A 72089-nucleotide genomic window follows, 5' to 3' on the forward strand; every position below is an offset into this window, starting at 1 on the left:
AGTGCAGGCCTGCTCAGAGCTGTCAATTTTGGCCATTTTTGAAGAAAAAAAAATTCACTGGCATTTTTTTTACAGAGGAAAACATTTATAATAAAAAAAAATAATAATAATTTAAAAAAAAAATATATATATATAGTTTTTTTTTTCTTTTTTTTTTTTTAATATAGGTATATGTAAATTAATAATAATAATGAATTATGAGTGAATTTGTGTTTCACGTGTTGTCATAGAGAAACCTCCACTGATATATATACAATATATGATAACAGGTTGTGTCAGGTATAGCTTATTACTATCCCCGGGTTAATGAAGTGTTAATGAAGGTGTTTAATTCTATTCTTACATAGGTTATGTCATTCCAGCCGTTGTGCCTGATCAGAGGGGCTGTTACATGTGTGCACTTTGACCATAACCCCCTTTTTTCCCTTTCTTCTTATTGTCGATGTTTAAATGACATCTGTTTGCGCAATTTACCTGTGATCCGATCCTGCCTTAGACTATCTGCTGGTATGCTTTAATTTTGTTTTGAATTTTCCTTTATCCATTTATGCTATAACATTGCGACATTAATACGCAGACTCGGAAGTAGATGGTTACAGGGTTGATGTTGAGTTATTATATAATAATGGCTATTTTTTCCATTATAGTTGTCTCATGTTAGGGCCAAGGCTCACGGTGGTTTTCGACCGATATCTTTATTGAATTTAATTTTAATTTGTATTTGTGTTTATTGGACTAGTGGGGGTTTAATCAAGGGTTTATCTAGAGGGGGGTCGGAGTGGAGAGCGTCTTATTGGATCCATGACTCCAGTGGGAAATGATAGGAAGATGACCATCCTTAGTGGATGGGGCATAGGGAGGGGATTGGAGAGTGGGTATAGGAGGGTTTATAATAGGACGGGTGGGTTAGGGTTTAGAGTAGAAGGAGGGGGGGTTGTAACTGGGGTGGTATTTTTCTGTGTTTTATGTACTGTTGTCTTATATGTGTGTAATTGTTCCTCCTCTGAACTCCTGGGATTGACCGTCTGGGCCCGCCTGGATCAGCGCCTCTGTACTCAGCCTGGCTGCACTGGTATGTTCTCTACGCATTTAGACAAACTCGACCATGGCTAAATTGAATATTTTAATTTGGAACGCGGGGGGTCTTAACGCCCCACACAAGCGTGCCAGTGTCCTTTGGTTATTGAAGATGTTGAGATATATGTTCTCATATGTTGAAAATGGGATCATATGTTATGGTTGTTAATATGTTTTGTAGTGAGTAGCCTAGACGTTCATAGGCATGTGTTGTATTGGAAATGTGGTGCAACTCTATTCTAAGTATTGTGTTTTGTTCTTGTTGCAGTACGTAAAGACATGACAGCATGACGCAGTGGCGGGAAGCCGAGCACGTATATCTAGCTGTCAGCTGTCATCGGTCAGCTGTCAGTGCGCACAGGGGTGAAAGGGGTGTGTCACAGCTGAGAATGTTTGGGGTGTTTGTAATGGAGGAGAAGTTTGGTTCACTTATTGTAAATAAACTATTCACATAAAAGAAACAAAACGGATCAGGCGTTCTTTGTGTGGATAAATACATATGATAAGATATGAGCCATGGTGACAAAGAAACAGAACCCTCTACATTGAACGACACTGATGACGAAGCAACAGAACCCTCTACATTGAACATGGAGAGCGAAGGAACACGGAACTCTACAGAAGAGAAGAAATATTGACATTGCTCTCCTTAGTGAGACGCATTTATTGGTGGGTGATGTGTCAAGGCTAGCAAATCGACAATATCACGTTATCTCCTCATCCTCAGCCGATGATAAGACGAAAGGAGTCGTCATAGTTACAAGACGTAACCTTGATATCAAAGTCCTGGATGTGTGGTCGGACACGGAGGGAAGGATTACTATAGCAAAAGTTGAGTTCTCTCATAGGAAGATGGCAATAATAGCATTGTATCCCCCTAACACATTTGATTCAGCGTTCTATAATACAATCACAAAGAATATGTTGGAACTTACTGGATATGCTCTCATTGTGGGTGGCGATTTTAATGCGTGCTGGGATGCGGAGATGGATAGGTCCGGGTCCTCTGAAACAAGCGACCAAAAACGGTCCTCTAAGGCCCTCAGGATGTGGGCCCAGGACACGGGGCTCGCAGACCTATGGCGCTTATTCAATCCCACCCTCAAGGATTACTCTCACCTGTCTGCCAGACACAAAACCTTCTCTCGAATAGACTATGCATTCGCATCCCCTAATATGTTTGATAGTTTCGACGTCTCATTGGTTCCCCTGGCTCTCGGACCACAAGAGGATTTTCCTTGTGGCAACCTTTGGCAGGCTCTCCACGAGAGCTCCCAGGTGGCGTTTTAACTCAACCTTATTAAAGAACGATGATTTCTGTTCTGAGTTCAGGAGTAAACTAGCTGAATTCTTGAAGATCAATGTTGGCACGGTCGATGACCCCAGGGTCCTATGGAACGCATTGAAAGGATTTATCAGGGGTCATGTCACACTTTTCGCCTCCAATTTGCGTAAATCCCGGTCAAAAAAACTAGAAGGACTGGAAACATTATATGCAGACCTATACGCATCTTTGCAAACTAACTATAGTGAACGACTAAACACACAACGTAAGATAGTCAAGAAGGAAATAAACTCCATACTTAAACAACAGTCTGAGTTCTTGATACATAGGACAAGACAAAATTACTACTTTCACGGCTCCAGGCCTAGCCATCTATTGGCAATGAAAATACGCTCGAATGATCATTTCTCGGATATCCCCTCGATCAAGACGTGACAGGGTACAATCACTACTGATTCGAAAAAGATCAACGACACTTTTAAAGAGTTTTACTCACAGTTATATAGCTCAGAGGTTAATCTCGACGACTCTAAATTTGAATCGTTCATTGTCGGGCTTGAGATACCCCACATTTCTGAGGAAGAGGCTAAGGAACTGGGGAAACCGTTCACTCTTATGGAACTAAGAGAGACGATTGCTGAAATGCAGAGGGGTAAGGCACCAGGCTGGGATGGTATTCCACCCGAGGTGTATTTAGCTTTCTGGGACCAACTGGGTCCATTGATGCTCGATATGATCAATTACGCTATCGAACAAGGGGAGTTCTCAAGAGATGTCAACATGGCGTTGATTTCTTTACTTCTCAAGAAGGACAAAGATCCCAATGATTGTGGTAGCTATAGGCCCTTGAGTCTTCTCGGGGCCGATTTAAAAGTGTTTGCCAAGGTGCTGGCCCACCGCCTGCAGAGATTTATGACGGTATTGGTACACTGCGATCAAACTGGTTTTATCCCGGGGCGCCTGGCTGCAGATAATCTTAGGAGGCTGTTGCATGTAGTCGATAACAGTAAAGACAATACAGCTCCGTCCACTGTTCTGTCTTTGGATGCCATGAAGGCGTTTGACAGACTAGAATGGTCATACCTGTGGAAGGTACTTGAGGTCATGGGTCTTGGAAAGAATTTTATTCATATGATTAACTCGTTCAGTGCCACTCACAAGATTTCTCGTGTTTTTTTATAGGTGGTTGCTAGCCACTCACGAGATTTCTCGGATTATTATTATTATTATTTTTTTGCGATCTGAAAAATTATTGCATCACCCGAGTATAGCCGAGGGGCGCCGACGATCACTGTGGAAAAAAGCGCCCCCTGTCGTCTCCCAGATGACATAAGTGATTTTGGAATGGACTCAATGAAAATGAATGGGGAAAAAAATCCGGTACTCCACATTTTCCAGTTCACTGATCCAGCCGGGGTTACCACAGTTCATTCTGGAGCCTCAGATCCCCGCGGATCATAGAGATCTACTGTGTCGCGTTGGATCCATACACTTATCGATTTTTTCGAATGGTGATCAGGAATTGGAATATACCAGTTGGATACCATCTGATGTCAGGTAAGGACTCTGTGTTATCAGTGGTAGGATAATCGGAGTAAGTTTGATGAAGTTATAAGCTGTTTTGTGAAATGTCTTCTTTCGGTTTCACTGTAAAAGTCCGAGAGGAAATCAACGGGGCGATTATCAGTGCGCGGCCGTAATGTGCGTGCGTGCACGTATAATATTGATCATCTAGCGTTTATTTGAAAACGATTCATAAAAAGGCCGACGAATATCAACGTTGTGGAATATTCCACTAAAAGACGATTTTCATAGAATGCTCCAGAATGAGCTGTTTTTTATATCAAAACGGGGGCTTTTCTAACTGCTCTGAAATGGAAACGACGCGATAAAAAAACAATCTGTCTTCACAGCACTGACTGGAAAATAGTCTTTGATAATGCGATGGGCAGATTAGACACATAGCCATAATTTAAAACATAGATTAGGCGATATTAACGTTAACATTGGCGCCGATGGTGGCATTCAAGCTGCAAAACGGAAAACCAGGCGTGGCACTGAAAGAGTTAAAGTCCTGTATGCCTCGCCGTCGGCAATGATACTGACAGGCAAAAACTGTTCCACACTTTTCCCAGTCTCCAGATCTTCTAGACAGGGTTGTCCTCTGAGCCCAGGACTATTTGCGCTTTCCCTCAAACCATTGGCCCAATTTATTAGGCAATCGGAGGACATCGTCCCCATAATGATCAATAATACACCACACAAAATTGCTCTCTATGCGGATGACCTACTGATTTTTATGGATGACCCTTCCCGGTCGGCCACAAAATTATTGGGAATAATCGACGACTTTGGTAAATTGTCAGGCTTTAAGATTAACTGGAACAAATCAGCCTGCCTACCTCTTAATGAGCTGGCCAAGGCGGTGCGACTACCAGCTGATATCCCCATAGTGGAACATTTTAAATACTTAGGTATAGAGATATTCCCCACGCTGAGTCAAACTACTAAGTACAACTTCACAGGTACTTATGATAAAATACACCAGGATCTCCAATAGACCACTGGCGCAAGGTACAATCGATGGTATCTAAGTTTATCTGGAATAACAAACGCCCGAGAATCAAAAGAGCTACTACTCAACGTAGGAAACAAGATGGGGGCCTCGCAATCACTGATTTTAAGCTTTATTTCTGGTCCTTTTCACTGAGACCTTTGATGTGCTGGCTAGACCCTGTAGATGCTGTTTCTTGGCGCTCGTTAGAAGCGGTGGCGGTCTCACCGCTAAGATTGCAGGATGTGGTGTACTCCACTGTCTCTATTTCGAAATGCCGGCTGAGGTATGGACCGATCATAACTCACGTGATCCAAACGTGGCGTAATGTACAGAAGTCGTGTGGGGTTAAATGCCCATGGCACCTGGACTCTCCAATTTTTAATAACCAGCAATTACTTGTTTGGCACAAGCCGGTTAATATTCCTCAATGGCAGAGGAGGGGAGTTCATACTCTGGAGGATATTTATGATAAGAACGGCCTCCGTGCGTTTCAGGACTTAAGAGAATTTTATGATCTTCCCGGCGAGTCCTTCTTTCTTTACCTTCAACTAAGGTCAGCGCTGAGGGCGCATGGCGTGCCGTGGGCTCAAGCTTTGCACCCACACCCCTTCCTCAGACTCATAGTGGACAGGTCGACCTCCAGAGGGTTTGTTTCAGACTTTTATACGCTCTTAATTCAATCCACATATACAAATGTATCATTGGATACAATCTGACGTGTGGATATCCCGGAGTTTGACTGGGATGATGTTTGGGCAAATGTGGCATTGTCTTCCCGCAACCCCAATCACCAGCAAATTAATTTTAATTATATTCATAGGACCTATCTTACACCTAGGAAGTTATTTGCTATGGGACTGATAACCGACTCTCTGTGCACTTTGTGCTCTCAAAAGGTCACTGACACTTATATGCATATGTATTGGGATTGCCAACCAGTGGCCCGCTTCTGGAGGTCAATAACGGACAAACTTTCAGATCTGTGTGGCTTAACTATCCCATTCACAGCTGTTACGCTACTCCTGAACGATATAACAACACTACCCGCGTCCGTACAACTGAAAAGGGGTGTCCTAGCGGGCGTCACAGCAGCGAAGAAGCTAATAGCATTGAGGTGGAAGGAGCCTGAGAAGCTCACAGTGATTAACTGGTCCCTAACACTGTTGGATGTGATTTATCTTGAGATATCCACGGCGCGGGTGATTGGGGTAGGGCAGGCTGGGATTGACCTGTGGTTCGCAGCAGCTGAGAAGGTCAGGTCCGCCGTGTGGCTGAGCGGGGTTGGGGTGCTTGTTCGGGGGAGTCCGGCGGTCTCATGGGAGGGGGAGGAGGAAATGTCTTGTCTGTCTTGTCTTTTGTTATGTCTTGAATTTAACTGGGGATTTTATTGGGGGGCAGCTATTTAGCTATTTCTTCACTATTTGGTCATTTATTAGATAGCCCCCCTTGAAACCTTGACATTTTGAAATTTTACATTTTAAAAGGTTGAACTATATTTTCTTTTCTTTTTGTCTTTATAATTTATAAATTGTTATTTCTGTATTATTATTGTTTTTGTTATTTTCCCGTGAAGTTCTGTGTATTGTGATTGTGGTTAATGTGTTGTCTTGTTTCATGTAATTAATAATAAAAAAAAATGTGATCAAAAAAATTATACTCTTATTTTGAAAAACCTAGCAACTCCGCGAGTCATATGATATCCGCCCACTCCGTGTTTCACTTTCTTGAAAACAGAGCAGCAGCGTTAACACAGCAGCGTTAACACAGCAGTGTGCCTACAGACTCAAAATAAGTCTGTGATGTTTTTTTTCTTCTCACAACGAGTCCAATGCAGCTACATGCTTTGCACCGTCGCCATTCCTTTATGCCCACATCGCCCGAAATTAACGTTTATGTACCAATCACTACAACGTTAACGTAAGCTAACAAGCTAATCCTGATGATCAGACGAGGCAGAGCCATAGTGAACAGCACTGAGGAAAGGGAAATGGGGGGGGGGGGGGCACTCTCCCCTTCCCTGTGTGTGTGTGTGTGCGTGCGTTTGGAAAGACGACGGAGTCACTAGTCAGGACTCAGGACAGGAGTATATTATAGTAAACTGAGGATTACTGAGGATGGACAGATAATGTTGATATTCAAATATAAAAAAGTTTCGAGGAGTGCAAGTTTGAAGACAGACTACAATATGATGCAGGGGTGGTGAGTTGAAACACAGTGTGTGTGTCCCGACCCCACTTCTATGTTTCAATAAATTATTTGCATTTAAAACTATTAACGCTGACTCATTCCTTCAGTCCACTCAAAATGATGCTAATATTCCTTATGTTGTTTATGATATTAATTGAAAATAGCATATGAGAGTATTATATGTAATAATAACATATGGCGATATACTAAAAAGCTATTTATAATTTTTGGCTGGTAAAAAATCTGCCCGGCTGGTACTTTTAAAAATCTATCAGCCAAATGGCTCGTAAGTAAAAAAAAAAAAAAAGTTACGTTTGTTCCCTGTGACCACAACGCATGGCACCGTAACACATATAAACTCGTGGCTGGTCCTTAGCACTTTGGCGTCCTCACTCTTGCGGCGATTTATGCCTCAGAGGACAGCGGTTTGTTTACAAACCTATGTACTTTCTAAGAGCTATATATATAATTTATATTATTGCTATCTGTCCATTCTCATTGTCACTTGAGTGCATAAACCGTGCCTTCATAATGGCTTAAAGAAAATTAAAATCCATCGGTTGGTTGTCATTTTATAGCGTCGTGAATATAAGGTTTATCGCGCTTTTCGTCTAGTCTTTTTTCCAGGAAGCTAGATAATAGGCTAAACGTTGGCGCCGTTATATCAAAACGCCATTTCTGCTGTATATATACGAATGAAATAAAACAAACTGCGTAGCATCCGGACTATTACAGAACATATATGGATGAAATGGGGGCCCGATTAGTATTATTTATTAGCAATATAGTGTGCGTTCAATCAGCCATGTTCACTGATCGATCACGTTAGGTTTTAAAACAATGTCCAATCCAGCTGTAATTTGGGGGAATAGTATCCTACCGTCAGGCCATGTGATCACCGGCAGCATTTCTTCATTAGTCATCGGATTCTGGTAGATCGATATGTCCATTGGCTAATCATAAATCCCATTATTCCAGGCTGAAAAATGCATTCGGTAACTGGATCAAAGATGGAGGGTCTTCGTTTGGAATCGAGGCTCATATGATCCGCCCACAGACTGTAAAATATTTTTTTTTAAATCCCCCCAATGATACTGCAGTGGAGCGATGGCGCCCCTAAGCGGATCTGGCCGGTATTGCATGTTTAGAAAATCAAATATGTGGGTAGGTCATGGATCTCAATCGGGGACGTTAATAGCGTTATAAATATGGAATAAAACAATAACAACTTGCCACAAGTATATACGTGGCTCTGGTCCACAACGCATGGCACCGAAACACGTATATACTCGTGGACGGACGGCATAGTGTTAAAGTGTTAATGGACTATACTTTCGCGCCACTACTGAAGGCGTGAAAATGCGGTCACGGACAGACTGTGAAAATAGGATAACTTATCCCAAGTGAAAACACTCATTATAGCCCTAAAGTGTTGTTTTCATTATGAGTTTAGTCATGATTATACCAAATAGGCTACATATTGAATATGATTAATTTAACAATTAAATGGAAAACATAATACAACGTATGATAGATTTATATCTTTCTTTTTATCCACTTTTTCTCCCGTTTTCTATATTTCCTCCCATCCCAATTTCGTATCATCCAATTCAACCCTCCCCTGTCACGAACGCTGTTTCTTGCCTCCCACAAGCCGGCTGCAATGTGGACTAAGTCATACATAGCACAAGTCCCCTCCGGTACTTGAGGTAACAGCAGTCGCATCTTTTCACCTGCACAGCTCGATCTCTCAGTGGCGAGGAGTAACGCGTGGGAGGCTCACGCTGCCCCCGACACTTCCTGATTCTACTGCACAGGCGCACCAACCGACCTGTAGGAGTCGCTGTCCACAACGCCCGATCCCCACCCATCAGTTTCCCACCCTCTAATACGGCCAATGTGTATTAGTATGAACGACCAGCTAAACTGAAAGCAATGTGGAGCGCTGGGCTCGTACAGGCAAGCCCAGTGTCTCCGTCATTCGTGGCGAGCGCCTTGCCCACTACGCCACGTAGCCGCCCGATAGATTTATATCTAATATCTTCTAAAATCTTCTATCTAAAACTCCTCTGGTCCCTAATATGGGTCCTGGGACCAGGTTACAAATAGATCTTGACCACTGAGAGCTTGTAGACCATAGGTGTCAAACTCACGGCCCGCGGGCCAAATGCGGCCCGCCACGTCATTTGATGTGGCCCCCCAAGAGCCCTGGTTAACATTTTTTTTTTTACATTAATCTTGGGTTAAAAAATAGCGGTGTTAAAATAATTGTGGGTTAATGCGTTAATAAAGCTTTGACAGCCTTAGTTATTACACATTCTTACACATACATGTGTGTTGAACATCTGAGGTATTGATGAAGTAACAAAGGAAAAAAGCCAAAAGCACTTACTCCTCAGACATTCTTTGACAATTTTACAGCCCAAAATACAAAAGAGATCCAGGCGGAATAGGTAACAAAGGGTTGAAGAAATATTGTCTGAACTGTCAGATGCAAGCTGGCTGTGTGACATAACCGAGCATCTCGCTCAATTGAATAAGAAGCTGTAGGGACGCAAACAAGTCCCACCCAAAACTTGACCAATATAGTTGTGAACTGAGACAACCCTTATTTTGTTATTTGAGTACAGTTACAGTTGTGTGTTCATGCAGACACATAATAGCAATTTCATTACGAATTGAAAATGGGGGACCCTGATGTAAACAGTCAAAAGTCTTTCTCTGGTCTGCATCCCCTTAACAATTGTGTGTATTGAGCTGTACTGTACTGTACCCATTCTGCAATCTGTTAATTAAAGTTAATTAAACTATCTTCCATTAGTTGGATGTATGGCCTCTGCAAGGTTGTGTGCAGCCATTTGTTTTTGTAACATCTGCTACATCTGTCCCACGTGTTCTTTGCAGCTCACAGGTGTTAGTTCTGCCCCTCTTGACTGTGACAAAAACTTAATGTCATAGCTTGTATTTGATGATATTCTTCTTTGTTATTTACTTGAATGGTTTGATCATTGATTGATGGAGTAATATGGGGTTCTGATAAACGAAAATTATTTGTTAAAATAACATATTTTTACATCTATGCAAATGCATATGCAATATGTATAACTTGAATAAGTAATAAATACAGAAACAACATGTTTAACAATATGTAAATGAGTAGCTACATTTATTTTACATTACATTAACATTTATACGGTCTTTGGCCCTTTGAGGGCAACCATAATGCTGATGTGGCCCTGTGAAAATGAGTTTGACACCCCTGTATGTAGACCCTTCCATTCCCTAAAATATACATAGGAACATACAGTTTAGATTTGTCACATAGATTTGCCCAATAGATTACTCCATAATAAATCATGGTTAATTAATATCTTACATAGAACCAGAGAAGCATGCAATATATTTGTTTTATTCTCCCTAATTAAAAGGTTACAGTCTGCCTGGTCAGACTTCCAGATCAGGCAGTTTAACACTATCAGTGCCAACCTTGTTTACCTTTTACCCCGTTAAATGCCATCATCCACTTCAATGTTAGCGTTAAAAACGCCTAATCTATGTTTTAAATGTGTCGAATCTGCCCGTCGCTTATCAATGACTTGTTTGCAGTCAACATTGTCGAAACGGATCGTTTTTTAATCGGTTCATATCCTTTTTATAGCATTTCGAAAAGCTATCGTTTTCTCAAAAATTTTCTGAAAATTGAAAGATTCCCCCCATAAACGGCATTTATTGGAATATTCTCGAATACACTAGACACGTTGTCATTTGTCGGCCTATTTATGAATCGTTTTCAAATAAACGCTAGATTATCGATAGTATATGTGTACGTATGCATGCTATAGACGCGGGGCTGAAAAATCTATTATCTCGTTTCCGCAAGATCACACACATACACACATAGGGACACGCTGTTATCTCAGTGAATACAGCTCCGATTACCCCAAGACTGGTAACATAGACTCCTTACCTTAGATCAGATGTTCTCCAAAAAGATTATTCCAATTCCTGATCGCCATTCCAAATATCGATCGCGTTGATTGATTGATTATTTGCTGCTGTAAATATATAATCCAGGCTGCTTTCCGTCCCGCGATCAGATCCCTCTTGAGCAGACGGCTCGCCAGCACAAGGAGCCAGTTGGCTCCACCTCTACAGATCTACAGATCCCAGTTTAGTCTAATCGACTGACCTGCAGTTACACAGGGATAGACGATAGGGGGCGCTTTTTTCCAATCTGAGCTTCTGGAGGGGCTGTTGTACCAACGGGAGACTCTGTTGATGAAATATGAATTCAGATCGCTAATAAAAAATGTATACGACATCTGTTGTCGTCGGCACTCAACGGGGGGCATGATAAGACGACAATACACGTTGCCGGCACTCAAAGTGTTAAGAATAGACCAAACTGGCCTGCAGGTTGGTCACAGTTTGGCGAGAAGCTGACTTGGCACTAATCAAAAAGCCAGGACATATGTTATTATCTAAATAGATTATCCAATCCCTATAAAATTAACACTTAGACCTGATAGATAGAATCAAACTCTGCTACTCTATATTACAATAACTTTTATTACAAGAACCCTCTAGTACAAAATAATCCCTTTTCTGCCATTATATTTAATCTCTGACTCAGCAGAAAGTCACCACAGTGCTAGACCAGCCGGCACTTCCTCAAATATCACATGGGTGCCTTTAACACATTAACTGCCACGCAGTTTGCCCCTCTCATACCACTCTCTGCCACCACTCTAAGCCTATGGAGATGTTCACCTTCTTTGCAGGGCTATAACTTTTTAAATTGTATTGCTAAATTGACATTACTATGGCTCATTCAACATCGATTATCTATCGTTCAGGATGTGGGAACGTTATACTTTTTCATTCATACATTCATACGAAAATACCGTCTAGAATATAAATATGTTTTTATCGTTTTCTGCAGTAATTCCTAGAACGCTAGTTATAGGCCTAAACGCATAATATAGATTATCGATTGCAGTTTATTCGTGATACACGCTATATTAAAAAAATCCAACTGAATACGATCCTAAACGTTATGACTCATCATGCGCGGATGAACGGGGGGGAGGTCGTTTATAAGTCCGTGATTGTCAGTAAATGCTTTATGTAGTATGGGTTGATTTATTGATCAGTTGGTTTGTAAACAAAGAAATGTACAATCGCCTTGAAAATGACGTCAGCGTCCTCTTACCGTTGGCCGATGATACTGGAGCAAAAAGATCCCACTTATTTGACGGGATCGAGTCGATCCATTTCCGGTTTGTATAATAATAATAACAGCCCAAATCATGTCGATTATTGAGTTATGGCAGCGATCCATATACACGGTGTGTGTCTAGAGTCCCGCGACAATATGTGAGTGCTGGATGCATTTCCCAGACGCACCGAGATCGACTCGTCCATTTCCGGTTTGGTAACTCGCCGATCATCCACCAGGCGGCAGTATTGAAGCGTTGCAGAGTTGTGCAGGCTCCCACTGCATCAGACGAGGCTCTGTGAGGGAATTATGAATAACATGGCAAAAAAATTAAATATGATCTCAATAACGTCGTACACCGTGGAATGGCAGAATTTGCATGAACTTGAAACACGTCGTAAGTCGTTTCCGGCGTGGGATGTGTTAATGGACCGAGGACGGATATATCCGTGGCAAGGTTGTTTTGGCTTTTATTCCATTTTAATAACCTATTCAAGGTCGCCGAGCGGCACTGCAGATGTACCCTACTCTTTGAATTCGAGAGTGCATTACCGGCCAGATCCTCTTAGGGGCGCTGTATCGATAATGCAGTTTTCCCTGTGGCAGAAGCTGTCTTTTTTTTTAGGATCTCTAATGTTGTTTTCTACTCACCTGAAGCGAGCGCTATTGTCTGTTGCACGGAATACGTGTTGGATCGCGGATTTCACTATGCAATAAGGGGATTTATCATCAGCCAATGGACATATCGATCTACCAGATGGCGATCGATAACTGGGAAATGCTCAGGGGGATCCAACCGGCTCATGGTAAGATCTTTTTCACGTAAATTACACGCTGATCAGAGCTTGCTATGATACTCAACCAGAAGATCAGCGTATGTGGCTACTTAGACGAACACGGTTATTGGTAATCAATAATCAGAAACGACGTCCCCCGCCCCCCCCCTTTCATGCATACATGCTTGAGGATCATACCGATCATATGCAGTTTGAGTTTTAACTGTAGCTTTTGTATAACGGAAATGCCATTGGATATAACGTTAGTAGCTATTAGCCCTTTATCTAGCCTTCCAGGAAATATACTAGACCAAATGCCGTATAACGCTTATATTCACGGTGCTATAAAATGAGAACGTATTGATGAAAAAATAATTTCTTTAATCCATTTTGAAGGGACGGTTTATGGTCTCAATTGACAATGAGAATGGACAGATAGCAATACTATAAAGTATAGAATTAGCTCTACAAACAGCCCCACGGACTGTGCAAGTATGTTTACATATGCTGGTCGTCTAGAGTGATATTAGACGCATCCCAGTGGCCGCCAATGTGTTAACAATTGTGTGGTATCCTGACGTAATGGTTTCACCCATAAGTTGGTTTAGCCCAGACTCTTGATAATGACGTCAGATACGGTACCTGTCAGTTCATGTATGCAACCCCCAAATGGAAGTAAACAAACCTTGAGCTATAATGTCATTGTGTGGACATTCAGTTCTTTCTGCTAGACACTAAGAGTGACAGCCAGAATAGAAACATTACATGGTGTCAGAAGCTGGAGAAGACGATTGACATCGCAAGATGACATGACATTTCCCAGCAACAACTAAAAACAATGGGATGTGCGACTGTGAGTGGAGCTACTCAGTCTGTGCACGCAGTTAGCAGCAGGAGACCATTCAAACCGGACCAATCACGTTATGGTCGCAAAACAGTGAGCAGGGCTGACGTCATGCAGGAGGAATGTGGAGCATGCGGGAGAGAGCACAGCCGTGCTCAGGAATGTCCAGCTAAGGGACGTCAATGTAACAACTGCAACAAATTCAATCACTTTGCTAGGATGTGCAGGTCAGCACCACAGCGACGTCAGATAAAGCCACAGGCAAAGAGGATGCATGCTATATCTGACACTGGTGAGCAGCAAAGTGATGATGATGAACTGTACATTGACACTATAACAAAACAGCATGCAAACACAGACAAAGAACAAGCCTTTGCAGAATTACAAATTGGAAAACAGAGGCACAAGCTCAAATTTAAAATTGACACAGGTGCTCAGGCTAATGTGATACCAGCCAACACATTCCATGAGCTATTTGGAAATGTAGTATTAAGCCCGCAGGCCAGCAAGCTCTCAGGCTATGGTGGGCATGTGCTTACTGTAAAAGGGGCCTGCAGGCTAACATGCAGATATAAAGAGAAGACAGTCATGCTTGACTTTGATATAATTGATGCCCATGCTCCACCTGTGTTGGGCATGAGAGCATGTATAGACCTGAATTTGGTCAAAATAATCCATACAGTCAATGCACAGCCCAAACCACACATGAACATCATGGATGGGGTGCTCCAGTAGCACACCATGTTACCGCGCTGCGTCGCGGAACTCCGTGCTGCGTCACGGATCTGGTTGACTCCGAGTTCGATTCCCGGACTCGCCGTCATTTGCCGAATGTCTCCCCCTGCTCTCTCTCCCGTTTCACCCTACAACTGTCGGTCATGCTTGACCAGGAAAGCGATAAACGATAAAAAAAAAAGTAAAAAAAAAAAGAACATCATGGATGAATATGCAGATGTGTTTGAAGGCATTGGACTGTTTCCCGGTGAGTGTACCATTCACCTCAGACCTGACGTAACACCAGTGGTGTGCCCACCTCGCCGCATACCATACGCCCTACGTAGTCGGCTCAAAAGTGAGCTGGATGAAATGGAGAAAATGGACATAATCCAGAAGGTCACTGAGCCAACAGACTGGGTCAATGCACTGGTGGTTGTAGAAAAACCCAAAAGGAAAAAGCTTAGGATTTGTCTAGATCCCCGCCCCCTGAACAAAGCCATCCTGAGACCCTACTACCTGCTCCCTGTTCTAGATGACATTACCCCAAAATTAGCGGGTGCACAGTATTTCAGTGTGCTAGACGCCAGGTCTGGGTACTGGAATATAAAACTCAGCCATGAGTCATCCGTTCTCACCACGTTCAACACCATCTATGGCAGATATAGGTTCAATAGACTCCCATTCGGAATCATATCTGCACAAGATGAGTTTCAGAGACGAGTGGATGAGGCCTACGAGGGACTCCCGGGCGTCGCCGCCATTGTCGATGACATCATTGTGTATGGCCGCACGAAAGAGGAGCACGATGCCAACCTACGTGGCATGCTGGAGAGAACCAGACAGATAGGAATAAAACTGAACAAAGACAAGAGCACCATCTGTGTGACAGAGGTGAACTACTTTGGACACACACTGACACGAGAAGGTGTCAGACCTGACCCCAACAAGGTTTCGGCGATCAAGGACATGGCCGCACCACAGAGTAAAGCAGAGCTGGAGACAATATTGGGCATGATCACGTACTTGTCAAAATTTGCCCCCAGACTCTCAGAGGCAACGGCCCCGCTCCGTCAACTGTTGAAAGAGAGCAGTGAATTTGTATGGGACTCGAACCATGATGTTGCTTTCCAGCAAGTGAAAAGCATTTTAACACAAGAGCCAGGTCCAGTACTTGCCTACTTTGACCACACAAAGGATGTGAAACTGCAGGTTGATGCCTCCAAATATGGATTGGGAGCAGTCCTACTGCAGCAAGAGAAACCAGTCGCATACGCGTCCAGAGCACTGAATGAGACTGAAGTCAATTATGCTCAGATCGAAAAGGAGCTGTACGCCGTGCTCTTTGGATGTAAGCGATTCCACCAATACCTGTACGGACGCCAGGTGATCGTCGAGTCAGACCACAAGCCACTGGAGACAATAATGCGCAAACCCCTTGCAGCTGCACCGCCGAGGCTCCAACGCATGATACTTCAGTTGCAAATATATAGCATTAACATTGTTCATAAGCCTGGAAAGCAGATTCCAGTGGCAGACACACTATCTAGGAAGCCGCTAGCGTGCTGTGATGACTCACTGAGTGAGGGCATGGACTCGCAAATACACTCAGTTGTAAGCAGTGCGCCTGTGAGCGACCGGAAAATGGAAGACATCAGAACTGCTACAGCCAAAGACGAGCAGCTCTCAGCCTTGAAGAAGATCATCCAATCAGGGTGGCCAGACACTGCAAGACAATGCCCCTCTGCCATCACTGAATATTGGAACCACCGGGATGAAATAACAGAATCGAATGGCATTCTGCTTAAAGGTGAGAAAATCATTGTGCCACACTCACTCAGAGGTGACATGCTGTCACGCATACACACAGGCCACTTCGGCATGGAGAAGTGTAAGCAGCATGCAAGAGATGTTCTATTCTGGCCAGGGATGTGCAAACAAATAGAGACACTAGTTGGATCTTGTAGCATTTGCCTCGAACGACGCAACTACATCCCCAAAGAGCCAATGCTGTCACACCCCATTCCAGAGCGACCTTGGCAGGTGATAGCCACTGATCTGTTCAAATGGAACAACACTGACTATATAGTTGCAGTTGACTATTATAGTAGGTATTTCGAGGTAGAAAAAATCACTAGCCTCACATCCACCGCTGTGATTCAGAAACTCAAGGCCATGTTTTCCAGGTTCGGGATTTGTGAGAAATTGCTCAGCGACAATGGACCGTGCTATAGCTCGCAAGAGTTCAAGAACTTTGCGAATACATGGGATTTTGAGCACATCACAAGCAGCCCCCTGTACCCGCAGAGCAACGGGCTGGCTGAGAAAACTGTGCAAACAGCTAAAGCCATCATGGACAAAGCACATGCACAGAGGTCAGATCCATATCTCAGCCTGTTGGAATACCAAAACACACCAGTGGACGGATTCAAGTCACCAGCACAGCTGCTGATGAGCCGATGTTTGCGCTCAATCCTTCCAACCACTGAGAAACAGCTGCGACCAGAACTAGCCTGTCGCAGTGCAGTTCTAGGCAGACGAGAACTGTGCCAAAAACGTCAAAGGCAATACTACGACAGAAATGCCAAACCACAGCCTGCACTGCCAGTAGGAGCCACGATCCGCTTCCAGCAACCAACAGGGTCGTGGAAACCCGCCACAGTCGTCGGACCAGCAGGGACCCAGCGATCCTACAACATCATCACGGATGAGGGCCACACGCTCCGGCGCAATCGGCGTCACCTCCTACAGACCACCGAGGGAGATACACGTCACGGAGTGGCAACGGATGGTCAACAGGTCGAGCCTCAGGCCACTGAGACTGTACAGCAGACTGTTGAAAATTCCCCAACTGTGCCACCACAAGGCATTACTACCAGGTCAGGCCGCTTAGTTAAGCCGAGAGACATTCTAGACCTGTGACTATTATTACACTGATGTTGTTAAAAGAAAAGAAAAGATTTTTTTTTTGGTTTGTGATAGATGTGATTTGCACTTATGGTGTTATATGGTGGTATAATTATATGGTGTTATAATTAAATGCACTTATTTTGAAAGAAGGGAAATGTGGTATCCTGACGTAATGGTTTCACCCATAAGTTGGTTTAGCCCAGACTCTTGATAATGACGTCAGATACGGTACCTGTCAGTTCATGTATGCAACCCCCAAATGGAAGTAAACAAACCTTGAGCTATAATGTCATTGTGTGGACATTCAGTTATTTCTGCTAGACACTAAGAGTGACAGCCAGAATAGAAACATTACAAATTGTATGTATTGAACTGTACTGTACCCATTCTGCAATCTGTTATTCTGTTAATAAAGTTTTCAATCAATCAACGTTGTGGCCCGTTTCTCAGCTGTATCCAATTCTCCACTTGCACAACCTGAAGTAGGCGCTTCCGGTAGGACTTCCGGGTTGCGAATGGTATTTCCTGTCCCATCGACTTACATTGTTTTCATCAACTTTTCTCCTGTTATTTAAACAACTTTGTCATCACAGAGAGGTAATGAAACGTTTGTAATATTATAGTATAGAATGTATTTAATAAGCAAACGTTTGTCAGCAGGGTTTTTGGGCTGTATTTCATGTAACAACGTTACTGTTAGTTTACTTAGATCAGCTACTGAAGGCTAATGCTGGCTAACAGAGGCTACTAGTCAAAACGGGATGGATTAGCTTTGAGCTAACAGGCTTTGCCTTGATGTATTCATTCCATTCTAAACATAACGTTAGTTTACAAAACATTACCTGTCTATATAACGTTGAGGAACAAACTATGAAGTGTGTGGGTGTGTTTTTGTGAACATTGGACCGCAAAGCAGATTGCAGATGCATTGCAGCTAAGCTAAATAGTTAGCTGCACTTCTTTCTCAAACCGAATTAATCACTCTAATTAATCACTCACATACCTGCATATAATCCTCTTACATATCTGTAGATACTACTGTATATGTATGTACTGTATGACTAGTGTAGAGAGAGAGAGGCTGTATTTCATGTAAAAACGTTACTGTTAGTTTACTTAGATCTAGATGTAGAGAGAGGCTAACCTAGCATTCTTTAAAATAGACTGATTCTTTATGAAAATCTAATCCGTTCACATCTCGTTTTTGCATACAGGGACCTGCTGTGAGTAGCATTCAACATCCCACTGTTGCTATCCCTTGCTATCCAGAATGAAGAAAGGCACTGTGAAATATATGAAGAGGGCGGCCGGTTCTCACGAGTTTTGTTCAGTCCCTCTTTGCTCTACCTCAGCTTCATTCTGTTCTATGAGTTTTCATAAGTTCCCAGCTGATGGTGCTGTTAGAGCAAAGTGGCTTGTTAACATACGAAGGGATGACTTCACTGTCACTTCTAATAGCAGGGTGTGTAGCAGGCATTTCCTCACTGAACACATGATTAAAACTCCTGATGGCCGTCCTCATCTCACAAAGGGAGCATTGCCTGTGCTTTTTGAATGGAATGGCTATCAAGTCCGCCAACATGTGAGTGTTTGGGGGAGGAGAGAAAGACCAGTGGCTAACTGCACCGATCAGACTGACAATGACAGGGATGGAGGTGCTGGAGGTAATTGGTCTGATTAACGTCTAAACTTAACACCAGAAATTACCCCCCACCCCAACTGTTTACTGTACTTTATTTGCTACTAGTAGACAGTGCAAATCTTATAACAATCGATCTATAAGTCATAATAAATATGACTAATCTAATCTGTTTTGTACAATTTCTTACAGAGACATGCTCTTCCTCTGCTGGATGAGATGTTCCTGTACCTAATGTACATGGCCTTGGGATCCACAGAAGTTGACCTGGCAGATCGCTTTGGGATCCATCCATCGACGGCTAGCCGGATCATCACGACATGGACCCATTACCTGTACTTTCTACTTGGCTCACTGACCATCTGGATGTCTCAGGAGCAAGTTAAGGCTGTGTTGCAGAGGGAGTTCAGGCAGAGCCAATACGCAGACACACAGGTAAACATAATCACTCATATACTACTGTATTCGTTGTTACATAAACTGACTTGCTAGTTGCTACACACAAGCACTAGACCAAAATAATTATTCTTTGCCAACTGTGGCCTCTTCTTCGCTTGGTCACTACATAAAAGAGTCTATTGATAGCAAGGACCTTTATAATGGAGGTGCTATAATGGAGGTGGTGTGCCGCCTATTGTTCAAACATAAATACAACCTCTAGTCTAAACAATATAAATTCTAATTTAAACAATACAAATTTGATGGCTGATATCACATACATTAATTTGATGTTACTTGATTTGGTATAGGTAGTTGTTGACTGCACAGAGCTGAGATGCCAACAGCCAGAAAGCCTGACTCTGCAAAGTGAACTGTACTCCAACTACAAGTCTCATACCACCCTGAAGGGCCTGCTTGGGATGGCAACTCATGGAGCAGTCACCTTCATCTCCGAACTGTATTCTGGCTCCATCAGTGACAAAGAGCTGTTTAAGCAGTCAGGCCTCCAACGCCTGCTGACAGAGGATATGGCTGTGATGGCAGACAAGGGATTTATGATACAGGACTGTATCCCGGGTAAACTATATCGCAGAGCCAGATGCCAGCAGAGCAGGTTCCTTCCTCTCAAAGCAGAGCCAGATGCCAGCAGAGCAGGTTAAGAAAACCCAGGAGATTGCGCACCTTCGAGTCCATGTTGAAAGACTAATTGGAAGAATTAAGCTGAATAAACTCTTCCACTCCGATATCCCAGTGGCCTCGATGGGAAGCATAAACTCTATGTGGACCGTAGCCTGCTTACTGAGCAACTACCAGTATGGACCTCTTGTTAAGGCCTGGGCAATTCAGCCTTCTGTGGAGTAAATGTATAATGTATAAATGTTAAATTGGCACCATCTAACCCTAACCCCCATTGTAAATCAGGCTTGACCTATGCCCTTCCTAAAAAGCTCTGCATATACACATAGTAATAGTACCAGTCACCCTTCTGTCTGATGTTCGCCAACACACCTGGATTTCTTTTAATAAGTAAAAGTATATTATATATTGTAATACACTAAATTATGTTATATCTAGTAAAATTAATGGAAGAACAAATATAAATGTAAGGGGGTAGGGATCAATAAGCTTAGCTTCCCTCTACTCCTTTTTTGGACATGTCTGCTAACCAAACACATTGCTCTTGACCTTTTGTTTATAATTCCTTATTTTTTTCTTTTTTTAATGTTTTTTTTTTAATTTGTTGTTATGATTGTTTGGTTCGACGGAACAAGATATCGTGAGTTGTTTGGAGAAATATGGAGAATAACATGTCCAAAAATAAACTTTTTCATTCATTCATTCATATATACCTAATTCCTCCTCCTGTTCCTGTCACCCTGGACTTCGTCGGTTTGGAGATGGTCATTTGGCCTACTGGACCAGGTTTCAGCCCCTATGATAATTCAGCAGTGCTTACGTCTATGCAAAATGATGACATGATAAACAAACAAAGATGTACCATTTGGAACTGACCATGGTTCTTGGTTTATGCCACTGTTGCTTCGTTTCAGTGCAGCTGTGTACAGGGGGGACAACTTTGGTACCCGTCTCAGAATACTGAGCTGACAGCAGGAGTAGTGCAACAATGTGGTTGCAAAGTGCTGTGCCAGCGACACATTAGATTAGATTGAATTTGATTGTTTCAGAAATATTCTATGCAACATGAGACAAACCTATGCAGGGGTTGACACTAAGGTCTCAGAGGCACTTGCCAATCGGGCAAGTACAGGTCATGTTCTACTTGCCCAAAGGTCATGCCCACTTGCCCAGAGGTCATGCCCACTTGCCCAAAAAGTAAATTGTCCATTATAAAATGATACTGTAGGTAAAATGAAAATTACCATAAATTGAATTACCGTTAAATTTAACACTTATTGTTTTACTTTAAACAATGTGAAAATAGCACATTATAGGTCAACAGTGCTCTTATTTTACATTCCACAGACCAGAAGACCTGACCACGTTCAGGTGTTTAGACAGATATCGTTAGGTTATGGCTATAACCAAGTTCTGTTAGTTAGGGGTGACGCTTGGCATCACACTGCACTCCCTCGTGTACGTGCACGCGCACTGAATAAATTCCACAAATGTACCTTTAATACCAGTATTAGTCTGACCACACCCCTCATCAGCTTACCTACATAAGCAGGTGTGTGGTCACCTGCTCTCCTCCTTCCCAAGCTTTCACCACAAGGTGAGGTCAAGGGCTGCAGCGGCCGTCTGATGCCAAGCGTCACCCCTAACTAACAGAACTTGGTTATAGCCATAACCTAACGTTCTGTTCCGTTAGGGGCTCTGCTTGGCATCACACTGCACAAAGGGAGGCCAAGCGGAGCCGCTGGCTAACAAATACACCCCGCTGAAGGCCCCCCACAACCAACAGAACAGGGAGGGCCGAGCCCCCCCGACCCCCCCTAATGGAGGGCACCCTCCCTATTAGAGGTCTACCGAGAGGGCGACGGACCCGACCGCGCGAAGAGGCACTCAAGCAACTCAACGCACAGGGTGAGCAGACCGTGGCTTGACCCCACGACTACACACACGCACAACCCGTATGCCACCCGGGAACGAACGGAGGAACAACCTCGTTACTGCCCCCAGAATCACGGGGTCAAGGGCAAACCCAACCCCGTGGCAAGGCCGTAGCAGCGGAGCGCGAAGGAAGACCCAGACCCACCAAAAGGACTGGACTCCCTGGAATGGGGGCCCGGAGAAGTCCATGATGCCAGCATCAAGACCCCACCAGGTGGGCACGTAGTGCCCCGCCCCCCACATCGCCAGCGTATTTGGACAAAGGCCCCTCAGTTACTGCACCTGGTATTCCCAGGCGGTATCCCATCCAAGTTCTACTAACCAGGCCAGAACCTGCTTAGCTTCCGAGATCGGACGAGATCGGGCGTGTTCAGGTTGGTATGGCCGTAAGCCGAGCGGGCCCTGTCCCCCCAATAGTACACCGCCTGGCACACTGACCCTGCAGAACAGGCAGTCAGCACGGCCGTAAGCACACAAAAAAGGTTAACCAACGGAAGCAGGCAGCGCACCGGGGAAAAACCAGGCAACAGGCTGTTAACCCTAGCCTGGAGACTGCGGACGAGACAGGCGCCAGAGGGGACAGCTGAACACAGCCGCCCCGGCGGAAGGGGCGTATGCTGGCGTTGTTGCATGACCAAGCCTCCATTTAAAAAACCCCACCCAGAGGGGTTGAGGCAGAGAAGGCTGACACGATTGGCAGACGTCATGAACGTGCAGGGGCACCCTCAACCGGTGAACCCGAGAGTTGACACTGCTCCAACACACCAGGGAATCAACCACCTTGGCGTTACCCAATGCGGTGGTTGTTCCTATAACCCCTCAAGAAAAAACTCCAAAACACACCTGCGGGTATACACCGGCTATACCGCAGTACAAGTGTCTCAGTTTTCAAAAAAGGGTTAACCCAGGCCTACGGGTCGACGAACATTACCTCGGACCGGGCCTGGCGATACGGGAAGCACAGGGTCACCAGAGGAGGTCAAAGACCACCCCAACAGGCCCCTCTTCGCCATGCGTGAGAGAGGAGCGAAAAATAATGGAGAACCAGCCCCTAAGCACACCGTACTTGGTATTCCCAGGCGGTCTCCCAACCAAGTACTAACCAGGACCAACCTGTGTACAGTGGTGCAGTCGTAATATGGGAACTGGTAGCACGCCGCGCACAACAAATGGATAGAGCGCATCTTTGTGCGCGCGTACTGATCATCTAGTAACACGGCGTGTAACCGCGTGTGACCACGACTGCACCACTGCCTGTGTAGCGGCCGAGATCCGACGAGATCGAGCGTGTACAGAATGGCATGGCTGTAAGCCATTACGACAGTGCTGAATAAAAACGTACCCAACCAGGGTCTCCATAGCGCTTAACCCTGTGACACCCGGACCGACCTGGCATTTTTCCCCCTGAAAAAAGCCCAAGTCCCTCAGGGTACCAGAACAGCAGATCTGCATCCCCGGCGGACAACGGGTTCAACTGATCCGGACCAGCGTGACCAGAACCAGTCCCGTGCCCTAACCACGCCGACATGCCTACTCCAGGAGAAGGGCAGATATGCGTGTCGATCTTAACATGAAAAGAAGGCGCCACCCAGACGTTCGGGCGAACCGCGCCTGGTGGCCCACCCCAAGGGCGTGAGATCCCTCTACATATGTTCAGATCCATTCCGTCATCATCCCCCAGACATGAACGAGAATCCGTCGAAAAACCAACCCAGGTCGTGGGATTTGGTCGTCGGAAGAGGAAAAACCCCCATCTCAGTTGCTTTATAAAAACGCTGTTTCAACCACAAGCAACCAAGGCGTGCCAGTCAGTCGCCTGTTTACAGCGAGCTAGCACTATACGTGTGTAGGGACACACCCCCATCAATGAACAGGCTATTTAGACCTGTCATTGAATCCCCAAGGCGCCCAGGGGAACGACAAGAGGGGTGTGACACTTCCTAACTCCAACACTTTTTGAATAGAAAAGAAGGAAGCATCAACAGTATGTATCCCAGTCTACACAGCCAGGGGTAAAAAAATTTCACATTTTTACATCCCACCACCCTCCCATAGGAAAGAGATGGGGATCCCCAGAGAGACTTCCCACGCGAGCTGTACAGATTGAAAAGAATATATTGCACCTTGAGTCATGTAAAAAATTGGTTTTAGGGCTCTCCGGGGAAGAGGCACTGAACCCACACACTCAACAATCGAATTGAATCGAATACATATACAATAGAACAGGACACCTTCTAGAGGGTCCACTCACTTTGACAATCTGAGGAGGAAGGCTCTGTACTCTGATGGAGGCTCCCTCACATGGAAGAAGGAGTCCGAACTCACAGAAGGCCCGAATAGGCGCTTGGTGAGGAGGAGCCCTGACCACCCCCCTGAAACAGATCCATCACATGGACCTGAACAGCACACGGAAGTCCTACCAACAGAGACGCGCACGGTGACGTACTCTATGGTGGGGGAATTCCTGCGGTGCACACGCCCAATATACCAGGCCGTGGGACCAGGAAACTCCCTCCCCCCCCGTAACGTGCCGAACCGCCACGTGACGGGAACCTTGAAGGACAGGGGGTGTACCCCTGACCGACAGAAACAAGGGGAAGAGGAAAGGTTACCAGTTCACCCCTTTACGACCCCACACCCATGATACGATGTAATGACAAAAAGAGAATATGACACAGTCATAGTCAGCTCTATGAAGCGTTTGACAGCTCCACACAGCGCATGAGCTAACCTGCTATCTGATTTTTACTAAGGAAAAAACACAGAATAGAGAGGGCTCTAAGAGCCCCGGTCCAACATACACATGTGCTTCTGTGGCCAGTCCAACCCAGTTGTAGGTCACATGACACACACAACCCATCATCACCTACAAAAAATGGCAAAAACACTCTACAGACGAACGCCGTTTTTCACAATGAGAGAATACATAATTCTCGATTAGTATCGGCCACAGGCCTTGCTAAGCACACACGACAGCGACCAAACCATCTTTTCTTTTAGGAAAATAACGTTTCTCCAGCAGTTTTAGCACAACCTCAGCAATCAAGCTTAAGGGTTACATCGCATCCCTACCACACAAAAGACACAAATTAGTGCACAACATGTCTGATAGGAGGATGAAAAAGTCCCCAGGGAACCGGGGGGAAACACAATCCTCTTATTTTACCCTCAATACGGCCAGTTAAAACAGGCAAACCTGTTAATATGTGAACACACTGTTCATTGTCATCACAGGCTGAGAAAAGAACATTCTTTTACTCACTTGTCACCAAGCATAGCTTCATAGGTTAGTTACCTTAGTTAGTGAGTACACGGTACATATAAACACCATGATGTTTCTCACACAACAACCAGATAATTTTCACATCTGTAACAACAACCCGATTTGCACGGAGAAGCTAACTGCCAGTGACAAAGACAGTTCACACATAACTCGCGTCGTATCCTAAATGCATTGCAGCAACACACGTTTGGGAAAACATCGTTATTCACAAAACATTTAGAAAAGTAAAACCAGAAGACGTGTTATAAGGTCTGGTCAAACCTTGTCCTACCCGGAACGTAGATCAGCGAAGTGCAGTCACAGACACCGTAGGAACACAGCCGCTCCTGTGTTGTTCGAACTGGGCAGCGTCGCCGCTCCAACCCGCACTACAGTCCTCTTTGTTGACGCAACCTTGCCGTCCTGGCTCAGGGCAGGGTCGACGAACATCCCCTGTCAAGGATGACGTCATAGTCAAGAGTGTAAAACATGTTACAATCAAAGCACGTTCAACAGAGTAGCATTAAGCTAACGGCCGCTCCAACCGTTCGGCGCTACTGCCCCTGCTCGCGAGACGCCGAGCTAACGGCGCACGCGACCAGAAGCGAGCTTGCGGCGGCGCGCGAGGAGCTGAAGCTCCCCGCGCCAGGCCTTGGCCTATAGCAGCAAGCTAACGTTACCTAGTGATCACGGCATGCTAGCGCCGCAGCTAAAAGCCGACTGGCTAACAGTAGGCCCAACCTAAGTAGGCCATGCAGCGATCCCAGCAGGCTAACGCAGCAGCTAACAGCCTAGGTGGCTGAACAAAGGACCCTAGCCTGGGGCCGGTTTCCATAAACATTGTCAAGTAGCCCCCATAGCACTAACAGACAAGTGAAGCCCGCCAGCAACAGTACTCACCCAACCTGAAACCCACCGCTTCTCACAACAGCGGCGCGTCCGACAGTTCAGCTGTGGCCTGACAGGTTTCACCCCAACAAACACAGCAAGGAACTGCAGTTGAGAAGCATGCAGCGGCGTGCTCCCAATACGAAACCGGTGGAGGGTTTTTAGAATGATCATCATCTTCCAGACACTCCAGTACGAAGACAATATCGCCGTATTTTCTCGAAAATAGTGAGAGAGAAAATAAAGATATGATGTCAACGTATCTCCTTCCTTGTAAACAATATTTTTCTCCACGTCAACTAACAACACGTCAAGTGGGGTACTACCGAGGCACTTCCTTGTGGTGAAAGCGAGAAGGAGGAGAGCAGGTGACCACACACCTGCTTATGTAGGTAAGCTGATGAGGGGTGTGGTCAGACTAATACTGGTATTAAAGGTACATTTGTGGAATTTATTCAGTGCGCGTGCACGTACGCGAGGGAGTGCAGTGTGATGCCAAGCAGAGCCCCTAACGGAACAGAACTCGTGTTGTGTTTATAGACGGTTGTGTTCCCTCTCAAACAAGCACTTGCCCGGTCGGGCAACCGGAAAGCAAACTCTACCTGCCCGAAAGTTTTATTTACCTGCAAGGGGCAGGTGGGCAGCCCTTAGTGTCAATGTCTGCCATATGCTAATGATAACACTGCTGTGATACTTACCAGCAAGCAGGTAGACCATGAACAGAGAACACAGCCATGAACAGGCTTTGAACAGAGAACAACATGAACATGCAATCAACAGGACTGGAACGGGCCATAAACAGAAACCTAGGCCATGAACAGCCCATACGAGTCAAGTCAATAACGTGACTGACGAGAGCACCCACAGGCACAGGGCTCCAGAGGGCACCCATTTGGGAATCAGATGCACCCCAAAAAATATATGTTAATGCTCTAAAAATTAGAATTGGTCGCACCAGTGCACCTTACATTTAGCAGGTCTGTCTATGTGTGTGTATGTATAGCTGCACCTGAGTTATGCATTACCTGAAAAAGTTAGGCACACAGTGCAACCAACTAAAACGTTTAGTACTCTGGAGCCCTGAACAAACACAGCCCTTCCACCATTTCACCATACTCTTAAACTGTGGGGCCCTTCATTCTTCTTCATTGACCTGTAGCAACAGGCTCTGATGCTGACTTCACCTGTCAGCTTGTCTTTATTTGAAACTGTCAGGCATAAAACATGACATGATGAATGACAAGATAGTTTGACTTTTGATTGATTTAATACTTTATTAGCAGTTTGTATACAAAAAGCACATGACAGTAAAGTTCAATACAGGGTCTGCTAAGAGGATTTAAACCCAAGAAAGCAATATGGCTTGTTTACATTGGGGTCCTTTGTCAACACAAATTGTAAAGGAAAAATTTACAACACCTTCATAATCGAAGATATAGCTGGACACATATAGTTTAAAACCCTTGTCCAGCAAAGAGTTCGATGCTTTACTGCTCGCTTTTACAATTCTGTGGACATCCGTCACTTTCATCCTCGGTAGCTCTTCTAAGCATCTGGTGTAAAAAAGAGCCATGCTGCTGCCTGCTGGTCAGGGATGTTGAATGAATGCACAGCAGGTCCCTGTATGCAAAAACGAGATGTGAAAGGATTAGATTTTCATAAAGAATCAGTCTATTTTGAGAATCACATATAAAGAATGCTAGGTTAGCCTCTCTCTACATCTAGATCTAAGTAAACTAACAGTAACGTTTTTACATGAAATACAGCCTCTCTCTCTCTACACTAGTCATACATACATATAGTATCTACAGATATGTAAGAGGATTATATGCAGGTATGTGAGTGATTAATTAGAGTGATTAATTCGGTTTGAGAAAGAAGTGCAGCTAACTATTTAGCTTAGCTGCAATGCATCTGCAATCTGCTTTGCGGTCCAATGTTCACCAAAACACACACCCACACACTTCATAGTTTGTTCCTCAACGTTATATAGACAGGTAATGTTTTGTAAACTAACGTTATGTTTAGAATGGAATGAATACATCAAGGCAAAGCCTGTTAGCTCAAAGCTAATCCATCCCGTTTTGACTAGTAGCCTCTGTTAGCCAGCATTAGCCTTCAGTAGCTGATCTAAGTAAACTAACAGTAACGTTTTTTACATGAAATACAGCCCAAAAACCCTGCTGACAAACGTTTGCTTATTAAATACATTCTATACTATAATATTACAAACGTTTCATTACCTCTCTGTGATGACAAAGTTGTTTAAATAACAGGAGAAAAGTTGATGAAAACAATGTAAGTCGATGGGACAGGAAGTACCATTCGCAACCCGGAAGTCCTACCGGAAGCGCCTACTTCAGGTTGTGCAAGTGGAGAATCGCTTGCCTATAGCAAGTAGCGTATATGCAAATAACATTGTTTAGAAACCTATTTTGCGAATGTGTTTTTTGTGCATTTTCGTCTAGATGTACTCCGCGGATGACATGCTAACGTCACGTTACTGTTTACACAAATTTCTTGTTGTCTGTAACTTGGCAACAAAGAGAGCTGCTATTGGTCGAGCGCAAGATACGTGACCGAACTCACACCAATTACGTCAAATAAAACTATGCAGTGACCAAGTATCCGTTTGGGAGGAAAGATCTAGTCCCGACTTTAAAATTATGATTGCACAAAACGGGCAGGATTGTAAATGGAGAACTTTTTATTCCTAAATCTAAATAAATATATCTTTCACCCAGAGTGAAAATTGCGTAGTCCACCGAGGTGGGAACGGGATGGAACGATATAGCCGATATTATGCAGACGATATCCAGTCGAGTGCCGTTGCTTAGGGAGGGGGTCCTTTGATGGATCACGGTTTATGTGGGTTTTATTTTAGTTTTGGCTTGGGGTCATCCCTATGTTTCCCGGGTCCTATGTTCCCCAATTGATTGATTGATTGAAAATTGTATACATTTTTATTAATTATTAATGTCCGCCTTGTTTCGAACTGGTTAAGCTTAGGCCCTCTTTCGAAGTTGGTTAAGGTCGCTTTCACACAGGAGCTGTTTGGTCCGGACTATCGATAGTCTGCTTTTTTGGGTTTGTGTGAATGCGCGTCGAACTCGGTCCGCGGACCAAACACGTGAACTCTGGTCCGCCAAAAAACATAGGTCTCGGTTCGCTTCATCGGACCAAACGTAGGAAGTCACCTGATAAACTATGCATCTTGGGTATATTATTAGTATTACCGTGGCGCAGCATTCACTGCAAAACAAGCACACTGCATCTATCTATATATCTAACTGTGCATCTTGGGGTAGAAGGAAGAAAAAAACACAGTTGCTTATTATTATTATTACCGCGGCACGCAGCATTTACTGCAAAACAAGCACACTGCATCTATCTATCTATCTATCTATCTATCTATCTATCTATCTATCTATCTATCTATCTAACTGCATCTTGGGGTAGAAGGAAGAAAAAAACACAGCTGCTTATTATTATTATTAGCGCGCGGCATTTACTGCAAAACAAGCACACTGTGTAAACATGTCTAGTGGACAGACTCGGGCAAAGTGAAAGCCCTGATCGACATATGGGCAGAAGACCAAATAAAACAGCTACTTGTGGGCACTCACAAAAACAACGAGGTGTACACGTTGTTTAGCGAGAGGATGGCGGTAATGGGTTATAATCGAATGATGGATCAATGCCACCCCTCTGCTACTGCTACTATCACGCTTCACACAGTTTGTGTTGACGCGCATTTCACTTCCGGAAGGGGAGGGATTTCCACTCTGTTGTGTCCAATAGATAGACGAGCGTCCTTTTCGACCGCGTGACATTGTTCAGATAGTTTGGTGCCCCTGACAAATTGCTGTGTGAATGCAGACAAACCAAATGATGAATGCAACAATGTTGCAACTTCACCACCAGAACCGCACAGAGTCCACCAAAACTATATGTGAAAGCACCCTAAGGTTAGAGTTTGGAATCAGGGCTGGTGGTCTGTCTATCTATCGCTACCGGGGAACATAGGACCCGGGGAACATAGACATGCTCCCTTTGGCTTTATTTCGTCTTTCTGTGAGGGACAGCTGTCAATCACTGGCCTCTGCAGTTAATTGCCATGCGGCATGGCAGGTGTGTGGGCTTGATTGCCACCTGATTGGTGTCAGGTGTGCAGCGCCTTTAAGTAGGTTTGGTTGACTGTGTGATTGGTGTCAGGTGTGCAGCGCCTTTAAGTATGTTTGGTTGACTGTGTTCGGATGCTTGTCCATTTAATGTTTTTCCCTCAACGGTAGAGGAGTGTCCCTTCTAGAGTTTTCTCTGTCTCTAGTGCTATTGTGTTTCTTGTGGTGGTTATTTTGGGATTTTTACCCAGTTATTTTATACTGGTGTTTTGTGTTTCCTACTGTTTTTATTTAATTTATTCTTGTGTTTTCCCCCACCCTCTCTCATCGCTCAGCGATTCTGCTAAACGCAGTTAAAACTGAGGTTCTCATTATAGGTTCAGACTAAGTCACTTCATAAATTGCTACATGCATGGGGACCCTCTCAACAACAGTACGGTCTAAACTCTAAACTTGGTGTTATCTTTGACGAGCAAATGCGCTTTGATCACCGCATTAGGTCTCTTGACACGTATGTTTTTTCCATCTGCGTAATATTGCTAAACTTCGACCTGTTGTGTCCCAGGTGGAGTTGGAAATTATTGTTCATGCTTTTGTTTCATCCCGCCTGGACTATTGTAACTCCCTGTTCACTTGCCTCGATGCGTCCACCTTGGGCCGGTGTTCTGCCAAATTCTGCTGCCTTCCAGAGTCTGTGCCAGAACCAATCTAACGGGGGGGGGGGGGGGGGGGATCATCCCTATGTTCCCCGGGTCCTATGTTCACCGCTTGATTGATTAATAGATTGAAAATTTTATACATTTTTATTATTTTATTAATTATTAATGTCCACCTTGTTTAGAACTGGTTAAGCTTAGGCCCTCTTTCGAAGTTGGTTAACACATTGGCGGCCACTGGGATGAGTAATATCACTAGAGATGACCAGCATATGTAAACAGACTTGGGGCTGTTTGTAGAGCTAAATCTATACTTTATAGTATTGCTATCTGTCCATTCTCATTGTCAATTGAGACCATAAACCGTCCCTTCAAAATGGCTTAACACTTTGGATGCCACGCAGTGTTTTCCTTTTTACCCCCTTGATGCCCAAACCCACTCCAATGTTAACTTAATATCGCCTAATCTATGTTTTAAATTATGGCCATGTGTCTAATCTGCCCGTCGCTTATCAAAGACAAATTTTCCAGTCAACATTGTCAAGGCAGATTGTTTTTTTATCGCTTCATTTCCGTTTGATAGCATTTTGAAAATCACTCGTTTTCGCGGAAAAAACAACCCTATGATTTGTCGGCCTATTTATGAATCGTTTTCAAATAAACGCTAGATGATCGATAGTATATGTGTGCGCATGCACGCTCGTGCCGCGCTCTGATAATCACTGCTCTTATTTCCTGATGGCTTTTACAGTGAAACAGCAATATCACATAGTGGAAACGCTTATATCTCCGTGAAAACGAGTCTGATTACATAGATTCCTTACCTGACATCAGATGGTATCCAAATGGTATATTCCAATTCCTGATCACCATTCGAAAAAAATCGATAATTGTATTGATACAGGGTGTGTACAGTATAACACATTCGCCGTGGCACCAAGGTTCCAGAATGAACTCTGGTAGACCCCGGTTACATCAGTGAGAAGTAAAATGTGGAGTCGGAAATCCGTTTTCCCATTCACTTTCAGGGTGATTTACCATCTGGGAGACGATAGGTGGCGCTTTTTCACATCCGAGCGCCGGCGGTGCCTGGATCTCCAACGGTAGGCTCGCTTGATGCAATATGATTTCAGAACGCTATAAATATTTATTTTTTTTAAACGAGAAATCTTGTGATGGGCATTCAACGGTCGGGGGGGTATACCCGAGAAATCTCGGCGTGGTATCTAAAGTGTTAAAGAAAAGAAAATGTCATCAATACGTTCTCACTTTATAGCGCCGTGAATATAAGCGTTATACGGCATTTGGTCTAGTATATTTCCTGGAAGGCTTGATAAAGTGCTAATAGCTACTAACGTTATATCCAATGGTATTTCCGTTATACATAAGCTACAGTTAAAACTCAAACTGCATATGATCGGCACGATCGTCAAGCATGTATGCATGAAAGGGGGGGTGCGGGGGACGTCGTTTCTTATTATTGATTACCAATAACCGTGTTCGTCTAAGTAGCCACATACGCTAATCACCTGGTTGAGTATCATAACAAGCTCTGATCAGCGTGTAATTTACGTGAAAAAGATCTTACCATGAGCCGGTTGGATGCCCCCGAGCATTTCCCCGTTATCGATCGCCATCTGGTAGATCGATATGTCCATTGGCTGATGATAAATCCCCTTATTGCATAGTGAAATCCGCGATCCAAAACGTATTCCGTGCAACAGACAATAGCTATCGCTTCAGGTGAGTAGAAAACTACATTAGAGATAAAAAAAAGACAACTTCGGCCACAGGGAACAGTACATTATCGCGATAGCGCCCCCAAGAGGATCTGGCCGGTAATGCACTTTCTCGAATTCAAAGAGTAGGGTACATCTGCAGTGCAGCTCGGCGACCTTGAATAGGTTATAAATGGAATAAAAGCCAAAACAACTTGCCACGGATATATCCGTCCTTCGGTCCATTAAGCATGGATTTGAAACACGTATATATATATCCGTGGTCAGGTGCCATTGTGTTAAGGTTAGAGTTTGGAATCAGGGCTGGTGGTCTAAAATGTTCAATCAATCAATCAAGCGGGGAACATAGGACCCGGGGAACATAGACATGCTTTACGGGGGGCATAGGGTAACAGCGGGGGAGGGGGGGGGGGGGGGGGCATAAATTCCCATTCAAGAAATCAAACAGTGACATAAAATATAGGCTTCAGAAAACGAATTTCCAGCAAACCAACACACATTTCAAACATGAGTGCGCATAAGAGATACGACAGTGTCTCCCTCACACAAACACACTCGCGCACACACACTGTGCACCGTGTCAGAGCATCGGCGAAACAAAACCACAAGTGACAAGCCTACGCATATTTAAGTAGGTACAGTACAACTATCACCATTGCCATCAATAAATATATGACCAGTCAGTGCAGCCAGGTTTCCAATAGCGCCTACAAGCCCCGATCTCAAAACAAAACGTGCGCACAGCCGTGCAGTGGTATCTCTTGCTCTCTCTCTCTCTCACACACACACAGAAGTTAATCCAAGCTTGAACGCAGTCAGTATACTAGGCATTGCCACGAGAGATTTGTGGTAGTGTGATAAAATGTACTTTGTGGTCCAGATCCCCTCATTTAACGGATCATGATGGCTAACCACGTTAAACGAGGAAGGTTATTTATTTTCTTGCTGAATGAATGAAAACTTTATTTAACAGATTGCAGAATGGGTACAATACAGTACGGCTCAATACACACAATTGTTAACACTATGGCGACCGGCGCCCCGCGGCGATTTAGGCCTCAGAGGACAGAGGATTGTAAACAAACCGATGTACTTTCTAAGAGCTTTATATATCATTTATAGTATTGCTATCTGTCCATTCTCATTGTCACTTGAGTGCATAAACCGTGCCTTCATAATGGCTTAAAGAAAATAAAAATCCATCGGTTGGTTGTCATTTTATAGCGTTGTGAATATAAGGTATATCGCACTTTTCGTCTAGGCTTTTCTGCAGGAGGCTGCAAAAAAGGCTAAACGTTGGCGCCGTTATATCAAACGCCATTTCTGCTGTATATATACAAATGAAATAAAACAAACTGCGTAGCATCCGGACTATTACAGAGCATCTATGGATGAAATGGGGGCGGCGGGGAACGCCGATCAGTATTATTGATTAGCAATAGAGTGTGCGTTCCGGTAGCCAATGTCGGTAGTCTATCACGTTAGGTTATAAAACAATGTCCAATCCAGCTGTCATTTGGGGTAATATTATCCTACCGTCAGGCCATGTGATCGCCGGCAGCATTTCCTCACCAGTCATCGGATTCTGGTAGATCGATGTCCACATTGGCTAATCATAAATCCCATTATTCCACGCTGAAAAAAACGTTCGGCAAGCTGATCAAAGATGGAGGGGCTTCGTTTGGAATCAAGGCTCTATGATCCGCCCCACAGGACTGTAAAAGCATTTTTTTTTTTCATCAATGATACTGCAGTGGAGCGATGGCGCCCCTAAGCGGATCTGGCCGGTACTGCATGTTTCGAAAATCAAATATGTGGAAAGATCCTGCTAGTGGATCGGGTACCTAATAAGCGTTATAAATATGGAATAAAACAATAACAACTCGTCACGAGTATACTCGTGGCTCTGGACCACAACGCATGGAATCGAAACACGTATATAGTGTTAAGGGGATGCAGACCAGAGAAAGACGTTTGTCTTGTTTACATCAGGGTCCCCCATTTTCAATTCATATTGTACATATTGCTAGTTCAGTTGTAGCACTGCTTTAATTTTTCCTATTAATTATTTACTGTTCTGTAATGTATAATTGTAAATTGTATTGAACATAAATACATCTTTTGTACCATTTTCCACATAAATGTCCCCTTTTCTTTTTTTTAAGGTTATCAGGATTTACTATTTGGTAAATTAACACACTCGAGTGCATTTGGATCGCTTTAGAAACGCAATAATCCTCCAGTCTCATCGGCGAACGGTAAGAGGACACTAACGTTATTTTCAGCCCGATTGTCCATTTCTTTGTTTGCAATCAGTCTGATCACTATATCAACCCATACTAAATAAAGCCGTTACTGACGATCAAGGAATTATAAACGACCCCCCCCCCTTTCCTTCACGCATGATGAAGCATAATGTATACCGATCATATACATTTGAATTTTATAATATAGCGTGTATAGGAAAGAAACGTCAATCGATAATCTATCATATGCGTCAGGGCCTATACCTAGCGTTTTTGGAATTACAGCAGAAAAGCTTAAAAACATACTTATATTCTCGACGGTATTAACACAACAATGTATGAATGAAAAAATATAACGTTCCCACATCCGGAATGATGGATAATCAATGTTGAATGGGCCATAGTAATGCAGATATAGCTATACTATTTAAAAAGTTATAGCCCTGCAAAGAAGGTAAACATCTCCATAGGCTTACAGCGGTGGCAGACTGGGTATAATGATGGGCATACTGCGTGGCAATCAATATGTTAATCGCTGAAGCCCTTGAAATAGGAAACCATTATGAAAATGCATGTGCAACAAATTTTTTTTATATATAAAAATGTGCAAATAAAGCAAACTACAGTGCAACAGCAAACAAATCAGTGCAACAGCAAACAAATCAGTGCAACATAGCAAATAACAAACAATGTAGTGCATATACAAATAAGAATGAACTTTTCTAAAAACTGCTCCTGGTGAGCAGGTTGGTACCTAACTAGTAGAAAGGACATGCAGGGTTGAACAGTACGTTAGTAAAGTTAAAAAAGCATACTAATGGCCAATGTGAGTGCGGTGTTGGTCAAGAAACGGTAGAATATGTCATAGAACAGTGTACAGTATATCAACGGCAAAGACCAGTGTGAAGTGTAATTTCAGAGTCTTAATCCTCTGGGGCCCCACAACAGGGTTGATCGGTAAAATCCATGAAGTCATGTTATCCTTCTCTCAAAAACTGTTAAAACACTAAATCCATTCATTATATTCAGAGCAGGCCAGATAACGCTTGCATCCAAGGCCGCAGCGAGCCCTCCGCAAGGGCCCATCCCATCCGACTCCCCAAATGACCATATAAAGCCAACCCAATCAGAGACAGAGGCGTCTCTATCTCACTGTGTTAAGCCATTACAATATTGCTTTTTGTCACTTTCACTCTGACAGACCTGTGAATATGCACTCTGACAGACTGAAAGTCCGTCCGTATGGGCGTACTGTATTATTTTCTTTTCCAATAAACCTGTATTGTATTCATTTAACGTGAGTAATCCGGCTGTCTCTTTCTGCTCCTGTTTGATTATTTCAGAATGCCTAATTCGCAGTGTGACACTGTTTTAGGCTGCTGGATGTCCGTGGAGAACCTGGTGGTTTGCACTCTGATTTAAGGCCAATCTCTTGTCTCTGTATTTCATTTAACCATCCCTGGAGACGTCAAAAATCCACCACACCTCCTTCTCATGTTCTCTGCTGCTCTGGCATCCGCTTCTTCACTCTCATCTCTGGGTTGTGGGGTCTCCTGTCTGCCGCCTGTCTCTTGCTGCCTGTCTCTCTCCTCTCTCTCGGTTTCTCCTGACTCAGCCAGCTCAATCTCTCCTTCTTCTCCTCTACTCTCCTCCTGTCTGGTGCAAAATACAAAAAGATTTAATGTAGCATCAGATCATTTTAGATCTGCAAGTTAGTTAGCTTAGCTAGCTATAGCCTGTCAGCCAGCCCACAACATTAACCTAATATTTGTTACAGGCTGGTCTACAGCTCCACCCTGTGGGCATACTGAGCCTGTTTACTTGTTTGAGACACATCCCAACTCGACTCATTTATTGTACAGCTACACTTGCAAACAATATTTTCCCTACAAACTACAACATTTTGACAAAATGACTGAACATTAATGCAAGTCAATGGACTGAAATGAATTGATCCTTTGTAATTAGTGAATCGAGAATCGATAGCGGAATCGTCTAAAGAATCGATTCACTTCAACAATAATCGAATTTGGCTGCGTTTACATGGACAGTTTATTCCCCTTTTCATTCGGAATTAACGTTAAATCCTATTTAAAGTTATCATGTAAACATCTGAAAATACTTAATTCCGAATGAAAATGGCCATTCCGAAATAAAATCCATTCCGATGTAAGTGGCCGGTTTATTCCGTTTATCATTCCGAATTAAAGCTTTTTCTGTCCATGTAAACGCTTTTTCGGAATTAGTTCCCCCCGGTCTTTCTGCGCATGATCGCGCATAGGCTACAGTACACATAGATGATCGCGAACAGGGGCACATATTGTTCCATAGCATACGCCTTCAGTTGATCATGACAAATCCTCTCTTTTATTTATTATTATATTAATAAAGAAAATGTAAAAAGAAGAATTCCGATTTTTTAAATTCTCTTTACCGATACCCACATGGGGGACCCTGATGGAAACAAGACAAACGTCTTTCTCAGGTCTGCATCCCCTTAACAATTGTATGTATTGAGCCGTACTGTATTGTACCCATTCTGCAATCTGTTAAATAAAGTTTTCATTCATTCATTCATTCACCTTGACGATTAAAAAGCCTCCATAATTTAGTAAATAAAGCTGTAGCCAGCCAGCTAGTATTGATGCTATACAAAATGCTATCCACAAAATAGCTACAGAGCTAACCAACTAAATATAATGGTATCCTGAGGTAACGTTAGATACAGCGTTTGCTAGTCGAATGACACACACAGGGACAAGTTAAACATCAATCAATTAATTTATTCCAACAGGTAGTTTGAGCTGCATGTGAGCCGCGGTCTTTCTCTCCTCTCCTTTGGAAACTAATGATGATACGTAACGTTAGCTAGAAAAAGCACAGAACCGGCCGGCAAAAGTCAAGCTGCTAGCAACAGACACTATAATACTTCCGTCGGGGGATTTCAAAATAAAAGAGCGACGTCTAAAAGCACCGTAAATAGGTTTATTTTGTACATTATCTAACGTTAACACGAACCTAAACTAACTTTAGATTAGTTTAGGTTCGTGTAACGGTAGATATTGTAAAGAATAAACGTATTTACGGTGCTTTTAGACGTCGCTTTTATTTTGAAACCCCCCGCCCGGAAGTAAAAATTATGCTTATTTGTCTGCTTGTTATCAATGGGTTGCTACATATGGGGTACAATGTTACATAGGCTGTGCGTCGATGTTGCAGAAGCATAAAGGCCTGCAACACCTTTGCTTTGTCGATGTTGTGGTGCAGTTGCTTTGAAGTTGCTGTAGCATTTAGAGGCCTTTAACGTTAGCAGAATAGACACACCGAGAGTCTGGTTAATGTTGTTTGGTACGCTAGCACAGTAGCTGAGAATACCGGTCGCAGCTGTTTGTTTACTTCTGGTAAACGTAATGACGTTAACATCCTGTTTACGTTTACCCAATCAGAAGCCTTCCCAGCCCCAAACCTTACGATGACTCGAAAACTCCCGATTAGACAGTGACTTTCATGTAAACACCTTGTCGGAATTAAGATTTGACATGTAAACTCGCATGATTTTTTTTTACATCCGAATGATTTGATTCCGAAGTTATAATTCGGAATTAAAAGTCACCATGTAACCGCAGCCAGTGTCACCTATAGTCAGGCTCCTCTCATCTCTCTCAGGCCCATACTGTCTGTCTTCTGTCTCTTGCTGTCTGTCTCTCGCCTCTCTCTCCCCTGACTCAGCCAGCTCAACCTCCACCTCTCCTCCTCCTCTTCGTGCACTTTGCACTTTGTCTGGAGCAACATGAAAATATATAGGATGAATATTGATTGATTCAGTTTTAAATAGACAATAATAAAAGGAGCAAGATAAAATAGAGTAAAATAGTGCAATAGTGCAGTGCAATAAAATTGTAGAATAGAATAGATTAAAAAAAATATATACTGTAGATAGGAATGACATGCTTAGACATGCATCATACAGACATGACATCACAACACATCACATATACCATTTACTATTTATACATAACAGACTCATAAACATGCAAGGGTGCCTTTTTGTTGAGTGTCTAGGTTAATTATAGTCCCTTTTGAGCCTTGCCCATCATATGTATATACTCTGTCAGGATCTATGGGTAACAGTACTGTATATTTGCATATCGTATGTCACAAATGTAACAGTACTAAATACCTGTACATTCCTGTGCCGCTATGTCCCTATGCCATAAATGTCATGTATGTTGTGTATGTCATAAATGTCACTATGAATTGAAAATGGGGGACCCTGATGTAAACAAGACAAACGTCTTTCTCTGGTCTGCATCCCCTTAACAATTGTGTGTATTGAGCTGTACTGTATTGTACCCATTCTGCAATCTGTTAAATAAAGTTTTCATTCATTCAGTCTTCAGGCTGGACTTGAATCTAACAGCATTGACGATTTTCAAGTCACTGGGCAGACTGTTCCAAAAGACAGCTGCAGAATATAAAAATGTCTGGCATAGGCAGATAGGCTATTACTGTATAGGCCTACAGGTCCTAGCTAGGCTAGCCTATATCTGGTAAGCACGTTACGACCATGTAACGACAATGTGCTTACCAGATATAGTCAGTAGCTATCGTTATCTAGCAGCTAATTCCTCTGGTAACGTTGCGGTTCTTACAACTCTTACCTCTCTCATTTTTACTCTGCAACGCTTTGGCGAATAACTTTCTGATGTCCATTGTGATTGTCCTCCTCCATGTCAAAAGAAACGTGGTGCCTCGAGCACTGTGTGTTTACCTGGCTGTGAACTGCGCTGGTGGGATCTACCATGTATGCTCTGTCATAGGGGTGTGCAAACCATTCAACTTACAAAAAAGAGCCTGTTGGAGGATTTCAACAAGATAAATCGAAACAGTGCAAAATAATTCACTATAATATTTCAAAGCGAAGTAAATATTATTATTATAATATTATATTATTATAATATAATAATAATTATGTAATCAGTAGGGCACAGGCGATCATCAGTAGGGCAAGTGATACGATGGGGGTAGGTGAGAACACAGTTTGCAGCAAGAGAACGGAATGGAGGAGGCAGAGACGGCAGGATACGTGTAAACAGACTTTACTGACACAACAGTATGTTACCAACGAGAACATAAACGGTAAAGCCGAGCAGGCGCTAGAGGACGACTGGATTGTACAAACACGGAAAAAGAAACAATAACAAAACAAAAGACTAAGTACTCACAAGCGCAAATTACAAACAGCAAGGCACGGGGGAACACAAGAGAGACGGTGAGCAGGATGACACAGAGGACTAGTAGGAAACTGAGACAATGACAAGGAAGTCAGTAACAAGCAGACCTTAAATACTACCACTGATTGTAACGACTGACAGCTGGCGAGGCCAGGCAATAATGCAAACAGGCAACATCTGATAACATTGATTGATTGATTGAAAACTTTATTAACAGATTGCAGAATGGGTACAATACAGTACAGCTCAATACACACAATTGTTAAGGGGATGCAGACCAGAGAAAGACTTTCGTCTTGTTTACATCAGGGTCCCCCATTTTCAATTCATCAGGACATATATGACATACATGACATACAGATAGTCAGTACTGCTACATCTATACATTTATGACATACCAGATTTGCAAATACAGTACTGTTTGTGATACAGAAGGAGTCAAGAAAAGGGAGTATATACATTTGACGTAGAAACTGTACATTGGAGGAGGTTGGGTGGGGGGGGTTGGGTACATTGGGATATTGACAACCATACTGGGTAATTTACATTGGAGGTGGTTGGGGGGGGGGGGCACACTGTATAAACAAGTAAAACTGTACATTGAGGGGGGGGGGGGGGGGAGGAGACACTGTACAAACAAACAAAATTGTACATTGAACTATTGACAAAACCATACTAGGTAAATTACTGTACATTGGAGGGGGTTGGGTTAGGATATTTACAGGGGCCAGTGTTGAATTGCAGTCTCCCGTAGGTGTCCCTTGAGAGAGGTTTTGAAAGTGGGTAGTGATCCACATTCCTTTACAGCTTTGGATAGGGCGTTCCACATTGATGTGGCATAATTGCGAAACGTGTTTAGTCCCTTATTTGAGCCGAATCTGGGTTTAACATGATTTGTGGAGCTCCCTCTGGTGTTGTGATCGTGGTATTCACTGACCTTTGGGAAGTATTTTGACATGTACATGGGTACCTTGGTCGTGTAGTGTATCTTGTAGACCAGGCCCATTGCAAGTTGTTGTACTCTGTCGTCTACTCTAAGCCATCCTAGGTTGTCAAAGTGGGCAGGGGTGAGGTGGGTTCTAGGAGTAAGGTCAAGCAGTAGTCTGACCAGTTTGTTTTGAGATGTTTGTAATTTTGTTTTTAGCGCCTTTGAGGTGCTTTGGTACCATGAGGTGCAAGCATAGTCGTAGTACCCCTGAATGAGTGCTCCTGCCAGAGTCTTCAGGGTGTTCTTGTTTACCAGAGAGGAGATCCGGTACAAGAATCGAGTTCGTTGGTTGACTTTTTCTATTACATTGGATGCCATTTTGTCACAGGAGAGATTAGCCTCTAGGATGGAACCCAGGTAGGTAATTTCATCTTTCCTTGTGACAATATTGTCACCCACTGTAACTGAGAAGCCGTCGGTCTTGCTGAGTTTGTTATTTGAACCGAAGAGAATGGACTCTGTTTTGCCCATGTGTAATGATAGTTTGTTATCAGCGAGCCATATGCAGATTCTGCCTAGTTCCGAGCTGAGGGTTTTTTCAACCTGTAACTTGTTCTTGTCAGAGACCAGCAGGGCTGAGTCGTCCGCAAACAGGAACAAGTTGCAGTCACAAGCTGACGACATGTCATTTGCATAAATTAGGAACAGTAGCGGTCCTAGTATGCTTCCTTGTGGAACACCACAGCTCACTGTGAGGGGGGGGGATAGGGTACCGTTTACCTCCACCATCTGTTCCCTCCCCTCAAGGTAGGATTGCATCCAGCTCACTGATAGACTATCAAAACCAATTGCTTTTAGCTTGTCAATCAGAATGGAGTGATTGACCGTGTCAAAGGCCTTTTGTAGGTCCAGCATGACCATGCCGCAGTATTTGCCTGCGTCCACCTCTTGTTTGATGTGGTCATTCAAATAGAGAAGGCATGTGTCAGTGGAGTGGGATGTTCTGAAGCCAGATTGGAATTCGTAGATTAGATTTTTTTCCGCTAGGTACTTTTCGACCTGTTCGTAGACTATTTTTTCCATGACTTTCGAGATGGAGGTGAGAATAGAAACAGGGCGGTAGTTGCCTGGGTCTAATTTGCTGCCCTTTTTGTGCAGAGGGGTCACCCTCGCAATTTTGAAGTCCTTGGGGACGTGTCCCTGTTTTATGGAGAGGTTTATTATGTGTGTGATGATTGGGGTGATGGCGGCTGCTGAGTCTCTAGGAACTCTAGGACACTAGGACACTAGGAATACACCAACTAGACACAGAAAACATAATCAAACATAACAACCAGACAGGGAGACGACATCACACACACACAGGGATGGCCCAAGATAACAAATAGTTAGATATTAGTTCTATCACTTGGAACCAAAACAAGATGGCCGCCTGTACCATCAGGCTAGTCTGGCCACTAGAGGGTAGGAGACCAATGTTAGGCAGAGAGCCAATGTTGGATGGAGGGCATTGCCCAAAGTTAGGTGGAGAGCACTGCCCAATGTCCCCATCCTGCCCCGTCCAGCCAGGACCGGGCCTAGGATCGTGACAGGCAAGTGCCCTACTGATAGTGGTCTAAATACGCCGATGCTGTACCTTGAGCACGGATTCTGCACCCAGGCCTATTTTCACCACCTCTGTTGGGTCCGTGTACGTTTTGATAGTTCGTTTTTCGTTTCAAACGGAAAAACGGAAGAAAAGAAACGGAAATACGAGGTGTTTTCCTATTTCCGTTTGAAACCAAAATAGAAAAAATGGGGAAAAACTGAAATACGGAGCTGTTTTTCGTATTTTGGTGTCAGAATCAAATGAAAAAAAGGAGTAAATAATGGGCCGTGTACTTTTGATAGTTCGTTTTTCGTTTTTGATGTGAAGAATGGAGAACGGAACCACGTGACAAGTACATTTTTCAATGTAAAAGCCATTCACGATCTAACGTTAACGAATATATATAACGTTATGAATAAATACACATGCATACAGATCTATACCAGGGTAACGTTATATACATACATTTTTTGTTTTGTTTGTTTTGTTATCGCTTCATTTCCGTCTATTCTATGATAATCGCCTTTTACTGGAATATTCCAGAACGTTGATATTTGTCGGCCTATTTATGAATCGTTTTCAAATAAACGCTAGATGATCAATAGTATATGTGCACGCACGCACGTTCGAGCCGCGCACTGATAATAGCTGCTTTCATTTCCTCATGGATTTTACAGTGAAACAGCTAGAGCACATATCACAAAAAAGCTTATATCTCTGTGAAAACTAGTCTGATTATCCTAACACTGATAACATAGATTCCTTACCTGACATCAGATTGTATCCAAATGGTATATTCCAATTCCTGATCACCATTCGAAAAAATCGATAAGTATATTGATCCAACGTGTGTACAGTATAACCCATGCTCGCCGCGGCTCAGAGGCTCCAGAATGACCTCCGGCTGCATCAGTGGACTGGAAAATGTGGACTGGAATATTTTTTCCCCCCCATCCATCCATTTTCATTGAGTCCATTCCAAAAGGGTGATTTACCATCTGGGAGACGATAGGGGGCGCTTTTTTCACATCTGATCGCCGGCGGCCCCTGGATTTCCAACGGTAGGCTCGGGTGATGCAATATGATTTCAGATCACTAAAAAAAATAAAGCCGTGACGTGGCTTTCAACGTAACTATCGTAAACCCGAGATTCGCCGTGAGTGGCGCTCAAAGTGTTAAGGAGGCCACCTACACTCGATGAAACAGAGCTTGGACAGCTGAGCGGTGATAGAATGTGATTGGACAAATGGGATTTAGGGGCGTGGTTTTGCAAGGTCAAATGGAGTGTAGGTGCGCTGCAGTGTTCTAGGGGAGGGGGAGGTGACGCAGTTCATTAGTATGTGGGGGAGGGGTGCTTGTTGAAGTGTCTGTCTTTTAGAATTCACAGTTCAAGTGACTACAAACTTTGATTGATTGTTATCTACTGCTTTCAGCACGATGAGCAACGACAATTATTTAAACACTGTGTTTAATCGTGTACTAACTGCAATTGATGGGGCTTTTGACGAGATGACTGAAAGTACAGCAACGGACATTGTGGCTTCCACAAGAAGACAATTCCGTAGGAGACACCAAGTCCAAAACCAAGGTAAGTGCGGTTTGATTCAGTTTTAAAATAGGCTAAGAATAATAAAATAGAACGGACATATTTGACATGCAAGAGAGCAGTGCATCAGTGAAAAGTAAAAAGTGATGAAATAGTTATATTATGTGTTACAGCATAGCAAGATGCCACGTGGTTTTCCAGCTAACACATAAAGTCACGTTGCATGGTCCCGTTTTGAACCCTGCACCGCGTCGTATGTCCGTTCTAATAAAATAGAACAGACATACAACAGGGTATTTTACATACAACAGAGCAGTGCATCAGTGAAAAGTAAAAAGTTATGTATATCATCATCAATACGTTAGTTTAGCAATGTGTTAAAAGATCGTTTTAAGTTTTAGTTTTTCGATCGCCATTTCAAGATTGAAAAAAAAATTATGAACCATGGGAATTGTAGTCTTTTTGCGGCCATTTCGTAGAGGACATGCACGGCTGTCGACCAGCGTTGGAATTTTTCCGAACTACATTTCCCTTCAAGTTCTATGGGGGTTCAAAGTTCAGAGTTGAATTATGAATATGTCAATAACTGTTATTATTCGCGATAATAAGCCACAAAAGGTAACGTTTTTGACAAATATTGAAACGCAGTTAGTTTCTCCTCCCTATTGTTAGCATGTAGGAACAATTAGATCTGAAATTTGTTTCAAAACGGTTGCACTGTGGGGGAAATAAAAAAGTCCACTAGATTACAGTAGATATCATTATCTGTTCTTATGCACGCCTGGTGATACTAAATCCAAATTGAACTCGGGCATTTGAAAGATAATATATGTATATATTAGAGCTGGGCATAGATAATTTTTTTTAATCTAGATTAATCTATATGCAATCCTGGAATTAATCTAGATTAAAATGGCCCACAAAAAATAAAAAAAATCTGCCTAAGGCATTCAAAATATGTGTGTTCTACCCAAATAATGACCAGAAGTAAGTCCTTACTTTTTCTTTCCTCCTTACATTTCTCAGGCCAGGTGGCCCATTACACCATGAGCCCATCTCCCGTTTCCAAAATGCATGATAATTGGTAATGAAATATCAAAATAATGTTCAATAAGATGTACTTGTTTAATAAATCGTTTTATTCACACACATAAATAATAGTATCAGTACAGAACAGTACAGTATCGCATTTCAAACTTGAACAGAGAGAGAGAGAGAGAGAGAGAGAGAGAATAGCCTCTGAGTTTGTGCAGTTCTCCCTTCTTCTTCATCTCTCAGACAGCAGCAACAGAGGTGGTGAGGTGGAGCAACAGAGACACCAAGTGGTGACAGAAAGGAACAGCAGCAGACTGAATTACAGTACAACTGAGGTTAACTGAATGGAAAAAAAATATGCTGCTGAAGTGCTCTTGAGCAAGGCACTTAACCCCCAACTGCTCCAGTGGAGTTGCTCAGTGGCCAATGGTGTCAGACTGTGGTTGTACTGGGCAGCTCCCAGGTATGAATGGAACTGTGTGAATGTGAAGCAGGGCGTAGCTGAAAAAGAGCATCTGTGCTCAGCGAACCTATCCTGGGTAAATAAAGGTTAAACTTAAACAAAAACAAAACAAAACAAATGGCTTGACTCAATCAGTCTCTATCTCTCCTTCTTCCACCAGTCACTAAGGCAGACCAGCTTGTTCACATTGTCTGGTGACAAACTAGCTCTCCTCTTCTGCACAAAGTATGGCCCGATAAAGAGAACAGTCTCTCGCATGGGACAGTTGAGGCAGGGCTCCCCAAGTACTTCAGGGCAATGTGGGCCAGTGTACCGTAGGCGGCAGTGTGGTCTGACCACCACTTCAGTGGACACTGATCCAAGCTGGCACTTGGCTCTACCTTGTACCTCTCCACAGGATTGGGCACTGGTGAGTCGTCATCCGACTCCGACTCTGATCCCATCACTAGTGTTTTCTTTTTAGGTGGCTCAGGGTTCTCCTCCCTCGGCAGCTGCAGAGCAGGTTCTTCTGCCTTCACCAACCCACTCAGTGTTGCCCACACTGGCCCTCTCTGCTTTGGGCAGGCATTTGAGATCCTTAAAGCGTGGATCGACAGCAGTAGCTACCTTTGATGAACAAAAATAAATAATAATTAATTGATTGATGAAAAAAATAAAAATGTAAGTAACTTTGCAAATCCAACCACCATATTTCTTCATGACTCATTCATCTATCCATTGATAAATCTACTGTCTTAACAGTCTATAATGGTCAGACAATACAGATATTTTCTGGTCAGTCTCGCATACCGTCAGCCATTCCAGGTTACTTTTCTCCCTCCGCTGGTTGAGGTCCTGGGTGAAGGCATTCTTGAATCGCACAATGTAGGCAGGATCATCATCTGAGATCTTCATTGCATGCTCAAGGTGGCGCAGGGCAGGTAGAACCACAGAGCAGGATACATACTTTTCCCCACCAAGGAGCTCAGTGATGTACCTACACACACACAAAATATGGCAAATTAATTTAACTCAGATTACACCATTTTTTTAAGTTCTGAAACACACACACACTTTAACTAAGATTACACTTTTATAAGTTCTGATTCTGAATAATTTATAGTATTTAAGGGCATGCATTTCTTAATTAAATACAAAGTGACTTTTAAAAGAAGTTGTATGCCAATTTAAGAACACGCTATCTTTGTAGACCATACCTGCATGGCTCCAGCAGTTTCTCCAGCTTTGCCAGCTTCTCATATTCAGCATCTGTTGGGAGGACCAGCTTGTGTTTATGCTGGGCCAGCGTTGCGTGCACTGGGACTCTGTTGCGCCTCAAACGATTGATCATCTCAAGGGTGGAATTCCAACGTGTTGGAACATCTTGCACGAGTGACTCTGGCTCTTGTTCACTGGATGCTTGCTGGACATTTAGCTCATCTGTGTTGGCCGGACTGTGTTTGAAATGTCCGACCACTTTTCGACACTTGGCCAGGACACCATCAAAACCACTATCCCGAAGGGACATTACAATGGCCCTCTGTATAAGGTGCACAATGCAGGGCATGTGCTCGAATGGCAGTATCCTCCCTGCTGCTATCATGTTGGGAGCGCTGTCTGTCCCAATGGTGGTGATTTTGTCGGCTATCTCCCACTGATTAGCGACGTCCAGAAACTGCCTGGCACACGCCTCTGCAAAGTGGCGCTCCTCTGTTTTAATCACACCTACAGACAAAGTAGATCAGAATAAGTTTGCTAGTAAAAAATGTATACCATATACAAGAAAAACAATCCACAGTTTAAACAAGGACAAATTAAATGATAATAATAATAAAGAATAAAAAAGAAGAAAATATCTCACTATTCAGATCACATTTGACTTCCATACTGACAATTTTTTTAATGTATTACATCCCTTAAGCTCGCTATGGAGAATTCCAAAACTTTACACCAATAACTGAAGGACACATCTGTTTAAGTTTATTACTTTTATTTAATACTACATGCCGCGGTGGGTTGGTTTCAGGTTGGAATGAATATTCAGCCAGTCGGATGGTTATATGCTATGGTTGGATGGCTGGGTATCCAGTCTGAAACCAACTTAACCGTGGTAAATTAAATTACATAAACGTACCCAAGGCGAACGAGTGAAGTTCCCAGCTGGCATCGATGAAGTGTACAGTAACGCCTAGGTAGTTATCGTTGCTGACCGATGTCCAATGGTCCCCAGTCAGTGCTACACACGCCGCCGCGGCCAACTTCTCTTCTTTCACAACTTTCTCTGTGGCGTGTTGGTCATGGATTCTCCCCATGATAGTTCGCCTCGCAGGTAGCTTGTAACACGGGTCGCCTGTTGCCGCCCGGAGAAGAAGCTCGAGTCCATCATCTTCAACCACGCTGATAGGCCGGCAATTGATGGCAATCCACTGGGCTAGGAGGTTAGTTAGCTTGGCTGATAAAGCTGTGCTGATGGGCTTGCCTCCGTTGCACTCAAACAGTGTAGTTTGACGAGCACTTTTCCCCGGTGCAGCTGTGCTTGGTCCGGCGGCACCTTCCTTGATAACATCAATTTGATGCTTTTTGCTCAGGTGGTATTTGAGACTCGAGGAACTCCTACAGTACGTCATTTGCGCAAATCACCTTGGTCTTGTCGAGGTTTCCATCGGGAAGCTTTTTGAAAATGAAATACCCCTGAAGCAAACCGTGCTTAACTTTACTGCTCACAGCGTCCGCCATTGTCATGCAGCTCAGCTGATGTTTATATGGTAATTATTTTCACGCATGCCCCGCTCGCACGTGTTCACGCCCCTCCCCCTCCCCCCACACACACAGGGTAGTTCGACCAGGTTGGTATACATCCGCTAATGTCCCAGACGAGACCCAACGTTGAGAAAAAGATTAACGGCGTCAATTATATTATCGCGCAACACTAGTCTCGCGATAACGCAGGACGTTAACGCCGTTAACGGCCCAGCTCTAGTATATATATATATAAATGTGCGAATTAGCTATAATAAGGTAATGTATAAGCATCTATTCTATATTCTATAATAATATTTCAAATTGCATTGGTCCGGATGGGAGAATTCAGTACTGTATCTACAGAACCTTCGGTTTTATCATCTTCCTTTATTAATTTCCTTAGATTTTTTGTACACATGATCTCAAGAGGGTTCTGAACGAGGTCAGTGGCAGTTTTTTAAGTTTGGTCATTATTATCATGGTGTTATTCACTGTCAAAGATGCAAAAAAAAATCATAATTCATATTCTCCTTTGTTTCATCACAATTTAAGCAAGCCTAGTAATAGACACAATATTTCTGACACTGTGAATACATTCCCTGAGGTCCATAGATGTACCTAGATACCAAGAATATGCAAATAGCCCTTGTAGAAGTGGAGCAATATTCTATTTACCTAGGTATATATTTTATGCGGATTTTCACATAGTATGGAACAGGATAATAAGTTATAACGATTGTGAAGGAGAAGTTAGAAGCCTAGAGGCTTATCAAGAACTTCCCCTGTTCTATCAAATCAAACATACAAAAATATGCATATTATAAAAGAAACACTATACAAAGAAAGAGAAGTGCAAGACCAAAATACAAGCCCTGTGGGGGGATTGCTTGAGCTGGTCTGTGCACACGTGAGGGAACAAGTATGCGCGTGCAAGTGGCGTCCAGGCAGTTCTGCAGAGAAGTGCATCAGTGAAAAGTAAAATGTGATGAAATAGTTCAATTATGTCTTACAGCATAGCAAGATGCCACGTGGTCTTCTAGCTAACACAAAGCAACTGTTGCATCGCCCCGTTTTGAACCCCATGACCCAGCCATGGCATCCCCCCCCCTCTCTCACTCACTCACACACACACACACACACACACACACACAATCAATACATTTACAGATTACAACCTTTATCTATATATTTATATAATGTAGTATTATTATGTTATAACAAGAAAAATATGAAGTAATGTTCTAAATAATACCTCTTCTGTATTAGAAAATCTAATTTAAAAGTGCACTATGCAGTTTCAGATTTGTTGCAATTAGTGTACTAAACTAATTTATTACACAATACACACATAATCCTTAGAATGATTGTATCATAAGCATCTTATCAAACCAAAACATCATTTTGAGGCATCAAAATAGTTTTCAATTATTTTCTTTCTCTCTTAGCTGCATTCTTCAACCAATGCGGCAAAATATAACTGCGTTTTTACACTGACAAGCAATCTCAAGTTTATTCAGACCTTACATTGTAGTTGCGAATAATAATAACTTTATTTGTATAGCACTTTTCATACAGAGGTTGCAGTTCAAAGTGCTTCACAACAGTGAAAATACAGGCATGGGTGAGCATAGCAGGGTATGGTAAATCACAGTGTTTCACATTAGGATCTAGCATCCTAATAGGCTCTCTATCCAGTAATACAAATAATAAAATAGTTTAAAATGATTAAGTTTAAAAATTGTCTAAAATTATAAAATAGAACAGACATACAACAACAGTAAAAAATGTAAATAGCAAGGTTACAGTAAAAAATAGGTTAAAATGATTCAGTTTAAAAATAGTCATCAGTAAGAAGTAAAAAGTGTGATAACCGACACATGCATTTGATAGGCAGTGTAAAATAAGATAAAATTAGCATAGAAAAGTAGGCAGGGTAAGAATAGTGCAGGTAAGTCATTGAAATGCCTGAGCAAAGAGATAGGTTTTAAGCTGTCTTTTGAAGATGTCTAGCGAGTTGGCTTCCCTGATGTTTTGGGGTAGTTTGTTCCACAGTTTTGGGGCATAGTTGATAAAGGCTGCATTACCGATCCTCTTTTGACTGTTTCTGGGAGCCTCTAGTAGTCCAGCAGCTGATGATCGCAGTGTTCTTGCTGGCGTGTAATTCATTAGAGTGTTGGTGATGTAGCTAGGTCCCTGTCCATTTAGAGCTTTGTATGTAAGGAGAAGGACCTTAAAGTGGAGATACAGCAGTGCGATAAATACATATTCATAGCATCACATTAGTATTTAGATAAGCCACAGAAGAAATCACGTTATAAAAATAAGCAGTTTCTAAGAAAAAACGATTTGTTGTGTGCATTTCTGAAGCATTTATCATTATGGGCGCGGCCATTTTGTTGCTGACGTCATGGGGCTTGTTTGGTGTATACACTGCTGGTTAGCTGCCTATAGTGAATGGGTCAGTCAGTAAATAAAATGTTGCCTACAAAACAACGGGACCGCAGTGGTTCTGTTTGTATTGCTCCTGGCTGTTCAAACTAATTTTACCATGTGAGAGAGAGGAAAGTTGGTTAATTTCCACAAACTACCAGTGAAAAAAACAGTGTTGTTGGCACGTTGGCTCAGGCTGGCTGCACTCAGGCGGCGCGACCAGCCTGTTGGACAGGGAAGGAGGATCTGCAGCTGAAGCCGGACGCGGTTCCCTCAGTCTTCGACAGACAGACCGGCCCAGGCAGTTCAGCGTCAGCAACAAAATGGCGGCGCCCATGTTGAAAACAGGGATATTATATTTGATTTTTCAGACAAATAAGATAGATTTCACATTTGATTATAGAACCCTGTCTTACACAAGGTACACAACAAACAAACTAGGATCACATTGTTCACTGCTTCATCTCCACTTTAAAGTAAATTCTAAATGTTACAGGAAGCCAGTGTAAAGCAGCTAAGACTGGACTAATGGGCTCTCTCCTTTTGGTTCTAGTTAGCAGTCAGGCTGCGGAGTTTTGGATTAGCTGAAGCCTCTCTGTGGTTTTCTTAGGGAGACCTGTGAAAAGTGCATTACAGTAGTCTAACCGGCTAGATATGAATGCATGAATTAGCTTCTCAGCATCGTTCTGATTAATAAATGGTCGTACTTTTGCTATATTTCTGAGATGGAAGAACGATGTTTTCGTTACTTTGCTAATATGAGAATTGAAGTTCAGTTCTGAATCTATGATGACCCAGAGACTAGTGACCTCAGATTTGATCCAAGGGGTTAGTCCTCCTAGGTTCTTTATTAACGTTTCTTTTTTTAGTTTTGGGGCCGATAATTAGAATTTCAGTTTTGTTCTCATTTAGTTTCAGGAAGTTCTTACTCATCCATTTATTTATTGCCAGTAAGCAGTCTGTAATGGAGCTAATCGCTGTATCATTTGGTTCAGTAGATATGTACAGTTGTGTATCATCCGCATAGCTATGGAAATCTACATTATGTTCTCTGATGATATCACCCAGCGGCAACTCCCCTGTGCAACTCCATAGTTGTTGTCGTATATATCAGACATGTGCTCTCCTAGTCTAACATAGAATTTCCTCCCTCTGATGTATGTTTTGAACCAGCTTACCACATGTTCTGAGAAACCGACAAGGTTTTCAAGACGATCGATTAGAATATCGTGATCGATTGTATCAAATGCTGCACTGAGATCTAGCAGGATAAGGATGGAGATCTTATTCTCGTCAGAGTTTAGCCTGAGGTCACTGATTATTTTGGTGAGGGCAGTTTCAGTGCTATGGTATTTTCTGAATCCCGACTGAAATTCTTCTAAGATGTTGTTTTCTTCAAGAAAGGAATTTATTTGAACTGAAACTATCTTTTCAAGTACTTTGCTAATGAATGGTAGGTTGGATATTGGACGATAATTTGCCATTTCATTACTATCCAAGTTAGGTTATTTTAGTAATGGCTTTACAACTGCTGTTTTAAAGGCATCTGGGAAAATACCAGTTCTAAGGGAAGTGTTTATGATTTCTAGCACAGGGCTTGAAACACTATTAAACACCGTTTGAAGAAAGCTGTAGGTATAGGGTCAATGTCTGAGGTGGAGGAGTTACATTCTGAGACAGTTTTGCAGAGTACATCTAATGTGATGCATGTGAAACTTCTCATGGTTACATTGCACGGTTTGCTGCAATCAGCTTTATTTCCATCATGAGTAATGCTGGCCCTGATCAAGGTTATTTTGTTGTTAAAGAATAGTGCAAGTTCTTCACACTTAACAGTTGATGACTGAGGAGGTGTAGGGGCAGTGTTGAGTAGTAGATTAATAGTGGAAAAAAGGATTCTGGAGTTTCCAGCATTTTCTGTAATGATTTTAGAGAAGTAGTCTTTCCTTGCTAAGCGGATCGTTTTATTATAAGCAGTTAAAGCATCTTTGTATATATCACAGCATATGGTGGTTTTTGTTTTTCTCCATTTTCGCTCTGCTGCATGACATTTCCTTTTTTCTTTGTTGACAGCATTATAGTTCAGCCAGGGCGAGCCTCCCACGCGTTACTCCTCGCCACTGAGAGATCGAGCTGCGCAGGTGAAAAGATGCGACTGCTGTTACCTCAAGTACCGGAGGGGACTTGTGCTATGTATGACTTAGTCCACATTGCAGCCGGCTTGTGGGAGGCAAGAAACAGCGTTCGTGACAGGGGAGGGTTGAATTGGATGATACGAAATTGGGATGGGAGAAAATATATAAAATGGGAGAAAAAGTGGATAAAAAAAAAAAACAGATAGCAGAATGGGTACAACGCAGTACGGGCTCTATGAGCAACGGAAGGAACTGAGCTATGAATGAGTAATGCTTGCTACTTGCTATGTTCGGGTAAATAATATGCTGATGTTATTGAACGTGTAACACTAACTATATAACGTTAATGCCACAAAACGAATGCCTTTGTTAATAATAAGTAGTAACTTTGATGCAGTAGCTTGTGTGTGTGGGGGCGGCGTTGTGCAGGTCGCTTGACTGAACTTTTTTTTGCCTTTTGACGCGACACAAATTGATGGATATTTATCGGCTACTGCTATCGGCACATTTGAGCTTATCGGCCGATACCGATACCCGACCGATACATCGGTGCACCCCTAGTGTAGCCAAATGTGACCAGACTAGAGCACACAAACAATTACCAAAACAACTGAGTAACACTAGGGATGCCCCGATAAGGTTTTTTGCCACCGATCGTCTATGAGCCATATCGGCCGATACACTGCAGATACCGATCGTTTTTGGTTTTGTTATAGCAGCTGGTATAGCAGTATTATACTGTAGGTCTAACACAGGCATCCGGACCGAACCAGATGTACTATAGGCAGTGATGGGAATAACGGCGCTATAAGTAACTTCGTTACAAACGGCGTTCGTTTTTTCAGTAACGAGTAATCTAATCTTAATAACGTCGTTATCGTTACTGCAAAAAAATGCGGCGCGTTACTATGAATGAACCTGTTTCTTTCATCAGACAGATATCTGCGCTGAGAGGCAATATTATGTTCTTCCTTGTTTAGTGGATAGTGCGCGAGCCAAGCATACATGCTGACGATTGGCTGAGGTTGAATAAAATGTCATGGTAAGCCAATCAGAGGTGGTGGTGGGCGGGTGTCTAAAGCATCCAGAGTCTGACACACAGCGTGACAAGACAAGCGATCACTGATCAGTCAGCATGAGAGCGCGGTCCGTGTAGTGTACGTTTAGAGCCCAAAAACGAATCCAACCAACAACACAAGCGACTCAGTCAACATGAGACCGCGGGTCCATGAGCGTTTTGTGTTCACTCTTTGCAGCGCAGGGCACTGAGTGGCTCTACTGCAGTGCTGACAGCCTTATCAACAATGCTGCACTTCCTGGTTTAATAGCACAGGCTTGTCATGCATGTCTTAAATGTCATGATTAGATTAGTTTAGATCAGGGGTGGCCAACCAGTCAGAGACTAAGAGCCACAAAAATTACTGTGGTACCACAAAGAGCCACACCATATACCAGCATTTCTCAACCTTTTTTTTCAGTCACGGCACCCTTCATGTGTTTATAGGTCTCACCCTCTGGCCTCTGAAGTTGCTAATGTCTTTTTTATTTGGGCCTCACAGGGTTAAAAGTACCCTGTGAGACCCACGGTTGCAAAATTACAAAATCACTTTTAGCCATTTAAAAAAAGAATGTTTATTTAAAAAAAATTTAAAGGGGAACTATTTTACTATTTCTTTCACTATTTGGGCACTTTTACACAATTCCTGTGAGTCTATGGAACACCTAGGTTTTTTTCAAAAAAATTAAATACATTGTTCTGTATTTCTAATCAAGTACTCAAAAACCGCATTTTTCTACCTCAAGATCTTAAGCCGTTTTGAGGCTGGGCTCCAACCACTGTGTGGCCTGGTGCCAACTGCCACATTATTATGCAGCTGAGAAATTTCTGACATCACAGATATGCACATTTTCAGATGAGTCAGTTCAGTGAGGGTGAATATTGTGAGAGGAGAATTGGAAGAATGCGCCAATATGAGAATTAGAGACATAGATCCTATTAATATAAGTCCACATAGCTAAGAAACAATGGTAAACACTGAAAAAGGCCATTTATAAGATAGTTCCCCTTTAAGCACATGTATAGTCAATTGGTCCTGTTGTTCAGCCTCACAATGCTATTTGATAGTAAATGTGTTTATATGTCCCACCCTCTGGCCTCTGAAGTTGCTAATGTCTTTTTAATTTGGGCCTCACAGGGTTAACCTCTTAAGCCCGAGATATACAGTAAAAGTGTATATTTTCAGCATTACGTTTGTTTACCAATTATTTTAACTGTTATTAGTGAAATATAAGATTATAGAAATCTCAGGGCATTGAGTCGGAAACCGGCGCATATTGACAGGAGGAAGTGGCACATCCAAAAGTGAGTATAGTCTTTTGAAGGAAGAGACTCAGGGCTTTCAAATTTAGAAAAACTACCCTACCCAGCTCACACCAGCCCCTGTCAATCATCTGACTTCTGGATTTACTTTTTAATTTCTCTTATTTTTTGGGATTATCTCCCACAAACCTGAACGTTATTGCCATAAAACAGAACGCAGTTAGTTTCTCTACCTTTCTGTGAACGTCTTGCAAAAAACGGTGTTGCAATATGATACAAATTTTTGGAGAAATTTATATTATAAAAAAGATGGCAGAATTCAGTACTGTATCTACAAAACCTTCTGTTTAATCATCTTCCCTTTATTCATTTGCTTAGATTTTCAGGTCTGGTCAATTTTAGCATGGTGTTATTCACAGTCAAAGATAAACATTTTTTTAAATAGAATTGATATTCTCCTTTGGTTCATTACAATTTACTCAAGCCACAGACAGACACTATTTCTGACACTGATCCATATATGTCCCTAGATTCAGATACCAAGAACATGCAAATGGACCATTTAATTTGTTTTAAATGTTTATTCTACGTCCTTATGGAATGAGTGACATAAAAAAAGTAAAAGAATATTTTTTTTTTATTTTTTTTTATGGATGGAAGAGCCGCGGGTTGGCCACCCCTGGTTTAGATGATTAGATTAGATTCTTATATCTGTATGTTGTGTATGTCATTGATTGATTGATTGAAAAGTTTATTAACAGATTGCAGAATGGGTACAGTACAGTAGGCTACAGCTCAATACATACAATTGTTAAGGGGATGCAGACCAGAGAAAGACTTTCGTCATAAATGTCATGAATTGAAAATGGGGGGACCCTGATGTAAACAAGACGAAACTCTTTCTCTGGTCTGCATCCCCTTAACAATTGTGTGTATTGAGCCGTACTGTATTGTACCCATTCTGCAATCTGTTAATTAAAATGTTCAATCAATCAGTATATATTTGTTATTTATTTTTGGTATAGTGCTTAACAAGCATAATTTAATGTTGCCCAGTTGTGGCCTGTTGAGGGGCAATACATATCAAAAGTTCCAAAACATCTATTCTGTTTGTATTTGTATGATCCACTATATAAACATAGTAATTATAATATCTACATAGCCTACATGGCATTTGATTGGAGGCTAGTCTCACTTTGTCCCACAGCAACATTAAAATAGTTTAGATTTGTGTATGTTGTTTATGTAAAAAAAAATCTTGAAAGTAACGCAATAGTTACTTTCTGAAGTAACTAGTTACTTTTATAATTTGTAACTGAGTAAGTAATTTAGTTACTTTTTGGAAGAAGTAACTAGTAACTGTAACTAGTTACTTTTTTTAAGTAACTTGCCCAACACTGACTATAGGGGATACTTGTTCTACACATGTAAGACACATACCAGTGTCTGGTATTATTTGCATGTGTATCTGTTTAATTTCTTCAGTTGATAACTTTCAACACCTGATTATATTAACCCTTTCTCTGCCACGCTTATATCCATCCTTATACCGTCCTCTGCCAGCTCTATTTGTCTATGGAGATGTTCCCCTACTTTGCAGGGCTATAACTTTTTTAATTGTATTGCTAAATTGACATTACTATGGACCATTCAACGTCAAGTATCTATCGTTTAGGATGTAGCAACGTTCTACTTTTTCATTCACATATTCATACTAAAATACGGTCTAAAGTATAAATATGTTTTTATCGTTTTCTGCAGCATTCTGCAGAACGTGAGTTATAGCCCTAAATACATATATTAGATCATCAAATGTAGTTTGATGCCGATTGACGTCAGATAAAAAATGTCAATTGTACAAGGTCCTACACGTCATGCCTCATCATCTGCTGGTGACCGGAGGGGGGGGGGGGGGGGGGGGTTTATAAGTCCGTGGCCGACGTTAAATAATTTATTTAGTATGGGTGATATGTTGATCGGAGCAGTGTGTATGTTTAATAATTATCAAACACGCTGACACTCACCGCAGCTTCCTCGTAGCGTTGGGCGATCAGCGTGGAGCAGAAAGTTCGCTATTATGGGATGTTGATATATGCGATCCATTTCCAGGTTGTATAATACTGTATACGTCCAAATCATGTTTATCGAGTTATTGGCAACGGATCGCTATCCAGTGTATCAAGCTGGAGTCGCGATAGCGAGTGGCCGGACGAAATATGGGTGAGCACCACTTCCGGCGCGTCACTTCCGGTGTTCGCCAATCGGCCACCAGATGGCGGTATTGTACCGTTGGAGAGTTGAGAGGAGATCAACAGCAAGTCTCAAGTCTCCGTGGGTGAAATATACTTGCCATGACGGATTTTTGAAATATTGATCTCAAAGACGCTGTACGACGTCATTGGCAGATTACGCATGGCGAGGAATGACGTCTAAAGTCGTCCTTGGCGATTAAAGGGTTAAGACTGAACCATCCAATTCTAAATCCATCCACTACTGTTTATTAAATAATTTAATTTCAAATTTTAACACAATGTTTTCACATTATCTTCTCTGTGGGATGATTTCATAGTAATTGGCGCATCGAATGACATTGTAACAGACAGCGACGGCGACATGGAAGCGATATCACCCGAGATGGCAGATATCATTGTCTCGGTATGTCCCATTTACATTGTTTAACTGTGCTGTTTGATATGTTGTTTTGTGTTGGGTAATTTTACATGATCTTTACATGTCTTGCTGCAGCAGCCAGATCTCGAGACGGTTCTCCTGGGGCTTCAGGCAAACCTAACCCAGAAGGACCAATATGATGTCATCGCCAGGAGACGGCATATTATAAAAAGTGCCACCAAATCGGTGCAGTCGGTACATTTCGATTGGAGGAAGACTCCATATGTCATCTTTGTGGGAGAAGATGCGGAAGACCATGGTGGGCCGAGGCGGGAATTTTCCAGGTATTTTTGGTGAAATTAGTTGTTGACAAACTAATTATTATCCATCCATGGTCTCCCACAGCAATATATTGTCAATACAGCCAACCTTAACTCAACAGAGGTACCACATTGACTAGCTTTTTGTAACGTGTATAAAATAGTTCTGTAATAAAGGATTGTGGCTTATAATCCATGCTCAAGACTTAATTGTTAATTAATTAATCTCTTGCTAACGCCCAATCCAAGTCCAAAGATATAGTCTACCACTTTAATGGGCAACGTATCTGTCGAAAACCATGATATAAAAGTTTACATTTTGTTATTGATTCACTTCTCATGTGTTTCTTTCAATAGATTACTGATGCTGCAGCTCCAGAGATTTGGAGTATTTGAAGGGAGCACGGGAGAGAACTTCTTCTCATATGACCAAACGGCCCTCGAACAGGGGAAGTACAGGCTGGCAGGGCAGCTGATGGCCTGGTCCATCCTCCATGGGGGACCAGGCCTCAGTTGCCTCAACAGGACTGTCTATGAGCTTATGTGTGGGCAACCCCCATCGGCTCTGGAGTGGGAGAAGCTGCCTGACGCTGATGTGAGGAGCAACATCCAGAAGGTAGCCTTTATTTTATATTACGGTCTATTCCATTGTATTCTGTTACATTTCATTTACTTATTTATAATATACTGTATATTTTGCCATGTCAGAGAAATATCCAAGTGACATGAAGCTTTTGATGAATCCTTAGATAGATAAAAACCCTGATATTATTTTTTAGCTATATCACAAACGGTGTATACATACAGATAATTTAATGGTACTGTTCTAGCACAAGTTTATATGGAAATGTTGGCATAGATTATTAGTTACTGTAGATTATTACTGTAAGCATTTTGAGTGCTACGTATGTTCTCCTACCTAGAGTTTTCTGTCTGTGTTTGATGAACTACCTACTGCATATACAGTATCTCTGGATATTCCCTTACCAGCATTCTGACCAATACCCCATGGTGACAATCACCAGTCCCTATTCCCAACTCCACGTCCTATTTATTAATTGTCGTTTGTTGTTTAGATCCAGGACTGCACCACAAATGAGGGCTTTGACGACATAAAAACGGAGCTGGGAGACTGGCTCTATGAGTGTGGCCTCAGCTTCATTTTCAGTGCCGGACGGCAGGACATCCCAAGGATCGTCCGCTGTCTAGTAAAGCATTTTGCTTACTTGAGGTAAGCCGACTCCTTAAAGGGGACATGTACTGCTATTCCTAGCACTATTTGGGCAACTTTACACAATTCCTGTTAGTCTATTGAAGACATCTGTAAGGTTTTTTTCAAAATAAATGCATTGTTTTATATTTATAATCAAGTACTCAAAACCATCATTTTCCAGCTTCAAGATTTCAGGCTGTTATGGCCTGGCTCCGCCCATAAGCACTTTGAGTGACAGTCAGTCCACACAGTCTGCGACTGGTAGACAAAGATAGATAGAGAGAGAGAGAGAGAGAGAGAGAGAGGGGGGGGTGCGAGAGCTCCCTCTCTCTCTCTGTCTCCCTCTCTCTCTCTGTCTCTCCCTCTCTATCTCTCTCTCTCCCTCCAGAGTATGCAGAGGTGTCGGGTTTCACTGCCTCGCAGTATGAGGAAGTGGTTTTCCACTCGCTGTCTAGTCTGCGCGTATCGTCTATGTAGACTGTGGGCGGGCATTAGCTACAACCACAGAGCCAATCACATCACTGTCTTCTACCCAGAGCCTGAATGACGTGACGCAGGCCTTCAAATCAGGATGGACTAATTTACTGGAGCAGGAAATTATCTGAGCTGAATCAGAGCAATCCGCCAATATGGTATTTAGACACTAAAACACATTGATACTAACTCCTATTACTATAATACAATGCTAGAGACTGAAAAATGACATTTATAGTACATGTCCTCTTTAACATTTTATCAATGCTGGTTCGGGTGAAATTGGCACATGTTCAAATGATGATTATTTTGTATGTTTTGTGTTATTTTCTAACTGATCATTTTTAAAATAGCGCTCGGTTGCCCCTGACAGCGGTCAATTATTTCTCCATAATTCACCGTTGCTACGGGCAATGCGCAATAATGACCGCTGTTAGGGGCAACAGAGCGCTATTGACCAATCACAATCAAGCATTTTGATCGCAGTCACGAAAGCTAAGCTTTACAGCTGCACTGCATCAGGTGCAATCAGTCCACACACCTGCCGGCGAGGAGCAACAGAACTGCGTCTGCATTTGATCTCGTCTTGTCGATGGTGTAAAATGAATTGTATATTGTTAGTAAGTTAGCCCTGTAATAAGCGGGATAATGTATAGCTATACAAGGTCATTGTCGCAAAATAATTGACCTTCACTGCGTTTAGAACACCTCGGCTACGCCTCGGTGTTCCAGAACGCAGTGTCGGTCAATTATTTAGCAACAATGACCTCGTAGCTATACATTATCCCTTACATAATCCACACCTACGGGGTTAAAGGCACCGCTGTAGGTGAGGGTAATTCCCCGATAACCCAGTCTGCTAATTACAAGTTGTCTCCACAGTAGTTGCACAAGGGAGAAAGAGCACCGGTGTAAAAGCTAGGTAGATCTTGCCCATTCTATACATTTAAAATATATGCATCATGTTTTTGTTTTGTAGGGTGTTGAGCATGGTGTCGGAGTTCACCAAGGGCCTGGACGACATCGGCCGGTTTTGGCAGTGCTGCCTCAGAAACTGGGAGGCTTTCCTCCCAGTCTTCACCGACTGTTGTCAACCAATGACACGGGCGACGTTCAGGGGCCTCACGACCATCCACTACAGCGAGCAAGGCAGCAACCTGCGGGATGAGGAGGAGGAGACCATGTATGCATGGGAACTGTTTATCAGCATGGTGGATGGTACGTTTTTTTTACATTTGATAAAAACAAGGACTAGGCAAGCCAGACCAAATCTGATCCATCATCCACAGTTGAGCACCAGGTTGAGCAATTAATTTGACCTTGGTGGCCGAAGACCGAAACTGCATGCATTTTCAACAATGTGGACAGACCGGAGTCAGTAAGTGAGGGATATTCACTCTTCTAGGCTGGTCTCCTACAGTGTCCGGAAAAATAAATGTCACCTTGCAAAGTAAATGGACAAAATGGCGGATAGAGTTGTTCACTCAATGTACATTTGCAATAGGATGGTTCTGAAACATTATTTCTATGCTTTTTTACCTACAGAACGGGAGACGGACATCACATATGAAGACCTGCTGGTATTCATTACCGGCGCAGACGCTGTTCCCGCCCTCGGATTTCAATCAAAAGTGGGCATTAAGTTTTACACCAATGCGGAGGGCGTCCGCAGACTGCCCTACTCGTCAACATGCTCACTGGACCTCTTCCTGCCGAGAAGAGTTGGCGACGAGCAGGAAATGGAGAGACTGATGTCCACGGCTGTGAGATGCGAGATGGGTTTTGGGAAAGTGTCGTTTTGTGTGGTACAGGCTTTTTTTATCCACTTTTTCTCCTTATTTCTCCCATCCCAATTTTGTATATTTCCAATTCTCCACTCCCCTGTCTTGAACGTTGCTAGACTATGCCTCCCACTGGTCGGCTGTAGTGAGGATAGAAGCCTTGCATCACGTGTCCCCTCCGGTACACGAGGCAGCCTGTCGTATCTTTTCACCGCAACAGCTCGAACACTCAGTGGCAAGGAGTAACGCTTGGGAGGCTCACGCTGCCCCCGATACTTCCTGATTCTGCTGTACAGGCGCACCAACCGACCTGTAGGAGTCGCTGTCCACAACGTCCAATCCCCACCCACCAGCTTTCCCACCCCTAACACTGCCAATTGTGTTAGTATGACGGCCGGCCGAGCCGGTAGCAACACCGAGAGCTGGGCTCGATACCAGCATCTCCTGCGTTAGTGGTGAGTGCCTTGCCCACTGCGCCACTTGGCCGCTTAAGTGAGTTATTCTTTAATGTTAACACTTTGGCGACCACACTCAGAGGACAGAGGTTTGTTTACAAACCGATGTACTTTCTAAGAGCTATATATATAATTTATAGTATTGCTATCTGTCCATTCTCATTGTCACTTGAGTGCATAAACTGTGCCTTCATAATGGCTTAAAGAAAATAAAAATCCATCGGTTGGTTGTCATTTTATAGCGTTGTGTATATAAGGTTTATCGCGCTTTTCGTCTCGTCTTTTTTTCAGGAAGCTAGATAATAGGCTAAACGTTGGCGCCGTTATATCAAACGCCATTTCTGCTGTATATATACGAATGAAATAAAACAAACTACGTAGCATCCGGACTATTACAGAGCATCTATGGATGAAATGGGGGCGGCGGGGAACGCCGATTAGTATTATTGATTAGCAATAGAGTGTGCGTTCAGGTAGCCAATGTCGGTGATCTATCACGTTAGGTTTTAAAACAATGTCCAATCCAGCTGTAATTTGGGGGAATAGTATCCTACCGTCAGGCCATGTGATCGCCGGCAGCATTTCTTCATTAGTCATCGGATTCTGGTAGATCGATATGTCCATTGGCTAATCATAAATCCCATTATTCCAGGCTGAAATATGCGTTCGGTAACGTGATCAAAGATGAAGGGTCTTCGTTTGGAATCGAGGCTCATATGATCCGCCCACAGACTGTAAAATTATAATTTTTTAAAATCCCCTCAATGATACTGCAGTGGAGCGATGGCGCCCCTAAGCGGATCTGGCCGGTATTGCATGTTTCGAAAAATCAAATATGTGGGTAGGTCATGCATCTCGATCGCGGACGTTAATAGCGTTATAAATATGGAATAAAACAATAACAACTTGCCACGGCTATATACGTGGCTCTGGTCCACAACGCATGGCACCGAAACCCGTATATATACGTGGACGGTCCACATAGTGTTAAGCTGTTCCATAATACCATGTACTGTAGGTTATTGGTTTAGTTCCATTAAATTACAGTGTCTAACTGGAATTTGTTCAGTTAATGAGGATTCGAGTTTGATAATGATTGGTTAATGCAGTGCTTCTCAAACTTTTTCTGTCAGGCCACCCTTTGGCGGACGAAAATATCTCGCCCCAACAAAATAGTCATGAAATGGGCCATGTTTAAATTGATTGAAATAACACCAATATCGTGACCTTTCAAATTGTGCAACCACTTTACAACTGTGCAATTGTGCAACAACATAACAATACAGTCCAATACACTCAAAGAATGTGCTTTTTCAAAAATAAAGACATCTTGTAACATTGCAATACAATTCAATGGACACTCAAGACTGCTTTTTCAAAAATACAGACATCTTGTAACATTGCAATACAATTCAATGGACACTCAAGACTGCTTTAAAAAAAATAGAGACATCTTGTAACATTGCAATACAATTCAATGGACACTCAACACTGCTTTAAAAAAATAGAGACATCTTGTAACATTGCAATACAATTTCAATGGACACTCAACACTGCTCTAAAAAATAGAGACATCTTGTAACATTGCAATACAATTCAATCGACACTCAACACTGCTTTTTAAAAAATAGAGACATCTTGTAATATTGCAATACAATTAAAAAAATAGAGACATCTTGTAACATTGCAATACAATTCAATGGACACTCAACACTGCTTTAAAAAAAATAGAGACATCTTCAAGGACACTGCTTTTTTTTAAAATAGATAGAAAACTTTGTGAAAAACTTGTGAAAAAACTTGTGAAAGAACTTGTGAAAAAAGTTGCAGTACATTGCGATACAATTCAAGGACAAAAACTTGTGAACAAACTTGTGAAAAACTTGTGAAAGAACTTGTGAAATAAGTTGCAGTGCATTGCAATACAATTCAAGGACACTGCTTTTTTTAATAGATAAAAAACTTGTGAAAAACAGTGGAGTTGCTCAGTGGCCAATGGTGTCAGACTGTGGTTGTAACTGGGCAGCTCCCAGGTATGAATGGAACTGTGTGAATGTGAAGCAGGGCGTAGCTGAAAAAGAGCATCTGTGCTCAGCGAACCTACCCTGGGTAAATAAAGGTTAAACAACAGCATTAGTGGCTGCAATGAGCCTGTTTTGAACTGCACATCTTTTCAAACCGAGGTTGCAGGCTTGATACTGCCACTCTCAAGTCATGCTCAATGTTGAGCTTAGACTTGTGCTTTGTCTTCAGTGAAGCAACAGCTGAAAATCCAATCTCACAGAGATGGGATGTGGTGAAGGGAAGAAGGATTCCCACAGCCCTCCGCCCTATGACTGGATGGTCCCTCTCCACACCAAGCCAGAATTCACTCAGTGTCTGAGCTGTAAACCTCAGCCTCAGGGTGGAGTCAGAGGTCATCTCGATGAGTTGCTCCTCTTCAGCAGAGCTGAAATCGGCAGGTGCTGCAGATAGAGATTTATTTGTTAATTAATTGCAAATTAAACACAAAACATTTCAGTTTTACAACAATCCATTCCAGCTAGATAGTAGCATATTATTATTATTATTATTATTATTATTATTATTATTATTATTATTATTATTATTATTATTATTATATAATGTACAACATAAACAAATGTCATAATTAGTCAGTCAATAACATAAAATACCAACCTGCTGCATTGAATGGATCCACCACCCAGTCATACTGAGCACTGTTGTTAGGGAAGTATTTTAAAAATAATCATCTCAGGGAAGAGATGTGCTGCCTGAGACAGGGGATCACTGTGGTGACTTGAGAAACACTGCTTTCAGCAAACTCAGTCAGGTTCTCAAAGGCATCAGTCTGTTGTTCATCAAGGCGCCTGCCCCACATCTCCAGCTTTCGACTGAATGCAGTGATCTTGTTTGCCAGGTCAGGTAGGTATTTATCTTTGCCTTGAATTGAATTGAATAGAATACTTTATTATTTAAAAAATCACATGACAGTAAGTACAAGGTCAACTAAATAGGATTTAAAAAACCCAAGAAAGCCAATGGCTTGTTTCAATTGGGGTCCTTTTGTAATCAATGCATATTACATTTAGTGACAAACAGACAGACACTACTAAACAGAACAGCATACAGTACAGTAGTAGAGTAGACATGACAGATACTAGAAGACAAAATATCAACATACCTTGAAGCTGAAGGTTTAATTCATTCAGCTTTCCAAAGACATCGCTGAGATAGGCCAGTTTCATGAGAAATTGTTCATCATTGAACTTGCTTGCAGCTTCTTTCATGCTCTCCTCCTCCAAGGACACCCGAATCTCCTCTCGTAGTTCGAAGACTCGCGACAACACCTTCCCTTGCTGTGAAACAGCACAGCAGAATGGTCAGCTCCCATCTCCTCACACAGCGCAGAGAACAGGCGCACTTAAAGGGGTCGGGTTTTGATGAAATTCACCACGTTTATAAAATCTGTCAACCTCATTCAGCTCAGGGCTAAGCTGTCTTGACGCTAGCGCCTCTCTGTGAATGACACAGTGCGTCCATTGCGCATTTGGCGAGACCCCCTTGATGAGCGCCTGTAGCCCCCTCTTTTTCCCTGCCATGGCCTGCGCACCGTCAGAACAAAATCCCACACAGTTCTCCCATTTCAGTCCATGTTCTGTCAGATAACTGTCAATCATTTTGAAGAGCTCATCAGCTGTCGCTCTGTTTTTGATATATTTGCAAAACAGCAGATCTTCACTCAGTGACTGGGAATTTACAAATCGAACATAGCAAATAAGCTGTTATGGTTTGAAACCGACCCCAACAGCACGGCACAGACAGGTAGTTCAGAGTTAGCCAAAAACTAGGGCGTATTTATTTATAAATAGGAATGAGCAAATAAACAACAAAACACAAAGGGAGAATGTTCTGGGCAGAGTTGTCTGCAGCACGTCTTCTGGGCTGAGAGGCACCGTGGCGTTGCGCCACTGCCTCTGCTGCTCTGCAGCTACACGTCGATCCACTCGGGAAACAGAGAGAGAGAGAATGTCACTAAACGAGCAAACGGGATTACAAGCAGTCCAGTATTGTCTTAGCTGAGTCCATGATAACAACAAGCGGTTCCTCTTCAGTGTTTAACTAGCTGAGTCCGTGATACCAACAAGCGGCTCCTCTTCAGTGTTTAACATAACACACAAAAACAGAAAGGTCCAGAATTTACGAGAAAAACAGTATCCAAAAAAGAACGTTCCAAAAACTCACCAAGGCGCAATTGCGCAAAGCGGTCTACGAGGCAGGGGTCCAAAGAATGGCAAGCAAGCAACAGCGGCGACTTCCAACAGACGTCCTGAAGAGAAAAAGGCGAGGTACAACACGGGGAAAACAAGCAGCAGCCAGTGGAAATCCAAAACGACCCGACAATGAACGTTAGGAAACCCAGAGTATATGAAGACCTCCAGTGAGCTGGTTACAACACACATCAGGTGCGTGACGGTAATTGGTACCTTGACCTTGAAGCGTGCGGCGGCAACGGGCCAATCCTCACATAAGCAAACAGTCTTTATTGCTGTCAGTGGCCTCATCCACTTGTATTGCAAAACGTTTGTTTTTCAGTGACTCCGTGAGTTGTTCTTCCAGATCATTCGAAATGTCACATATACGTCTTGCAATGGTGTCATTGGACAGGGGGATACACTTCAATTTTGCGGCGGTTGTCTCATCAATTATTGTTGAAACCATATCAAGAGCAGCGGGGAGGATGAGATCCTCAGCTATCGTGTGTGGTTTCTTACACTTGGCGATTCTATATGCGACCTTGTATGATGCCAGTTGTGCTTTGCTGTTCACTGATGCAGCTTTTACCATTTGCGTCTCCTGCTTACGGTATTCCTCGAGTTTTCTCTTAAAACCCTTAGGGGTCACGCTGGAGCTTTGAACCCGTCGGCGGACAACAAAAGAATTAGAATCCCTCTTAAATGCTCAAAAAGGACATCTTTTCAGAAATCGATAAAAATTGAAAAATGGCCATTTCTAGTGCTTTGACATGTAAGGTATACGTCCCCCAACTTGCTAAACCTAATACGACTTGTAAATACGTTTTAATTCTTGCTAGATGGTATGATTGTAATAATCTCCATTTGCGATAAGAACTACATCGCGTCACGAAACGCACATACATGGACGCACGCACACACAAACAGCGCATAGGTGTTAATCACTGAGTGATCTAATATGCATATTCTTCAGCGCGAGAGGGGGGGGGGTTGTGTTTCTCACTGTCTGTCGTTGATAATATAATCTGAAGAGGTCCTGCATTATTATTATTATCATTCTCGAGAATACACGGGACCCGACGGAACGTTAATTTATGTATTAAAACTAGTCTAACATGCTTTTCATCTTCGCCTGTGTATATACCCACGTCGCGCTAAAACAACATAACTACTGTATGGCAGAGACAGAGTGCGTGTCTGTACGAGTTATGAGTTATCTCGCAGTTCATTCAAGCGCGCATCACGGTGATGACAGCTCTCTAGAGTAGAAAGGTGCGCTCACAGGGGCGTAGCTGGAGATTCTGGGCCCCATGAAATAATCAATTTGTGGGCCCCCAATCTATTAAAAAATTTGGGGCATTTGCTGGGCCCTTGGAATCATCCTACCCCCCCCCCCCCCCCCCCAGCTACTCCCCTGCACACACACACACACACACTCTCTCTCAAACAGAGAAATCAAAAGAAATCAGTACATTACAGAAGGAATTTCTTGTACAGTCTTGTACAGTGGGTGACAATATTGTCACAAGGAAAGATGAAATTACATACCTAGGTTTCATGTCTATCTATATCTCCCTCTCTCTCCCTCCATCTCTCCTCTGTATCTCCCTCTTTCTTTCTCTTCCTCTATATCCCTCTCTCTCTCCCTCTCTCTTCTTTCTTTCTTTCTTTCTTTCTTTCTTTCTTTCTTTCTTTCTTTCTTTCTTTCTTTCTTTCTTTCTTTCTTTCTTTCTTTCTTTCTTTCTCTTTCTATTATATTACTATTATATATCTATCTAAATATCTAAACCTCTGTCTATCTAGTGTGTGTATGCATGGCATCAAATCAAAGTGTGTTGATGTAGGCCTGCCTGTATTGATCAGTCACACTATACCCCCATTCAGCCGTAATTGTTCCCTGCTGGGCCTTTGTTTCATGGTGTGAATTAGTCATTGACATTGACATCACATTGCATTCTGGGAAGGAGTGTAGTTCCCTTATCATTAGCTGAATTCACTGAATTCTCTTCAGAGGCTCCTGCTGCAAATTGGTAATGACTGTACCAGAATGTTTGATAGGACATTGATTGAAAACTATCGTCTCAAATTTGACAATTGATGGCTTATTTTGAAGGTATGAATCTGTTATTTTACATTATGTAACAAAAAAAAGAGAATATTCTGAGAAGGTGGAGCTAGAAACTCTAGACCTCAGGGGGTTAAAGAAGTCGAGTGGCTTCTTGACGTGACTGGGATGTGATGTCTCAATGTGTCTTCTCAGTTTGCTGGGTTTCATGCTATCAGCTGCGAGGGTTTTCTGACATAGAACACACAGGGGTCTCTCCTCACCTCCCACCACATTCGCTGTGAAGCCAAGAGCGAGATATGCCTCGTCATATTTTCTCGACTTGTTTTTTGGTTTATTACCGTCACACGAAGCATCGGTGGCCTTCCTTTTAGTACCTGTCAAAAATGCCTCCATTCTGTTCACTAACAAAAAGCGGACAGCTTTTGCCTTTTACTACCGCCTTGCCAAGCGCGGGGAGCTGAATGAAACCAGAACGAGAGCGAGGGGGCGTGACCACGCGCTTTGTTTTATGGGTGTGCGTTCAGCACATAAAACCAGCGTAAAAACACACATTTCTCCCGGTCGCTCACGCCCCCCCTGTCATGCCTCTGCGCCCCCCACTTTGAGAAACACTGGGTTAATGGAACACGACAACATTTTGGGAAATTAGCTTATCGTCTTCTCAAGAGACACAAGAAGATAGATACCAGAAAGCTATCTGTCTGTACGTTAGACTAGCTTAGCACAATTAATGGAAGCGGACATCGTTAGACTAGCTTCATGATGGCCACATGTAGCCTATAAAGCATAGGTGTCAAACTCACGGCCCGCGGGCCAAATCCGGCCCGCCACGTCATTTGATGTGGCCCCCCAAGAGCTCGGGTAAAAAAAAAAAAAAAAATGTTTACATTAATATTGGGTTAAAAAATAGCAGTGTTAAAATAATTGTGGGTTAATGCGTTAATAAAGCTTTAACTTTGACAGCCTTAGTTATTACACATTCTTACACATACATGTATGTTGAACATCTGAGGTAACAAAGGAAAAAAGCCAAAAGCACTTACTCCTCAGACATTCTTTGACAATTTTACAGCCCAAAATACAAAAAAGATCCAGGCGGAATAGGTAACAAAGGGTTGAAGAAATATTGTCTGAACTGTCAGATGCAAACTGGCTGTGTGACATAACCGAGCATCTCGCTCAATTGAATAAGAAGCTGTAGGGACGCAAACAAGTCCCACCCAAAACTTGACCAATATAGTTGTGAACTGAGACAACCCTTATTTTGTTATTTTTTAGTACAGTTACAGTTGTGTGTTCATGCAGACACATAATAGCAATTTCATTACGAATTGAAAATGGGGGACCCTGATGTAAACAAGTCGAAAGTCTTTCTCTGGTCTGCATCCCCTTAACAATTGTGTGTATTGAGCTGTACTGTACTGTACCCATTCTGCAATCTGTTAATTAAAGTTAATTAAACTATCTTCCATTAGTTGGATGTATGGCCTCTGCAAGGTTGTGTGCAGCCATTTGTTTTTGTAACATCTGCTACATCTGTCCCACGTGTTCTTTGCAGCTCACAGTTGTTAGTTCTGCCCCTCTTGACTGTGACAAAAAGGTTTTGAACAAACTTAATGTCATAGCTTGTATTTGATGATATTCTTCTTTGTTATTTACTTGAATGGTTTGATCATTGATTGGTGGAGTAATATGGGGTTTTGATAAACTAAAATTATTTGTTAAAATAACATAAGCTAACATATATTTTTACATTTATGCAAATGAATATGCAATATGTATAACTTAAATAAGTAATAAATACAGAAACACCATGTTTAACAATATGTAAATGTTTAGCTACATTTATTTTACATTACATTAACATTTATACGGTATTTGGCCCTTTGAGGGCAACCATAATGCTGATGTGGCCCTCTGTGAAAATGAGTTTGACACCCCTGCTATAAAGTATATGTCCACAGTATATGCTCAAATAGGCTTTAGATTAAATAAGTAGATATGCATGTGTGCTCACACACACACATAGGCTTTAGGTGAAATAATAAGTATGCATGAATGCACACACCCACAAAAGCATGCAAACGCAAGATCCAAGAAAGAGAAAGATGAGTATCTTTCTGTGTGTTTTAGTCATATGTTCGGCAGATTGACGTGCAGAATTTAAACCCTACTAGTTAATTTAATGAGTTTTGGTCTGTGAGACAAAGTCAAAAACAACAGTCTGGGCTTGTGACAATGTTTTTAAATACCTAAGCCAAATATCTTTGCTAAATTAATATTATGAGTCTGTTAGACAGTGTGCGCGGCCCAGTCAGGCCTGGTCATCGGGCCTCAGATTACGGCGTCAGGCTATGTGCATGAAATGAGCCTTGAAACTAAAAAGTGTGACAAACTGCAGTTTTTACAATATTCGTTTTGATAGACTATTATTATACTTGAATCTCAGAGTTTGCATACTTTATTTAATTGTCACGCGAAAACGCATAATAACAAGCTGTAATAGTAATGCAAATAGTTTAAAAAAAGAGAACAAGTGATAATAATAACAATAATAATAATAATAATAATAATAATAATAATAATAAACAAAGCCCGCTAATGAACCTATATTAGGACAGTGTTGACAAATAGAACGAAACCATTCAGCTGCACTGCATGTGCATATTGATCAAACGGCAAACGCAACAAAGTTGGCTGTTGACAGTTATTTAGTGATAGTTCCTCCTCCAATATTAGTAGTAGGCATAGCCTATAGTATAGGTGAGAAAAGAAAATTAAATAGAGAAGAAACAGTTCAAGTGTTCATAGAACAGTCACTTAGCTGATCCGTCGTTTGTCCGCTGCAAGACTGGCCTAGTCTTCAACAGTTGCTGGGACGCTTTTATTCGCTTTTGGAAGGAGATTGTTCTCTTTGAGAAATACATCAGCGTCCTCCTTTGAGTGACACATTGTTTGTTTCCCTTTGAAGTCGATCTGTAACGACGAGGGCCAGCGCATTCTGTAGACAATGTTATTGTCTTGTAGGGCGATTTTGGCCTCAAGAAACATCTCTTTCCTCTTTTTTGAATAGACGCTGGAATGTCTTGGAATATTTGGATTTTCGCGTTTTCAAATGTGAGGGAACGCTTCTCTCTGGCCAGCTGTTGGATCTTGTTTTTCTCCTGGAGACGAAGAAAGCGAACCCAAACATTGCGAGGTGGACGGCCTGCGGCTAGACGCGTGTTTGGGGCCCGGTGGGCTGCTTGTAGTTCGATGCGCCTCGGGAACGGAGCGTCGGAGCCGAACAGATTCGAAAAGAAAGTCTCAAAAAAGGCGATTGGATCGGGACCTTCTCTCCCCTCGGGAAGACTGTGGATTTTGAGGTTAAACATTCTACTG

General features: G+C 42.6%; 1 protein-coding gene across 1 annotated transcript; it reads right to left on the reverse strand.

The window, feature by feature from the left end:
* Positions 1-36623: 36623 nt before the first annotated feature.
* On the reverse strand, positions 36624-48531 carry LOC311224825 (E3 SUMO-protein ligase ZBED1-like; the record flags this gene model as incomplete). The annotated part of the gene is made up of 5 exons (XM_084309952.1): positions 36624-36787; positions 46239-46476; positions 46715-46901; positions 47122-47629; positions 48039-48531. 5 exons carry the CDS (start codon positions 48529-48531, stop codon positions 36624-36626), a joined length of 1590 nt encoding a protein of 529 aa, XP_084166078.1.
* Positions 48532-72089: the final 23558 nt, after the last annotated feature.

This window comes from Notolepis coatsorum (assembly GCF_963971535.1).
Source record: "Notolepis coatsorum genome assembly, chromosome: 1".
In the NCBI taxonomy this organism is placed as follows: domain Eukaryota; kingdom Metazoa; phylum Chordata; class Actinopteri; order Aulopiformes; family Paralepididae; genus Notolepis; species Notolepis coatsorum.